General features: G+C 42.7%; 1 protein-coding gene across 1 annotated transcript; it reads left to right on the forward strand.

Moving 5' to 3' along the window:
• The first annotated feature begins 13355 nt into the window (after window positions 1–13355).
• On the forward strand, window positions 13356–47076 carry marco (macrophage receptor with collagenous structure). Its single transcript, XM_067988164.1, has 12 exons — window positions 13356–13512; window positions 15404–15751; window positions 15918–15953; window positions 17229–17318; window positions 24980–25084; window positions 25175–25219; window positions 28076–28165; window positions 28274–28336; window positions 28852–28887; window positions 28997–29068; window positions 43376–43549; window positions 46770–47076. Exons 1-12 carry the CDS (start codon window positions 13356–13358, stop codon window positions 46898–46900), a joined length of 1347 nt encoding a protein of 448 aa, XP_067844265.1. The 3' UTR covers window positions 46901–47076.
• Window positions 47077–72089: the final 25013 nt, after the last annotated feature.

Consider the following 72089-nt stretch of genomic DNA (forward strand, 5'->3'; position numbering starts at 1 on the left):
AAAAAAACTGTATTCTGAGTTTTATAGATTATGAATAAAGAGATTGTTCTAATGATCTGAGAATTTCCATGCATAATTTCTGCTTGAGTAACAAAAATACTGGGGCAGGGCAAATGCAAAGCACACTCGCAGGCTTAGGTTTGAGGTCCAGAGTAATTTATTTCCAGAGCCTCAAATGCATGCCACCATTCAATTGCCGACGCGAAACGGGCAGAAAGCGGCAGCTGGCTGATGGGAGTGGAAGTTCTGGCAGCCAGAGGCCGCCGGCCAGCACCAAAGGAATGCTTGCTAGCAAGCAGGTAAGTTGCGGGGAGGGGATTTCAGCAGGGCTTCAAGAGAGGGAAGGGAGAAGTCGGGGCAGGGGAGGCTACGACTATCCGAGACGATTTTCCCACCCAGGCTCAGGGTAAAATGAAATCGGTTTTCCATTGGCGTCATGGGACTCCCAACGTGCATTAATTCATGAGGCTCCCACCTGACCCCTCATGTTGCCTCATCCACCACCAAACCGATGGCGTTTAAATCTGAAATCGGCTGGAATGTAGTGGGAAATGGAGCCAGTCCATTTTAAAAACCTTTTGTTCCCGCTGAGCGGGATGTTAAAATTCTCTCTCATAACTTACTTTCTGAATGTTCATTTTTTTTCATTAATGTGTTGAGCATTTCACCATATGTTCCACTACTTTTCAATGAGGACAATTCTACGTTGTGGTGTGGGAAAATTGTTTTTATGATTGAAATATACTTGAACCATGGACACAGAAATCTGTTAGGCATTTCAGAACATGTTCTATTTCGCACAATTATAACATGACCACTACCATATTTAGATAGAAATATTTTCACAACATACACGTTTCAAATCTTGCTCTTCCAACAGCCCAACTCACGGTACATTCCCACAAGGGAGAAATATAGGGCAAATAAAGCCAGGGCTCCCTACATGACAAAAGAGATAGAGAGTAAGATGAAGCAGAAAAAGGGGGCATATGACAGATGTCAGGTTGATAATACAAGTGAGAACCAGGCTGAATATAGAAAGTACAGAGGGGAAGTGAAAAAGGAAAGAGGAAGGGCAAAGAGAGTATGAGAATAGATTGGCGGCCAACATAAAAGGAAATCCAAAAGTCTTCTATAAGCATGTAAACGGTAGTAAGAGGAGGGTGGGGCCAATTAGGGACCAAAAAGGAGATCTACTCATAGAGGCAGAGGGCATGGCCAAGGTACTAAATGAATACTTTGCATCTGTCTTTACCAAGGAAGAAGATACCGCCAGAGTCTCAGTAAAGGAAGATGTAGTACTGGATACTGGATGGGTTAAAAATTGATAAGGAGGAGATACTGGAAAGGCTAGCTGTACTTAAAGTAGATAAATCACCCGGTACGGATGGGATGCATCCTAGGTTGCTGAGGGAAGGATGGGTGGAAATTGCGGAGGTACTGGCCATAATCTTCCAAACATCCTTAGATACGGGGATGGTGCCAGAGGACTGGAGAATTGCAAATGTTTCATCCTTGTTCAAAAAAGGGTGTAAGAATAAACCCAGCAACTATAGGCCAGTCAGTTTAACCTCGGTGGTGGGGAAACTTTTAGAAACAGTAATCCAGGACAGAATTAGCAGTCACTTGGACAAGTGTGGATTGATTAGGGAAAGCCAGCACTGATTTGTTAAAGGCAAATCATGTTTAACTAACTTGATAGAGTTTTTTGATGAAGTAACAGAGGGGAGATGAGGCCAATGCAGTTGATGTGGTGTATATGGACTTCCATAACAAGCCCATGGAATAAATAAGCCCCATTTATTCCATGGGCTTGTTATCAAGATTGAAGCCCATGGAATAAATGGGGCTGTAGCAGCATGGATACAAAATTGGCTAAGTAACAGGAAACAAAGAGCAGTGGTGAATGGTTGTTTTTTGGACTGGAAGGAGATGTACAGTGGTGTTCCTCAGGGTTCGGTGCTGGGACCACTGCTTTTCTTGATATATATTAATGACTTGCACTTGGGTGAAAAAATTTCCAAATTTGCAGATGACACAAAACTTGGAAGTGTAGTGAACAGTGAGGAGGATAATGATGGACTTCAAGAGGATATAGACAGGCTGGTGGCATGGGCGGACACGTGGCAGAAATTTAACACAGAAAAATGCAAAGTGATACATTTTAGTAGGAAGAATGAGGAAAGACAATATAAACTAAAGGGCACAATTCTAAAAGGGGTACAAGAACAAGAGATCTGGGAGTATATGTACACAAATCGTTGAAGGTGGCAGGGCAGGTTGAGAAAGCGGTTAAAAAAGCATACAGGGTGCTGGGCTTTATAAATAGAGGCATCGAGTACAAAAGCATGACGAACCTTTATAAAACACTGGTTTGGCCACAACTGGAGTATTGTGTCCAGTTCTGGGCACTGCACTTTAGGAAGGATGTGAGGGCCTTGGAGAGGGTGCAGAAGCGATTTACTAGAATGATTCCAGGGATGAAGGACTTTAGTTACGTGGATAGACTGGAGAAGCTGGGGTTGTTCTCCTTGGAACAGAAAAGGTTGAGGAGATTTGATAGAGGTATTCAAAATCATGAAGGGTCTACATAGCGTTGATAGAGAGAAACTGTTCCCGTTGGCGGAAGGGTCAAAAATCAGAGGACATAGATTCAAGGTGATTGGTTCTTTTGCTAAAGGCGATAGGAGGAAAAACTTTTTTACACAGCGAGTGGTTATGATCTGGAATGCACTGACAGAGGGGATGGTGGAGGCAAATTCAATCTTGGCTTTCAAAAGGGAACTGGATAAGTACTTAAAAGGAAAAAAATTGCAGGGCCTCGGGGATAGGGTTAGGGAGTGGGACTAGCTGGATTGCTCTTGCATAAAGCCGGCACAGACTTGATGGGTTGAATGGCCTCCTTCTGTGCTGTAACCTTTCTATGATTCTAAGATGTAAATGAGTTGCTCACCTCAAAGTCTGAAGGCTAAAGAAAGACTTATTTCATTCAAGTCCTAAACTAAAATAATAAAATATTCCACAGATCCTATTGCTGTATAAAATAATGCAGGTTCACCTGGAAATATTTGCAAATATGCCAGTTTTTATATTTACCTTTTCATGTTATTGTTGCTAAATATCCCATTTCCAAGCACCAAGTTCACCTCTTAAAAACTTTCCTGAATTTCTATAATAAATCTTGAAAGAAGTTCCAAGACAATGCCTAATGTTGGAAGCATTACATGCTGATTTTTCTAAGAGTTCCTTCCTGTACACTAATCCTGCTCCTGCTTATCTCAGATCATTTGCCAACCATATGCAGTTATTTCAAAACCTTAGTCTGCAGCTGGAAAATTAACTATTAAATACAGACACCTCCTTGGGTGACAGTTACTTGCTTTATGCCACTTTCAAATTTCAAGAATAAAAACTGCTTGCAAGAATCAAACAGAAAAATGTTTTTAGCATATAGCCTATCGCAGAATTTAAAATAGTTCTTTTAATATAATTCTGATGTTCTGGAATGTGTTTGTGGACTGGGTTTTGAAAAAGGATGGCAGCAGTAACTTGAACTACAGATCCTTCCTGAAGGTGGCGACAAAATACTGTTGTATTTTCAAATATGTCTGTGGTAAAGGCAAACCGTTTGTACATTTACTCCTGTCATTGTTTATTAGCAACAATTAACGTGAAAAGTATAACAGAGAGGGTAAATAGATTTTTATGAGTTGCTAATTCCATTGCTATAAAATATACTTGTATGTTTAACAATTGCACATTCACCAGAAATGTAGGGCTACAAACTATGGGGTATGGTTATGTTGCTAATAATTGTCTGAGACTAATATCTGTCGAGTGCAATGCTCAGTTGGCAAGCACTACTTTAACTGTTGATTGTGCCTCACACTGAGCTCAATGAAATCCTTAAATGCACGCATGGAGCTCAGCTGCATGAGTGACTAATTTTAATATGAGAGTGTGGGTAGGAGGGGTGCTTTTCTCATAACATTAAAGAGATTAAAAAATAAGATTTAATATATATGCGCAGGCATTTTTAAAAAGCTGTATATGGGGCTGGACCCAAACTGCATCTGATGTGATCTGAACATCTGTAAGTGTGAGGCTACTTACCAGAGGTGGTCTCACATTTCTCTTTTGATAGGTCATTGAGCTCAACACTTCAGTTACACTATTACTTTTGTGTACCCGAAGCCATTTTGCATCAATGTACAACTTCATCCTATTAAATTAAAGTGAGGATAATGCATGAAGGTGCTCTACTGAAGCTCCGCTGATACTAACCATTTGTCCAATTTATTATTGGTTTTAATGTTGTACTCACATGTGCAATTTGAATGAATTATACAAATTAGTGGTATAACAGTATTGACATTTAAACGGTGCCTTATCGTATCAAAACATTTTAAACCACTTCACACACTGAATTATTTTTAGAAATTCAGTGACTATTGTTATGTAGGTAAACATTTTTTCTATATACCAACAGTCCACATCCATATCTACATATATTTATTATATATGGGCAGATCTCATTTAGCATTGCTCATGGTGAGTCAGAGAATACACCTTTTTATAACAATACGGTATTAGATGATGTGATGTGCAATATATTATTAAAGTTACAGATTTACAATGGGTTGGACGTTTTAGAGTTGAGTAGAACTGGGCAATGCGATTTAGCAGCAATGAAGGGAGTCCTAGCATGGAGGCACTAAGACAATGATCCTGGGGGTTAGCAACACTACTGTTGGAGGTATTGAGGGGTAGAAGTACTATGGGGTAATGGAACTTGGTAGCACTAGGTGTGAACCTGGACTTTGACAGCATGAGATAGATTCCTGGAGTCTGGCAATGCTTGGATGAGGCTTGGGATCACTGGAGGGGGAAGTCCTGTATTTGGCAGCACTTCAGAGGGGACCCTGGGGTCTGGGAGAACTGGTTATAATCAACGAGGAACACATCAATTCTTTAATCATGCCCTGTGTGTGTACATTTGAGGCGTAGCCTCTTTCTCTCTCTCTCTCTGTACTCCACTAATAAAACCGTTTAAATTAATTGTGTAGCGCCTTTTAAAACATTTGGAAAAACACAGAAATTGAGAAGCGCTGCTATGCCATTTTGAAAGATGTTTGTATTTAGAAAAATAAATATATTTTCTCCTGTCATTCTTTTTGATTTCTAAATATCTTTGATAAACAATAATTGCATCTGAATTACAATTATAAACAAGTAGGAACATAGGAACATGAGTAGGCCATTTAGCCTCTCGAGCCTGTTCCACCATTCAGTGAGGTCATGGCTGATCTGTGACCTAACTCCATATACCCGCCTTAGCCCTATATCCCTTAATACCTTTGGTTAACAAAATCTATCAATCTCAGATTTAAAATTAACAATTGAGCTAACATCAACTGCTGTTTGCAGAAGAGAGTTCCAAACTTCTACTGCCCTTTACGCGTAGAAGTGTTTCCTAACTTCACTCATGAGTCCTGGCTCTAATTTTTAGGCCATGTCCCCTAGTCCTAGACTCCCCAACCAGCGGAAATAGTTTCCCTCTATCTATCCTATTAGTTTCCCTTAATATCTTGAAAACTTCGATCAAATCACCCCTTAATCTTTTAAATTCCAGGGAATACAACCCTAGTTTGTGTAATCGCTCCTCGTAATTTACCCTTTGGAGTCGAGGTATCATTCTAGTAAATCTACGCTGCACTTCCTCTAAGGCCAATTTTGTCCTTCCTAAGGTGCGGTGCCCAGAACTGAACACAGTACTCCAGGTGTGGTCTAATCAAGGCTTTGTATAGCTGTAGCATAACTTCTATCCCCTTGTATTCTAGTCCTCCAGATATAAAGGCCAGCATTCTATTAGCCTTTTTGGTTATTTTCTGCACCTGTCCATGACATTTTAATGATCTATACGCATGGACCTCTAAGTTATTAGAAAGTACTCTGATCTATCCTTTTTAGGTCCAAAGTGGATGACCTCACACTTGCCTACATTGAAATCCATTTGCCACAGTTTTACCCATTCACTTAATCTATTAATATTTCTCTGTAATTTTATGCTTCCATCTACACTGCTTACAATGCTGCCTATCTTTGTGTCATCGGCAAACTTGGATATTTGGCTCTCTATCCCATCATCTAAATCATTAATAAATACAGTGAGAAGTTGAGGCTCCAACACAGATCCCTGTGGGATACCACTAGCCACATCCTGCCAATTTGAGTACCTGCCCATTTTGCCTACTCTCTGTCTCTTGCTGCTCAGCCAATTTCTTAACCAGGTCAATAATTTGCCCTTAATTCCATGACCTTCAACTTTAGCTAACAGTCTCTTATGCGGGACTTTATCGAATGCCTTCTGGAAGTCTATATAAGCAACATTCATAGACATTCCCAAGTATTGTTAACCAAGCCTGTTTGTCTGTGTGTCCATCTCTGAAACTGTCATTTCCAGAAATAAAATAATACACCGTGTTAGCTTTTATATACAATGCTTACCTGAAATAGCTTTTAACATATCATCTAGCTGTGGTTTTGAACTCATTTGGAAAAACAAATGGATCATCATTGTTACAGACTCAAAGACATGGGGGTCGATGTTAGGATGGCCAAGCGGGTTCGTACGTGGCGGGGGGGGGGCCTCCGAAAATTCGGGATTCCTGGGGCGGGTCCGGAGCCCGGCTCCAACCCTCCCACTTCCGGGTTCCCCAATGACACGCTTAGATGCGCGCACAGCCCCCGCATGCCGGACTCGCACCGCCAATTAAAGCTGGCGGGATCCCACTTAAGGCAATTATTTTAATAATTCAGGTTATTTGCAGACCTGATTGGGAGGATATTTTAGGAGGGGTGGGGTTTTCAGGTCAACTGAGCATGTTTCCCGTACTGAGGGAAACACTCCTAGTTGAAACAGACGTGTTGCAGCCACCAGCCTGCGGGAGCTGCAAAGGTCCATTTGACAGGTGGGGGTGGGGAGACCTACACTCATTGCAAGAGGCCACTCTGTCATTTTGGACAAAGTTTGGCCTGCACCACCCTCCTCCTAACACAAAAATTCACCAACTTGGAACCTCAACCCCAGTGTGCAGACACATTAACCTACCTTGCGGACCACCTGAAATGTACATCTTCCGGATGGGAGCCGCCATAGCTGCAGTCATGACCTCCTCGGAGGACGAACAGCATCACCAGCCTCACCGGCCACGCTGTCCACCTCTGACACGTGGCGCTCCACAACACAGTGCTGTGACACATCCACCTGCACAGCAGGAGGGAGGGCAACCACAGAGAGAGATGCATCGCAGAAGGCACTACGCTTGCCATAGGGTCTACCGACCGAGGCTCAGCTTCCTGGACCTCTCTGAGGAGCAGTGCACATGGAGGCTCAGAGTTGCTCGACATGTAGACGTGGACATCTGCAGCCTCGTTGATGCCGAGCCGCTCCCAGCTGGCCCAAGCACCATCTTCTTACCTGTCGCTGTCAAAGTCACCACTGCCCTCAACAACTTCTCCTCCGGATCCTTCCAGGTTTCCACCGGGGGACATCGCCGGCGTCTCTCAGTCGTCTGCACAAAAGAGCCCTGCAAATACACCTACACCCACTCTGCAGTGACACAATGGGTGGCATCAGGTGTGGGTCTTCATGGTGATCCTCAGGAAAGGGAATTATTGCACAAACCAAACAAGATTTGCAAAAACGTGGCAGTAGTGGTGATAACAAATTTTAATGTGCTTTGCAAAGCAAACAAAACTAAATTTAAAACATGGCATTCTGTCATACACCCTTGTGCATCCCCTTTGTGCTCACAAAATCTTAGCCTTACGTTTACGGGAACCCTACATGGTGCGACCCCTGTGGCTTCAGCAGAGGTAGTGGCAGGTTGCTCTTGTCCATGCCCTCACCAATGAGATGCTTTGCTCGGACGCCCTCTGGGTTTCAGTGCCTGTGAGGGCCCCTCCAAAGACTGCTCCACCTGCACCTGTGCAGGGGCAAACTCGGCCACCTGGAGAGAGGGCAGCATTGCGGGTACTGGTTGAGAGGGGGGCAACGGGTGAGACGTGGAAGCGCTTTGAGTGGCATCCCCACTTCCATGTCCTCTTTCACCATCATCCCTCTCCTGGCCCAGGCCCACATCACTCCTTCCACCCTGCTGGACAACAGTTTGGAGGACTTGTGTGAAGCCTTGGAAGACCAGTTGTAATGTATCTGTCATCCTGTTTAAGGTGGCAGAATGTTGCTCACCCTGAATCCGAACAGCCATTGTCCGGGCCTGAATGGACTCATTGTTGAGCCGTGCTTGAAGCTCAATAGAGGCTAGCCTTTCCTCCATCGCAGACATTCCCTCACCTACCCGCAACACTATCTCAGAGATGCCTTCACATCCCTGTGACAGTATTCCACTCATGCAGGAGTTGGACTCCTCCATTCTCTGCGTGATTGTGGAGAGTGCACGTGGCAACTGTTCCAGTACCTCGGCAATGTGCTGCTGGCCCTCGATGACTCTCCTTTTCATGGCTGGCCCCCAGGGTTCAGCATCTGGGTCCAGCTGAGCAGAGCCTGGAGAAGAGTGCTCCCACCGGCACGGACTCTCCACGGCTGCCCCTGCCACCAGGGTCTGCTCATGCTCACATGTGCGTGGTGACTCACCATGTGCAACCCCAACTAACTGAGGACGGGGACCCACCGAGGTGTGTGTATCCATGCTGGTGGAAGGCTGGCTCAGATGTGACGATGCCCCCTCAGATGCCGGCAGGTCCTCTGAGGAATCGCCCTCCGCAGTCACAGCGTTCGCAGATGGCCCTGCAAGAGAACAGAAAGCAATATTAAGCATGTGAACAGATGTTGAGGTGATGCCGATGCCAAGTGATGCTAAGATCATTCGCTATCATAAGTGCTGAGTGTTAGATTTCTGTCACCAGCCGCTTGTGCGCTCCCAGTCTTGGCGTCCGCCACCAAAAGGCACTCCAGCATCTGGCTTAGTTCCAATGCCTGCTGCACCACGTTCGTTAAGATCACCTGGTATGGCAGGCCCCCTCCGGTCCTTGCCCTCTCCCGGGCATTCTGGCATCTCATCTCCTAACAAGGCAAAACACAGAGAGGCGTGATTGAGTGATGGTTGCATAGTGACCCGCTGCATGCATTGGTGTGGGTGGGGGTGACCGTGAGGGAGATGCATGGGAGGGTGCGTGTGAGACATAGCCATGAGATTGTATGAGGATTGGGTTGCGTGGTAGTGTTCGAATGGGAACTGGGGCGGTGAGTAACTGCAGGCAAGGTGAGGATGATGGTTGAGTGGATGTGAGGAGTGATGCGAGAGCGTTGTGGTGGCAGTGCAGAAGGAGTTGTGTGGTGGTGGAGGTGATGTGGAAGACGGAGTGTGGGAGAATGCGTAAGTATACTCACTTTGGCTGACCTGGTTAGGTCATTAAAGCGCTTCCTGCACTGGATCCAGGTTCGGCACACATTGCTGCTGTTGGTGACCTCCTCTGCCACCTCGAGCCAGGCCTTCTTGGTGGCAGAGGGAGGCCACCTCCTCCCATCAGATAGGAAAAAAAATTCCCTCTTCCTCCTCACCCCATCGAGCAGCACCTGGAGTGAGGAGTCAGAGAACCTTTGAGCAGCGTTGCCTCTGGCCTGCTCCATGCTCCCAAAAAGATTCTTTGCTGCAGGAGGAGCATTGGAGGACTGCCTCTTTAAATAGGGCTCCTCCTGCTGACAGCCTGTGATGCGGGTGCGCAGTGTGCCCGCTGCGCAGGTTTGGAATGGGAAACCCGGAAGCAGGCGTAAGTACATTCAATTAGGCTGTGATCACGTGCGGAGCACCCCGATTTCACTGTGCGCATTACCCACGCCCCAAGTCGACCCCCCACTGCCAACCCGCCTCCCTCCTAATATCGGGCCCATGCTTGCAGTTAAACATTGAGGAATCATTTTAAGGCATGCTGAGATATCTTCTGCATTCCACCATTTCACCCCAATATTTTTTGAACAATAATTTATTTCTTAAAATGTAACATGTCCATTTGAGATATTTGAAATATAGATGAATGTTTCTGTAGTTGTCCACACCTTTCTAAAGCCACTACCCTGTATTTTCATATTGTTATTTATGTTAACTTGTTTTAAATAAGATCAAGGATTAAGTAGCATTGAATATTATGTTGCCCTCCTTGGAGAATTTTAAAGTGCTTTAAAATTTAATATTTTCATAACATCTAAAGTAAATATTTGACAAGTTAGTCAATCCTGAAGCATGGCTCCATTTGCTCTGAAGTCAGGTCAAGCCCTGACTCTTAATTTATATTGCAAGTTTAGTATCAATATGAAACAAAATCACTTTGCACTGACACTAACCTTGCAGTGAAAGTGTACCATTTAATATTTATGGTATAGGGATTGGGGAAGAGAAAATCCTACTCTTTAAATAATATTGAGAGAGATTTCTGTCATTTGTGTATTTAGGCATGCACAGAGGTCTCTCCTAAACAGGACCATTAAAGTTCTAGCCAGATAGGTGCAAAACAGTGTAAACAGTCTTCTGCCTGGCTGGGAACTCAAACTGCAGCTACTGTCTCAGCCATATTTTTGTAGATTTGACACCACACTGGATTTACGCTCCATGCAGAGTCAAATCAATGCAATGTGAGATTACCCCTTCTATAGAGTTTCATTCTGCTTCATTGGGGACTCAAGTTGGACACTGACTCCAGGTTTACACTGCCAGTTTAGTGTTGGTGCAAAGCTGAAAATGCGTCACACCCCATGCTAAACTTGTAGTGTAAATGCACATGGAAAACTAATGTATATGGTGTGGAGCTTGCACATGCTTGCAAAGTACGTCTCAAGCTTCCATGTTTTCTTAAACACTATCTTAATGGCATTTTGAAAGTGTAGTAACAGAATTCAGATTATTTCAAAATTATATTTAATAAAGCCGTGATTTTGTTTCACATCATCTAATCTAAAACGTCACCCATTGGGTTTGGTAACCAATGGATTTTCGCACAGAATTTGCTAGATGGTCCTTTTTTTTGTCTGCACAGCTAGTTTGATGGATTTGTTCCTCTTTTCTAATACTTTCATGTTAAAATGTATGATTCAGCTTATCCTGAACTAAAAATAGAAATCATTAGCTGAGGGACCCTGAATTCACAGCATCAAAAGTTACAAAAGTTCATACTTCCAATCACGTTGGAAATGTTTATTGCAAAGTCTATTTAGACAGAATACAATCGGGCCATTGTTTCAGAGGGAGAAATCTGTATTATTTTGGCATGGAAAATAAAGAAAGAGAGGTCAAGGATGTGATACTAACTCAAGTAAACCCATTGTATGAATCTGACAGGATAGACACCAACAATTTTGACAGGGACAATAAAGGTAACACTTATTAATTCCTTCAATTTTTCAAGATTTTGTGGTGTGTTGAGAAGCTATTAACTACTGTCTGAAAGCAATTGTATATCATTGGGTGTCACAATAAAGTGTTTTAGAACATGTTAAAGCTTAGTGGATTGTCAAAATGATATATAAAACTGATTATTAAACACTAAAGTTTCTCTGTGGAAGAGCCATTAGGTTGGAGCGCTATTCCATTGCCACAGTCCAGTTTGCTGGGTTTCAGTGGAGGTAGCTCAGCTGGATGGGAGAGAGACTGCTCTTTACTGCTAATGTCTATGACATTAATTCAGTATTGAGTTATTGAGTGACAACAGCACTACTGTTAGATATATAATGCATATCATTTGAGGACTATTTGTTGAACCAAATTTTTAAAAATGTAACATTAGTGTGATATTTAAATTTATTCCAAGAATACTATGGATTAAGGAATTCTTTTGGGTGTGTATATTTTCTTAATTTTACTTTATAAGACTAATCTTTAGATATTTGCAGAGAATTAGTTTTAGATGTTGTGAAACAAACTGCATTTTAGTGTTCAAAGAGTTTTAAGTGTCACAAGAGTAACTATGATGAGTTTTCAAAATATGGAAAAAGTGGATTTAATCATCTGAAGATTTAATGAAACTGATGAACCAAGAACGAATGAAATCTTTTATTTTATCAGTTACTCGTGATATGTTGTATATCTTTTAAATTAGCATCAAAGTTAAGCTATGTCTAGTCTTAGGTAATGTGGTATCATTGAGCATTAACATACATCACCAATTTGCCAACAGTGAGATATTGAACATATGGAATTACTTTTCTCTTTTCAGGATAGTCAATTATGTGTGTGAGTGTGCAAATATCTGTACAGAATGTAATGTTTAAATGTATGTAGATGTGTATGTTTACATTATATATGTGTGTGTACAGTGTATAGTCATATAAAATATGTATGTGAAGTGCTTGTTGTATACAGTATATGTGTTTTATATAGACACAAAATACTTTTAGCTTGTTCTCATGTTGGTTTTATCCAACTTTCTAATATTAATTTGCTTTGACAGGCAAAAGGCCTGAAAGGAAATGTCCTGGTTTCTATCAAGTCGGATTCATTATCTATCTCCTTTTGTTAACAGCAGCAGTTGCTTTCTTGGGATACAAAAGTAAGTGATAACTATGATTTGAAATGCTACTTGAGTTTCACATTGCAAAATTGACATAATGTAGTAGCTTTCTTCATTAATAAATAGAAGCAATAGATTTAAACTAAATATTGGCAATAAATTAACTTTCTAATAAATGTTAAGGTTTTTGGATGTGAGGGGTAAAGCAAAGAAAATATATTTATGGACAGTTTGATAAATATATGATTTATAAGTTGGAAATATGGAGCTTATTAAATAGCTAATTTCATAATGGCATCACCATAGTGCACCCTTTTAAAAACATTAACTTAATTGTCCATATCCAGCATTATAATGTGAACAATAATTCAAGAGATGTTTTATTTAATTTAATCAGCATTTTCTCTGTAATTTTAAGCCTGCAAATTGTGAATTAAGCTAATATTTTGATTTGATTTAGGATTGTGTGATAAGAGAAGTGATATCTCCAATTTTCCAATTTATATTTCAGTGATCCAACATGTCATATGTATTTGAGGACTCTGTTCATAAACAAGTTAAGACTAACAATTATATTTTATTTCATAAGGTCTGATTAAGTGTCATAATTAATGCTCATGATTTGAATATTTTTTCTCATTTTTACTAGCACCTTTTTTAGTAAATTAATTCAACTTTTACTTTAAATCAACATTTAGAATTTGATTTAGAACAGGTCTTTGCAGGTCTTTGGTGTTCGGTAAAAATATATTATTATACACTAGAAGTACAAAATTCACTTTGCACATCTGACTACTATTATATTCAAGTGCTGGTAGGCATTTACCAGATACATGCTTGGTGCAAGAATATGGTTTGAAACAAGCATAATCAAGTATACCGACTTGCATAGTGCCAAAAACATTTTAGCAAGAGGGCAAATGTTGAAGGGTGGGGGCATGATTCAGCAACTCTGTGAAAACAAGGTCAGCTTGACAAAGCTAGAATTATGTAGGCATAATAAATCATGAGAAGCCTTTTCCTAGATGGATAGCATTGAAAAGATGTTATGGACGTAGACTTGGTGGAACCATGCAAAGTCGAATATGAGGGGGCAGTACTCAGATAAAAGGTTCCTGCACATTTCTAAGTGGAACAAACAGTTTACACAGCAGAGATAAAGAATGAAGTAATCACGCTATGTGAGTACAGCTCATCCCAAGTTGTTTAACATAGAGTCAGCATGGGAATGAGATGATTTACAATCAGGAGATAAGGACAGAGATGCTTATGTGCGGAACAATGCAGCCAAATAGTATAAAAATAGGACATGCTCCCTCCCAAAAGTTAGAGCTCTCGAGAGGACAGTCCGAAGTCCATTACCCAGGCAACCCACAGAGGTCAGATCTGATCAATCTGAGTCCGCGGGCAAACCAGGTTGTATTAATTGCTTGACATTTAATGTGATCTGATGACAGTTGTATTATAACAATAATACTGTTGTAAGTCAATCTATTAAAGTGTGTTGTTTAAGAACCACTTGGGCCAGAATCAAGCAGGAGTTATTGTTGAAGGATTAACAACCCTTTGTGGCGAGACAGTAACGGAAATATCCGCTATCACTTGGAACTGAAATAGTGAAGAAAGCACTTTTTCTTTACAGGAGCTGATGAAACATTTAGCATCATATAAAAAGCTTTAAATTATACTCTGCAATATTATCATGGAAAAATAGATTTTTATTAACTGTTTTGATGGGTATACTAACTATTTATTTTAAATGGATGAGTTAAAATAACAAAAGATTTTGTTAGCAGGCATAGATGCTGTTCTGGATCACAAGTTAACATTTCTACCAAGGAAAGAAAGAAAGATTTGCATTCATCTAGCGCCTTTCACAACCTTAGGACACCCCAAAGTGCTTTACAGCCAATTAAGTACTTTTGAAGTGTAGCCATTGTTGTAATGTAGAAATCATGATAGCCAAACTGCACACAGCAAGGTCCCACAAACAGCAATGTGATAATGACCACATGATCTGTTTTCAGATGTTGGTTGAGGGATAAATATTAGCCAGGACACCGGTGAGAACTCCCCTGCTCTTCTTTGATATAGTGCCTTGTGATCTTTAATGTCCACCTGAGGGGGCAGACAGGACCTTGTTTTAATATTACATTTGAAAGGCACTTCTGACAGTGCAGCATTCCCCGAGTACTGCACTGGAGTGTCAGCCTAGATTTTGTGCTCAAGTCTCTGGAGTGGGGCTTGAACCCACAACCTTCTGACTCAGAGACAAGAAGGCTACCATTGATCCACAGTTGATGTGTGAAGGAATCAAATGGAAGTTGATTCCAGAGGGATTGATTACCATTTGAATGGGAGCCTACCAACACGGGACCATCTTGAAATTTAGCCTCCACTGTCCAGACCTTTTGTGATCACCTTTGAAGTGGCAGGGTGGCACTTTGATTTTCCAGTGGCCAGTAGAGTGGGAACCCCTGTTGCAAAGCTGCAGGCACAGGTATCCACCTCTATTATTTAATGAACCCATCTCTAGGATTTAGGACAGGGTCACTACCAAGTGAAAGCAGCAAGTAAAAGTTCCACCCCACTACAACTGTGGCAGTGTAATAGTACTGTGGACTTTTTACATTGTTATATTTAATACATCTACACTTCTATTAAATTTCAGTTTCTTGAAATATATAGAGACATAAATAGAATGAGGAAAAAAAATCAAGAGTTTTATCACTCATTGGAATACACAAGAGGTTGTGATTATTTCAGTTGTTTTAATGTATCTTAACACATGTTGATAGAATGTATCACCACTGGGATATTACTTTAGGATAAAATTGTAACCACGCTTTTTACATAGATCTCTAATTTGCTTCTCCTCTAGTTTGCACTCTACAGAAAGACACAGATGAACTTAATGATGTAGAAGAAAGATTTTCTGCACTAAAGTTGTTTCTGGAAAAAACAGAACACCCTACTTTCACGTACTATGAAGATGCAAATACGTCCAGTCAATTAGATGAATTTTCAAATGGGAAACCATCTACCGAAAGCTTAATTTTCATCAAAGGCTTTAAAAATATATGGCAACAGTTAAAGATCATTCATTCATCCATTAAGGATAAAGAAGACTGTGGGAAGAAAATAAATAAAATGGAAGAAGACCTATGGAAAATTAACATGAGTAACAATAAACTGATACTGCAAATACATAATCACTCATTCACAAGAGGTACAGTATTTGAATAGTTTTCATTGAATTGCTATAATCATTGCATTTCCCCATTTTCTATACATTTTAAAAGAAAGACTACATATGTTTTTGTTTTCTGGTTCATGCTTTGATAAACTGATAGTCATTCTGCATTTAATAAAGACTTTTGTATTCCATAATTTAGGCCCACCAGGTCCTAAAGGCAGCAAAGGAGAACTAGGTAGGTAATAGCTGAAAAAAATCTGATATTCTTTTTGTTTGATATTTTAAAATTGTTTTAAAAACAGTCAAAAAATGATTAACTATAACAGATTGAATATACTTACCAGTGCACTTTAAATTAGTGGCTGCCATTTAACAATGCTGGACACTCATTTTACATTGTCCTTTAGAAATAAGGGCAATTCTAACCCTGCCCACCCGTTGGAAACTGGCAGGCAGGCAGTTAAAATTACCCGTGGTATTTACCCGCTGGGATTCTGCTGTTTTATCACAGGTTCCAATTTTAACCAGCTTGTGGGCAGGTGGGAATGTCTGCTGGCAACTGGTGGGGTCCTTCTTCAAATATGCAGATTGGGCTCCATTGACATCACACAATGACGGCCGCCCGAGTTAAAATCAGGATTAATGTCTTGCACAATAGAATGTTGCGAAATGATATGTTTCCAATCAAAATGAATATTTAAAAAAACGTTCCCCTATTTAGGGAGGATGCTTCTGATGCTGCTGGCACCCAGCCCCAGAAACAACACCGTGGCATGAAATGGGTGGCATTCTCTTAGGACAGAAATCCTGCCCATTTACCTCTATCATCCAACTGATTTATGGCCTTACAACAGGCAGCCAGCAGCAGAAAATCTAGGTATCTATGTTCAGACGCACATAAAAAATGGTCACTTAGCTGTCAGCACCCTGAAACTGCACTCAAACAGCAGGCAGTGTTGTAGAAGAAGAAAGAAAGAAAGAACATGCATTTATATTGCGCCTTTCACAACCTCAGGATGTCCCAAAGTGCTTTACAGCCAATTAAGTACTTTTGAAGTGTAGTCACTGTTGTAATGTAGGAAATGCAACAGCTAATTTTGCACACTGCAAGGTCCCTCAAACAACAATATGATACCAGGAGAATACAACTACTCTTCTTCGAAATTGTGCCTTGGGATCTTTTACATCTACCTGAGAGGGAAGACTCTTGGTTTAATGTCTCATTCAAAAGATGGCACCCCCAATCGTACAATGCTCCCTCATTACTGCACTGAAGTGTCAGCCTAGATTTTCTGCTCAAGCCTCTGGAGTAGGATTTGAATCCACAATCTCTGACTCAGAGGCGAGATCGCTATCACTAAGCAACGGCTGACAACAAGGGAAGAAAGAGAGAAAAATATCAGATTTAAAATAAAATAAAGTTTCATAATGTTTCATAGACACCACAATGGAAATTATTAAAGTGATCTGCATCAATTCTACTTATTATTAATATTCAATGTTTATTTAGGAGACCGTGGCAATAATGGATTTCCCGGTTCCAAAGGAGATAGAGGGCTGCAAGGGAATCAAGGAAGGATGGGTGAAAAAGGAGGTCAAGGTAAGTAACAAACATCTGTATTTTTCTTCTTTTCATGCATTCATTCCTTCCTCTCGTTAGGTTGTCGCTTGGTTGTGTATCAGTTATCAACCAAAAATGTGGACAGATGCACTTGAAGTGCTGCAACATACAAGGCTACGAACCAAGAGCTGGAAAGTGGGATTAGGCTGGATAGCTCTTTCTCGGCCTGCACAAACACAATGGACCAAATGGCCTTCTTCCGTGCTGTAAATTTCAATGATTCTATGACCTGACTGCCATTGCCATTCTTAAATTGGCACTGTGAGGTGCATAAGATCAGCTCATGATTTCAATGGTTCTAATTATCCCTCTCTCCTCTGTGAAAACATGTTTTTTTTAATCCGTTCATGGGATGTGGGCGTCACTGGCAAGGCCAGCATTTATTGCACATCCCGAATTGCCCTTAAGAAGGTGGTGGTGAGCTGCCTTCTTGAACTGCTGCAGTCCGTGTGGTGACTGTTCTCCCACAGTGCTGTTAGGTAGGGAGTTCCAGGATTTTGACCCAGCAACGATGAAGGAACGGCAATATATTTCCAAGTTGGGATGGTGTATGACTTGCAGGGGAACGTGTGGGTGGTGTTGTTCACATGTGCCTGCCGACCTTGTCCGTCTAGGTGGTAGAGGTCGCGGGTTTGGGAGGTGCTGTCGAAGAAGCCTTGGCGAGTTGCTGCAGTGCATCCTGTGGATGGTACACACTGCAGCCACAGTGCGCCGGTGGTGAAGGAAGTGAATGTTTCAGGTGGTGGATGGGGTGCCAATCAAGCAGGCAGCTTTGTCCTGGATGGTGTCGAGCTTCTTGAGTGTTGTTGGAGCTGCACTCATCCAGGCAAGTGGAGAGTATTCCATCACACTCCTGACTTGTGCCTTGTAGATGGTGGAAAGGCTTTGGGGAGTCAGGAGGTGAGTCACTCGACACAGAATATGCAGCCTCTGACCTGCTCGTGTCGCCACAGTATTTATGTGGCTGGTCCAGTTAAGTTTCTGGTTAATGGTGACCCCCAGGATGTTGATGGTGTGAGTTTCGGCAATGGTAATGCGGATGAATGTCAAGGGGAGGTGGTTAGACTCTCTCTTGTTGGAGATGGTCATTGTCTGGCACTTGTCTGGCACGAATGTTACTTGCCACTTATGAGCCCATGCCTGGATGTTGTCCAGGTCTTGCTGCATGCGGGCACGGACTGCTTCTTTATCTGAGGGGTTGCGAATGGCACTGAACACTGTGCAATCATCAGCGAACATCCCCATTTCTGACCTTATGATGGAGGGAAGGTCATTGATGAAGCAGCTGAAGATGGTTGGGCCTAGGAAACTGCCTTGAAGAACTCCTGCAGCAATGTCCTGGGGCTGAGATGATTGACCGCCAACAACCACTACCATCTTCCTTTGTGCTAGGTATGACTCCAGCCACTGGAGAGTTTTCCCCCTGATTCCCATTTAGCTTCTGCTAGGCACATCTGCTAACGTAGCCAAAGTTAGAAAGCCAGCAGATAGGTAATTATAAACTTGCCACTTCAAAGTGAACTAAAAACAAATACAAATATCAATCCTTAGAGTGCCAGCGAAGAAGAGACAGATTTCACCAACCAGAGAACTCTTTAAATAGTAGCACTTTCAGTTTACCCCTCGAAACAAAACATCAATAGATGACCTGATCATGCCTATAAAATGATCACATAAATCTTTCAAGTGCTTAACCTTGAAATGCTAAAATTCTAACTTTCAGGGCCCGATATTAGGAGGGAGGCAGCTTGCCACCGGGGTTCGACTGGGCGCGTGGGTAACGCGCCCAGTGCAATCAGTGTACTCCGCATGCGATCGCAGCCTAATTGAAGGTACTTACGCGTGCTTCTGGGTTTCCCGTTGCAGACCTGCGCAGCGGGCGCACTGCGCACCCGCATCATAGACTGTCAGCAGGAGAAGCCCTATTTAAAGGGGCAGTCCTCCAATGCTCCTCCTTCAGCAAAGAACCAAAATTATAGCATGGAGCAGGCCAGAGGCAAGGCTGCTCCAAGGTTTACTGACTCCTCACTCCAGGTGCTGCTCGATGGGGTGAGGAGTAGGAGGGAAACGGTTTTCCCATCAGATGGGAGGAAGTGGCCTGCCTCTGCCACCAAGAAGGCCTGGCTCAAGGTAGCAGAGGAGGTCAGCAGCAGCAATGTCGCCCGAACCTGGGTCCAGTGCAGGAAGCGCTTTAATGACCTAACCAGGTCAGCCAAGGTGAGTATACTTACGCATTCTCCCACACTCTGTCTTCCATATCACCTCCACCACCACACAACTCCTTCTGCACTGCCACCTGTAAGATTCTCAAAATTCACAGATCCCCCAAAACTCGGAGAAAAACCCTAAAAAAACCCTGAGTATGGGAAAACTTTGGCCATTGACTATAAACCTAAAATGGAAGGATAGTTGAGAGGTCACCAGATGAAATCAACAAAACACACACTGTGGAGCTTCAGACATGTCTCTGTTTTAATGCAAAACGGACAGCAGGGGGTCGACAATCACTCCCATTGAAAGAGGTAACTTTTCCAGACATGGTGGGACCATGCTTTTGTTTTAAAGCAAAACCAACAACACCTAGGACGTTGGATACAAAAGGAAGCCTTATGTGACAAGCTCTAAATCAGAATTAAAACAATGACACATTGGGAGAAGCAATTTGCAATATGATTGGGACCATCAAAAGGCCATCAAAGAACTTTGTAAGAACTGTTTTAACAGACCATTGTAAGAGAGACATCGACAAGGCGAAAGCTCTCTCTCTCAGTCTTGCTGGCTGTGGTGGGCTGCTTGTCTTGGATCTGCCTGTGTCTGGAAAGAAGAGCAGTTTCCAGCAGACAACAAGGAAAGCAGTTGGACAGGGAAGGACAGCAGTTCTAGAAGCAGGCCGACACACAAGAAGAAACCAGAGCAACAGTCCCAGTGACCATCAGACACCTCGCGGCAACAAGGGCCTTACGAAACAACCAACCGAATATTACCACCAACCAACCGGGTAATATTGAGCCACCGCGACCAAAGAAAACCAACTCGGGAGAAAACCGAAGATCCGCAAAGTTTCCACTCTACAATCTATTTCTGACTTACCTCTGGGTGAATTACTGTCAAAGATTCGTTTGGTGAGCATTATCTCTGGTCCTTTAGAGTCCAACCTAACTAGTACAATGGGATTGGGAGGGGTGAGGTATCTTTCTACTGTAATTTCCCTCGCGTGTACTGAAGTGTTCCCCATTTTATTAGAGTGTTAAGATTGTTGTGTTGTATTTCCTCTCTTGAATAAAGGTCAAAGTTTCTTACACCAAAATCAGTTGTCTGCTACACTTTGTCACAACCCCCAAATAAGTCCAAGGTCTAGAACCCAGGGAGTGGGAGCGATTCGGACCGCTCAGAAGTCAGAGGTGAAGCTGACACACACCACCTCCCCCTACACACCTCAACGCTCTTGCATCACTCCTCACATCCACTCAACCATCATCCTCACCTTGCCTGCACTTACTGCCCCAGTTCCCATTCGAACACTACCATGCAACCCAATCCTCATACAATCTCATGGCTATGTCTCACACGCACCCTCCCATGCATCTCCCTCACGGTCACCCCCACCCACACCAATGCATGCAGCGGGTGACTATGCAACCATCACTCAATCATGCCTCTCTGTGTTTTGCCTTGATAGGAGAAGAGATGCCAGAATGCCCGGGGGAGGGCAAGGACCGGAGGGGGCCCGCCACACCAGGTGGTCCTAACGGACGCGGAGCAGCAGGCAATAGAAATAAGCCGCACGCTGGAGTGCCTGTCTGTGGCGGACGCCGAGACTGGAAGCACACAAGCGGCTGGTGACAGAAATCTAACTCTCAGCACTCATGATAGCGAATGATCTTAACATCACTTGGCATCTACAGCACTTCAGCATCTGTTCACATGCTTAATATTGATTTCCGTTCACTTGCAGGGCCATCTGCAACTACCGTGACTGCGGAGGGCGATTCCTCAGAGGACCTGCCGGCCTCTGAGGGTCCATCGTCACATCTGAACCAGCCATCCACCAGCAAAGATACAAACACCTCGGTGGGTCCCCGTCCTCTGTTAGTTGGGGTTGCACATGGTGAGTCACCACGCACATGTGAGCACGAGCAGACCCTGGTGGCAGGGGCAGCCGTGGAGAGTCCGCGTCAGTGGGAGCACTCTTCTCCAGGCTCTGCTCAGCTGGACCCACATGCTGAACCCTGGGGGCCAGCCGTGAAAAGGAGAGTCTTCGAGGGCCAGCAGCACATTGCCGAGGTACTGGAATAGTTGCCACGCGCATTCTCCACAATCCCGCAGAGAATGGAGGAGTCCAACTCCTGCATGAGTGGAATACTGTCACAGGGATGTGAAGGCACCTCTGAGATAGTGTCATGGGTAGGTGTGGGAATGTCTGCGATGGAGGAAAGGCTAGCCTCTATTGAGCTTCAAGCACGGCTCAACAATGAGTCCATTCAGGCCCGGACAACGGCCGTTCAGATTCAGGGTGAGCAACATTCTGCCGCCTTAAACAGGCTGACAGATACATTACAACTGGTCTTCCAAGGCTTCACACAAGTCCTCCAAACTGTCGTCCAGCAGGGTGGAAGGATTGATGTGGGCCTGGCCCAGGAGAGGGATGATGGTGAAAGGGGACATGGAAGTGGGGACGCCGCTCAAAGCGCTTCCACGTCTCACCCTTGCCCCCCTCTCAACCAGTACCCGCAATGCTGCCTCCTCTCCAGGTGCTTGAGTCTGCCCCTGCACAGGTGCTGGTGGAGCAGTCTTTGGAGGGGCCCTCACGGCCACCAAAACCCAGAGGGCGTCTGCGCAAAGCATCTCATTGGTCCGGGCATGGACAAGAGCAACCTGCCACTACCTCTGCTGAAGCCATACAGTTAGCACCACGTAGGGGTTCCTGTAAACGTAAGCCTAAGTTTTTGTGAGCACAAAGGAGATGCACAAGGGTGTATGACAGAATGTCATGTTTTTCATTTAGTTTTGTTTGTTTTGCCAACCACATTAAAATTTGTTATCACCACTACTGCCACGTCTTTGCAAATCTTGTCTACTTTGTGCAATAATTCCCTTTCCTGAGGATTACCATGAAGACCCACACCTGATGCCACCCATTGTGTCACTGAGAGTGGGTGTAGGTGTATTTGCAGGGCTCTTTTGTGCAGACGACTGAGAGACGCCGGCGATGTCCCCGGTGGCACCCTGGAAGGATCCGGAGGAGAAGTTGTTGAGGGCAGTGGTGACTTTGACAGCGACAGGTAAGAAAATGGTGCCCGGGCCAGCCAGGAGCAGCTCGGCATCAAGGAGGCTGCAGATGTCCACGACTACATGTCGAGTGACTCTGAGCCTCCGTGTGCACTGCTCCTCAGAGAGGTCCAGGAAGCCGAGCCTCAGTCTGTAGACCCTGTGGCGAGGGTAGTGCCTTCTGCGACGCATCTCTCTCTGCGGTTGCCCTCCCTCCTGCTGTGCAGGTGGATGTGTCGCAGCACTGTGTTGTGGAGCTCCACGTGTCAGAGGTGGACAGCGTGGCTGGCGATGCTGGTGATGCTGTTTGTCCTCCATGAGGTCATGACTGCAGCTATGGCAGCCCCCATCCACAAGATGTATGTTTGAAGGGGTCCGCAAGGTAGGTTAATGTGTCTGTACACCGGAGTTGAGGTTCCAAGTTGGTGAATTTTAGTGTTAGGAGGAGGGTGGTGCAGGCCAAACTTTGTCCAAAGTGACAGAGTGGCCTCCTGCAATGAGTGAGAGTCTCCCCCCGACCTGTCAAATGGACCTTTGCAGCTGCCACAGGCTGGTGGCTGCAACATGTCAGTTTCAACTGGGAGTTTTCCCCCAGTACGCGAAACACGCTCTATTGAGATGAAAATCCCACCCCTTCTAAAATATCCTCCCAATCAGGTCTGCAAACGACCTGAACTGTCTAATTAATTGGTTTAAATGGGATCCCGCCAGCTTTAATTGCTGGTGGGAGTCCCGAATGCTGGGGCTGCGCGCGCATCTAAGCGCGTCATTGGGGAACCCGGAAGTGGGCGTGTTGGAGCCGGGCTCTCGACCCACCCTGGGAATTCCAATTTTAGCAGCCCCCGCCCCGCCACGACCGCACCCACTCGGCCACCCAAAAATCGACCCCTTAAAGTCAGTTTTCAGCCTAACAGAGGAAAATTTCTAATGCCACGGATCCCTACTCTGGAATGGATGGTGGACCCCCAAATGCCCCAAGAAAGCAGTTCAGTGTGGGGACCTCTTTTGCTTTCCATTTATATGGATGATTTGGACATAGGAACAAGAGGATTGATATCAAAGATTGGTGATGATACCAAATTAAGGAGCACGGTAAGAGATTACAGGAGGACATGGATAGGCTAGCAGAGTGGGCAAATAGGCAAATGCATGGGAATTATTAAATAATACATTTTGGGTAAAAGAAGAATGAGAAATATGATTTAAATTCTGAGATTCATAACTAAGTGGATGAACATAGAAATCTAGGAATGCAGATACATCAATTTTTTTATCGTGGAAGAGCTGGTAGATAAGGCATAAAACTTACTTTTAATCAGAATTGCTATGATCGCTGTTACTGATTAGTCCATTGATTCACACATATAGGGGAGGGGGGAATGTCAACTTTGGACTGCCCGTTTTTCACCTGAAAAATGGGAAAGTGGCAGAGGGGAATCGGATGGGTATCTAGTGCACTCATTTGCCCACCTGAATCAATTTTCAGACAGGCCTTTAAACGGGCAACCAGCAATCCCACCCAAAACAGGCAGGAGGCTGTTTTAATATGCAAATCAGGGTCCTGCACCTGTTGGAGGATCCCAATTGCAATTTTGATGGAGAAATAGGCGGAGCATGCATGACGCAAGATAGTCCCACTTTCTCCAGATGTTGAGATGTCTAAAGGAGAATTTGAGAGAAATTGAGAGGCTTAAAGAAATCGCTAGAGGTCTTTTTCAAAAGGTACTTTATTGTTTTTTTTAAAAAACGTTTTGTCGGGCCAGGAGGAACAGGATGCTCCTCCAGACCCCATGAAAGTCTTCCAGCCTGCTGCCAGCCTGTTCTCATCAACCTGGCATCCGTTTCCCACCATCAACCGATCTTCCCTGCCAGCTGGCTGCATACTACAGTCAGCCAATTTCCCTCCACTGCGAGCTGCACTGCATCATTTGGGACCCGCCGCTTGCTGGAATCAATCAGCAGAGATTCAGCTTTACTGGAAAAGTGCACTTGGGGGAATTAGGAAAAAAAAATGTATTCAGCCTGACCTAGCATATTGTAACTATTGAACATTTACTGATCAGAAATAACAAATATTTTTAATAATCTGTATGTTCTTCACAGGAATTTGGCATCGTAAAAATGAATGGAAGAAAGTCTCAATAATGATTTTTAAAAATTCTTCCTAAGCAGAATTTATCTGGATATGCTATTAAGTTGCATCAATTTGTGGTCCATATTTTAGCAATTAGGGGCACAGATTTTTTTCTATGCAGTCGGTGTATTGAAATCGTAAATCCAATATTTATAAGAAAGAATCTTCCCCTTCAATCTTCCCATCACTGTACTGATTCAAATTTTTGGTCTTATTTTGGGTCTACAAACATATGTAGGTATAAATGGATTAAAAGGTGATAAAGGCAGACAAGGAGAAACTGGACCAGCAGGGCCTGTTGGCTTTACAAGCAAGGGCGAGAAGGGTGACCCTGGAAAAGATGGTAAGCTTTGAGCATATGAATAACTTAATTTTATAAATCAGATGTGAATATTTTCTTAAATTAAAATTTTTAATATGTTTAATATTTTAGGATCCATGGGTCCTTCTGGAATGAATGGTCAACATGGAGTAAAGGGTAACGTTATGAAATTAAATTATATTGGTCACTTCTTGTGTGAAGAACATCCTGACCTCAGCCCGAAATGTGCATTTCGCTAGTTTGAACCTTGAACTATTGTCACAGTTGATTTTGAAGTCATTGACATGTGTGAATTAATCTTTTCTTTCATGGAAGACTCATACCTACTGGAATTGGGTGGGGTAATATTCGGTTTCTCAGTCGAACTGGAGTGCTTATCTGCTCATACTGTATTCCAGGAAAAAGTGTTTAGTTATATGGGCTATCGATTATTGTGTACAGAGATACATTCCAGAATGGACAGGTCCTTGAAGAGTGCCAAAAATTTCTTGATGTACAAAAACAAAAATAGATCCTCCCATTCCTTTAAACTATAGTCCAACTTTGGGATTAATTGCTAGGCAATAAAAAGGATAATGCCTAGGTTGGTATATTCAGATATGTGAGACCATCAGCTGCAAAATCATATAACACCTATGTAATCATTCCACTGATGCTGTGTTAGTTTTTCAAATATATATTCCCCCTTTTTCCAATGGTACATCTGCCTCTTATTTTTCAGTTCTGTAGGAGGGTCCACACCCAGAATGTAAACTCACTGCCCTCTCCACAGATGTTAACTGACCTGTGCATTTCCAGCATTTTCTGTTTTTGTTTTAGATTCCCAGCATCTGCAGTATTTTGCTTTTTGACCTATGGCACTTGTTTTGTAATGCAGTTCATACCTGACACTGGGGAACTGCTCATACTTATCATAGAATAAATACTTGAAAAGATAAAGAAACTGGTTCCTACTTTCAGCACTAAAAATATTCTAACTTCAGGATAATTGCAGAAGACCCGCTTACTTTTGATTTGTTTCTAACCTTGACATGCATTAGTGGGAGGAACATCCAAGGGTCTGCCTTACAGAGACAAATTTGACCAGGTTAATCTCTTCTGCCTCTCTTAGTTCTGTTACAAACTGAAATCCTAGCAGAAATCAAACAAAATACATTGGTCATCAATATGGCTAAATTAAAACATCTAGTAGCATTATGCACTGATTTTTTTTTTATTGATTACAAAGCTCAAACAGTAGACTGATCTTTGTTAACAATTGAGAACAGTTTTTGCTGGAGCTAACGTCAAAAAAATCATATTCCTCACCACTAAGACATTTAAGCCTAGAATTAACTGCTGGAGATATTAACAGATTCCCAACATGTTCTCTGTCCACTGTTTTAAGAAAGGCTTCAACTCATTTATTTTAAATGGATTAACAATACAACTAAAAAAGCCAATGGAAGAATGACATGCAAACACATTAAGCATTCATCCACTAATAGTGGAATAGCCCATCAATTTGTCTATTTTAATGGGCCATTCATGACTTAAAGTATCTGTAGTTTAATAGTTCTTTTTTTTTACTGCTATGAAGTAAATTATCCTCAGTTAATTACACAAATTGAGTAGCCTTGAAATACATGTCTCGCCATCTCTTTAACAAGAAAAGGAATTGCATTTGTGTGGCACCTTTCGTGACCTCAGGACATCCCAAAGTGCTTTATAGCCAATGAAGTTTTTTCTTGAAGTGTAGTCACAGTAGCAATTTAGGGAAACAAAGGCCCCGATTTTAACTGACTCCACCTGGTGGAAACCAGGTTGGGGGCGTGGGCTGGCAGTTAAAATAAGGATAGTTAGTTACCCTCTCCGATCCCGCTGCCTTCCCGCCATGTCCCAATCTTAACCTAATCCTTTGAGCAAGCAAGTGGGACACTTTAAATATGGACCTGATCTGCAATTTTAGTTGAAGACCTAAACGGGGGAGTGGTTAACAGCTTCCTCAACAGGCCAATCCTGTCGGAAACCAGATCTTAGGCCAGAAGACTCCCATAAGGTAAAATTTAAAGTTTTATTTTTAGGTTTCCTTTTGGGCCAGGAGGGGCAGAAGTGCTCCTCTGAGCCTCACAAGGAAGCATAGGGTCTCCTTTGTGCCAGGCTACCCCTTCCCGATAACGCCCAGACCCCCTCCCCCACACACTGACTGCCGGGTTTCGACTAAACAGTTATATTCAAATTACCACAGAGGAATATAATATGAATGAATGATAAAGTTGTTTTTTATTTTGTATTTTATTTTTCATCATTCTGTTTGAGAATCATTTGCAGTTGTGCCTTTAGCCTCCCAGGTCCCACTCTCTTCTAGTCCCTCCCAAAACCCCATTGCCTCTCTACTTCCTACCCTCCCCTCTAAGACCCTCCTTATGATTCACCTCTTTGACCAAACTTTTATCCATTTTCATTTGATTATCCTCTGTAAAGCAGCACCACCTCAATTTCAACAGCCATCAAACAGGGGGTCGGTGCTGACCTGCTCCATCACATACCTGTAGACTTTTGCCTGCACCTTGGATTTCTCTGTTTTCCTCTTATTTTTGCCAGTTTCTTCTTAGTACTTCTCCTTGAGCCTTGGAAAACTCTTAATACTTGCAGAAATTTTGTCCCCCTTTTTTTGATACTTCCTTTTAATTATTCCCTTGTCTTTAAATTTTACTTCCATGCAATTCACTTCCCTCGAGTTGTGCTCCTTACACCCATCCTAATCTGCACCTGCTGATGAGCTGATCTCAGAAATTGGGTGCTTCCATTCAGGTCTAATTTACAACCAATAGTGGAAACTCTAGGCTGCTGTTTAGGCGCACAGATGAAGAGTGGCTACTCGGTGAAGTACTGGAGGGCTGCTGATACCCAGGTGACCATGCCCAGCACGTCATCACTTGCATGAAAAGAGGTGCAATTTATTTGGGGGTGGAATTCTCTTTTCATACAATCAAAACAAAATTAAAAGAACATATTTTTCTTATTTTTCAGGTAGTCCAGGAGTAAAAGGGAATGTGGGTCCTCAAGGATTGCATGGTCAGAAAGGGAACGATGGAGACAAAGGGTTGAAAGGAGACTTTGGTAGGCCTGGAATAGCAGGTGAATAGTTAGAAGACAACCATTTAAAATTACCGATTAAAAATAGTAATGCAATTTTCAAAATATACATCTGTATCTGTTTTCTCTAAGGACCACAAGGGATCCCAGGCTTATCAGGTCCAAAAGGAGATAAAGGAGATAAAGGTGATCAAGGTACAGTTCTTGGACATTTCCAAAATATAACTTGCATACATCACTTTAGAATTAATATATGAATAATGTCTTCTCAATTTTGGATTCTTACTTACTGTAACTACATTCATTCTTTATAAATAATGTAATCTTGATTTCTTTGTTTATGTTAAAATGATATTTTTGTTACTAAAAGATAAACTGTCATAAAATAGTCATATGCTGCAGCTAATTCTGATTGGCTGATTGTAACAAACATTCTTAATATTAATAATTATAGCAAAAAACACTTATTTATTAATTTATCATGCAAGTGCAGTGCTTATAGCTTAATTTCTGGCAGATAAATTATTTGTTTTATTGTTATTTTCAGAATGTGATTTTAAAAGCAATTATCATTTGATCCAGCCATTTCCTGTAAAATACCTGACCAATAAAAAACTATTGGCAACACAAATTTTGTCTTTAGAATTGTCTTTGCCTTTTGTAATTAATGTTGTAATGTTTATACAATTGATATTTTTCTTAAAATTTAGGAATACCAGGTTTAAGAGGACTAAAGGGTTTCCCAGGTAACAACTAAAATCTGTTGGTTTGCTGTTTCTAATTGGCTTTAGAGAATATTCATTTTTGTCCGTTTCCTAATAACTTTTCAAGTTAAAATGCAATCTAATTATACAGGACGAAACGGTCAAAAAGGAAGGAAGGGGGAACCAGGTATGCAAGGTCAAAAAGGTGCACCAGCAGAAAAAGGTGAGATTTTTGTTACCATTGTGTAAAATTGCACATTTCAATTGAAAAAGTTTTAGCCCAACTAAAACAACTGAATGTAAGCCTTTAGATTGTATTATGAGTACCTCAGTGTCGTATCTACTTGGTGAATGGCTGAAACTGCCTATTTTATGACATATATACCATCTGTGGCAGATGTGACATCTCCTTGAAAGAGACAACCATCTTATCTGTGCTTACTCCACCTATGGCCCTATTGCTGAGAATTCCCTCAACAAGTCCATTGATCTGTGTGACTGCAAATTTGGGGCAACATTGAGGTCTGTAACGCCTTGGCTCAAGTTTTTCTCAATTTGATCCTCCAGCACATTGAAGCTAGTCAAGAAAGCCAATTGTTGATTGGAGCCCAATGCCTCTTTAGTGACAGCATGAGCAGTCACAAGAGATTCTCTCACTTTACTTAAGACCTGTGATACTAGACGTTCCAATATGGGGAGTTGCCACATGCTTAATGGTAGACTATAGTCCAGAAAGCCTTCCTGTATGTCCAACATATCAAGTCAAAAATAACCTGCTCTCTGGTCACCAATTTGGCTTTAGACCAGATGGGTTAACTTTGGTCCAGAAATGGAATGAACCTCTGAATATTCATCACAAAGTTAGAATGACAGTAGCCTTCAGCATTTCCAGATTCTCTGGTTGGATATGGAATCCAGTCTCTTTAAAGAAAATTGTCCATTTGTGTAATATCTGATAGTCTGCTGAACTACATATGTGACTTACTTAAAGATACTAACACTGGATCATAATAAATGGATGGTTATCTTCCTATTCCAACATCCACATAGATGTCCCTTAGGAAACCTGCTTGGCTCAACACTGCATTATGCCTTGTCAATGACCTGGTCCATGTTGTTAGAAACTATATTGCTGACAACACTGCCCTCTTCAGAGAAGCTAATGTTTCCACTTTAAATACATTGTAGTCAGATATTTGCAGAATTCAAAAGTGTATGGAGCCACAGTAAGGGTGATCCCACGATTTTGGTGCTCCCAGTAGGGAGCAGTGCTCACAAGAAGCACATCTCTGAAAATTACAGGGTGCAGCCCATAACTTTCTGTCTATTAATGAACTAAAATCATGTACTGTGTTCCCACTATTTCCCAAGAATCACATTGTGTCAGCGCCTGTCCCTACTGGGAGTGCAAAATACCCCCACAATGTTTTATGTTAAATGCTGAGAAAGCCAGGTTTACGCTTCTGTCAAGAAATATTAACAGTGATATTGCCCAACTGTTGCTGCTCCATGTGTTTAAAACTCTTTTCAGTTACAACATTCACCTCTTTAGCTTGGTTATTGTTGTGTTCCTCCCTTGGCTAATAGTAATGGAAGGATTTGTAGGCTGATTAACAGTCTGACAGGCTGCAACAAGAACACTTTTTTCATAACCATAACCATCTTTATACCAGCTGCCAGGGTGATTAGTCCCATATAGAGAGAGGTTTATGGGCTCCCACAACTCATACAATAACAGGGGGCCACCTACACCCACCAGTACCCTGTTGGATGTCTCCACTCACCAGGGCTGTCTGAAGCAGGATTATGAGCCCTGCTTCTTCTGACTCAGAAGCAGGAATGCTACCACTAAGCCAAAGGCTCACTCCTTTTAATTTGGTAATATCATCTGATATGTACTGAAGAAAACAACTGGTAAAGATGGCTAGAGCATTTGATAAAATTGGAGAATCCCCAAGAAAGTTCAATTCTACCTGTCACAGCTGCAACTTCAGAATACATCTGCCCATTAATGGAACAATGTAGTCCCATTTGGCAGATCACAGAGAAAACTCATCTGTTGTCCCGAGGATCAGTACAATCTAAAATCGTGGGAGTCATTGGGGTTGATAATAATAGCCTACTCCTTGCCTGTGTCTACCTTCCCCCACAGCAGAGATATGCGGCTGGATCTTTCAAAGGATTACATGTTAAGACTTTAGCATTAGTACAAAAGCTGCTGGAAGTGTACCAGATTTTCATGTTTTTGACAAGACACCAAAAACTGCAGCTACAGCTCAACGTTCTCTATTATAACAGTGATTACACTTCAAAAGTACTTCATTGGCTGTACAGTCTGCCAAATGGGACTACATTGTTCCATTAATGGACAGATAGATTCTGAAGTTGCAGACTGTGACAAGAGTAACTCACCTCCTGACTTCCCAAAGTCTTTCCACCATCTACAAGGCACAAGTCAGGTGTGTGATGGAATACTCTTCACTTGCCTGGATGAGTGCAGCTCCGACAACACACAAGAAGCTCAACACCATCCAGGACAATGCAGCCAGCTTGGTTGGCACCCCATCCACTACCTTAAACATTCACTCTCTCCACCACCAGTGCATGTGGCTGCATTGTGTACCATCTACAAGATGCACTGCAGCAACTCATCCAAGGCTTCTTCGACAGCACCTCCCAAACCCCAGAAGAACAAGGGCAGCAGGTGCTTGGGAATACCACCACCTGCACGTTCCCCTCCAAGTCTCACACCATCCTGACGTGGAAATATATTGCCGTTCCTTCATCGTCGTTGGGTCAAAATCCTGGAACTCCCTACCTAACTGCACTGTGGGAGAACCTTCACCACACAGACTGCAGCAGTTCAAGAAGGCGGCTCACCACCACCTTCTCAAGGGCAATTAGGGATGGACAATAAATGCTGGCCTCGCCAGTGACGCCCACATCCCATGAATTAATATATTTTTTTAAAAACTGCACTTTGGGATGTCCTGATGTCATGAAAGGCACTATATAAATGCAAGTCTTTCTTTATATAAATCCAAGGTATCTGCCCAGAACACCAGTGTCAAATCTTTGTATACATCACTGGTGTCTGGCAAACAGCCACCCAAGTGGGATCATCACCTAACACTCCATTCCTTGTATTCAGAAGTTCAAATGCAGACATTTGCTCATGTAGTCATACTACAGCATGCATTAAGTGGTTGGAAATCTCTGATGACCGTGGGTTCCTTGTACAGTTTTTCTACATTTTTCCATGTTCACAGTTACTGCCAGCGTTAAGGTTGTAAGACATTTGTTCTTCTGACTGTTGTCTCTGGCTAATATCCTTTGTTATACCATTTAAAATACAAACTTATTTAAATAACAAGAGATTTAAATTTTGATATTACAAATCCCAGAAACAGATTTGTTTTTTTAGCCTGAAATCAGCAACCTCCACCATTGACGGGGCATTCTGAGACTGTGTTCGTAATGAATTTTAAGTCAGTTGCTGAGAATTTTAGCAGCAGAAGTACAGATGGTGAGTCACTGGGTGATCCATATAATCGTATAAAGGGCTAGAGTATCAAAAGCAGCAAACACTGTGACATGTAATATTCAGTTCTGTTTTGCCTTAACTCTAGTAAGCTTTAAATGCACAATTTAACAATAATCGTGTGTTACGCAGAGTGCAGATATGTGCCGTTGATGTATAAAAGAGAACTAAGGCTACACTTATACTGCACTACCTCTCTGAGATTGGTAATCCCCATTACAATCTGCTACCAGGACGCATCTCTATGCAAGCATGCTTATGTGGATGTGCAGAACTCTGCTCCAGACTGGTAAATTTTTTAAGTTTGAGAGTGTGGCAGGAACATATGCTTTCTCAAAACACCAAAAATAAATTCTGCTGCAAGTTTATGAAATTCCCAAGAGTTTCAGTGGGCCACCTCAGTACCCTACAAATCTGGCTTAACACTGAAATTATACTTCATCTGGAAGTTCGGTAATTATTTTCAGTTGACCGCTTCCACTTTTGGGGTTACATAGTGTTTGAGTGGATGTATGAGTCTGGAGGGAGGAGGAATCTAAAGCGTATAGTTTGGTGTAATTTTCAGCTAGGTAGGTGTCTCTTGTGTATGATTTCATGAGTAGGCTGACAGGGCAGAGAGGAAATGGAGGAGAGAGGCAAAGAGGAATCGAAACAGAGAAGTGCAAATTCAAGAGGCTAAGGCCTGGATTTTCCTCCTCCTACTGGAATTGAGTCAAAGCAGGACTTCTTCCCTGCAGCCTGACTCCGCCATAACCCCATTCCATTTTCCTGGTTCAGGATCAATTACATGTGCAGGGCGGACTCCAAGCAGTATCTTCGCTCTGCAGAAGGAGCCCATTATTGCAACACCAGAAATGGACTGAGCAATGTTAAAGAGAGCTGGAACCCTCTAATCAGTGATGGCTGAAATTTGGAAAGGCTTTGCTGGAGTTCAGGATCAGTGTTTCAGCAATCTGCACGGTATAGGAGATCGAGAGGTGGGCCTTTCTTACCTGCCAGCCAGTTTTCCAGCCTGTTGCTACCACACTTCCCCTAGCTGCCTCCGTTCTTCTGGGCTTCCTGAACATTGGTGATACAGGGTGGGACGAACGGAAATCCCAAGCCCTCCGTGCACCCCCCCCCCCCCACCGCCCCCCGAAGGGCAATGGACAAATGCATGATATCCATATCAGTGGACAGGGATGGAGTGACAGAAAGGAATGTAGATCAATTTTAGGGGCAAGGATTCTGCAGCAGGCCTCCCTGCCCCAATTTCTTTGGGACAGTAAAACAGTGGATTCCTGGAGGAAAATCTAAGTCTAAGAAACAAAAGCAGAAAGACAGAAAACCACCAAGAAAGAGAAGCAAAGGAAGAAGAGAATAAAAACAAGAAGTGAAAAACATGTTGCGAGTTGTGTATGGACACAAGGAAATATAATGGAAAATCATAGTTAAAAAAGATAGTAATATGAGGAAAAGGCAGAACTTTATCTGGAAACAGTTTTACACTGATAAATGTCTGTGACATATGATATGACAAGCCCATATAATTCTTATATCGTAGTGATATGTTAGTGCTGTGGTATGTCAGAGTAAGTGACATGTCAATATTGTGACATGTTAGAGTCAGGTGTTATGACAGTGACAGATGCTGTGGCATCCTAAAGCAGAGTTATGTCATGTCAGGTAACATTAGTGACAGGTGCTAGATGAACAGATTGTCACAACCCAGTTTGGTTCATTTAGCAGTGTTACTGTCTAGCAGTGACTTTATAACGACTTTTCTCAAGAGTGAAATTAATCTAGTAATGCACTTGTATGGTATGATAATGGCCCAAAATCTGGTCAACGAACGGCGCCCGCTGTTAGTTAGACTTGGTCCTTGCCCATTTAATCTACATGATATTTTGCGCCGCAAATTGCTGGAAGTGCAAGGTGGGACGGGTGCAGCACCCTCTACAGGGCATCTGGGATCTGAGTGAACAGGGCAAGCAATGGTGTACCTCCTTAACCAATCAGATTGAAGGATTGTGAAATTAACAGTGGAAGGACTGAGACAAAAGTGTAAGTTAGAGTGGTGAATTTAATGCCCAATCAGGTACAGAGAGGGAAAGAAAGATTGGATTAAGAGAGAGAGAAAAAAAAAGAAACAGAAAGAAAACATAAAAGAAAATTTTAAATTTAAAAAAAATCTCCAATGACAATAAAAACCTGAAGGAATGAGACTCTTGTAATAGTTAATTTTTAATGCCAGAGAGGTTGACTGACAGTAATTAACACTTATCACGTCATTAAAAGTGTACTTAGACTTGAAATGACTTGACTTAACTTTCTATGGTGAGTTTAGTTCATATCTACCTTGCAAATACAGCAACTTCACGCTGTTCAATGTATTTCATTAGTGAGGCAGACGGTCAGATGCTGTTTTTGCAAAGCTAATGGCAGAGCAGCGCATCTCGGACAGAAACTTTTGGATTTTCGCATTTAACTGCGGATCTGTCCTTCGCCTGAAGTTGCTGTACGATTTGCTCATAAATAACAGTGAACGCCATTAGCCTCACCGTTATTTTGACAGCAAATTCTGGGCCATTATATTTAGTCCCTGGGCTTGAATGTTGAAAACGCGAAGAAGAGAACAAAAACAAAATCAACAAAGTTATGTTTTGTATCTAGGACACATCTGTAGCATCATACCTATAAGTCTGGCCTCCGAGATGTCACACTTCCAAAGCATCACACATTCATAGGGCAGAAAATCATGATTGGCTTAAATAACAATTTACCTGTTAAGTTACTGATCAAATATTTAAGTAAATGTGAACAAATTAAAAGGAGGAAAAATATTAATGAGGAATAACCAGCACAAAACTGAGCAACCAAATTCCTCATTTTTTCAAAGCCACCATTCATGAAACAGCAAGTACCACAAAACTGAACAATCAAATCAGTCAAATGATCTCTTCACGCTATTTTCAGCTGCCATTTTTCTTTCAGATCAATGTATGCAGCTAAAAATCCCATTGGCTGAAAATTCATGGCCCTTCCTGTTATAATCTGGCAGAAGTGCAGTGGAAGGGCTGTGAATCAAGCTTTTTGTAAGGGGGTTGATGGGGACCTCAGCATTCCCAGACTATCATAGGGATCCTCAGCCTCTTGGGCACCCAAGATACACCCCAGGTGAAAAGAGCACCTACTAAGGCCCCTGAAATTGGTCATTCAATGTTGAAAATCCTGCCAGAAGTTTTCTCCACATACATCTGACCTTCTTACTGCGATTTCTGGTGGGTGTAGGCAGATTCTGTGTGTATGGGAGTGTCACATTATGGGAATTGTTTTCCACCCTGCTTCAGTGGAACTAAAATATCCAGCAATTATTTTTTATTCTTTCACGGGATGTGGGCATCGCTGGCAAGGCCAGCATTTATTGCCCATCCCTAATTGCCCTTGAGAAGGTGGTGGTGAGCCACCTTCTTGAACCGCTGCAGTCTGTGTGGTGAAGGTTCTCCCACAGTGCTGTTATAAGGAATCTTACAACACCAGGTAATAGTCCAACAGTTTTATTTGAAAATCGCAAGCTTTCGGAGGCTTTCTCCTTCGTCAGGTGACGAAGGAGAAAGCCTGACTCACCTGACGAAGGAGAAAGCCTCCGAAAGCTTGTGATTTTCAAATAAAACTGTTGGACTATAACCTGGTGTTGTAATATTCCTTACATTTGTCCACCCCAGTCCATCACCGGCATCTCCACAACAGTATGGAGTTCCAGGATTTTGACCCAGTGATGATATTATGATAACCAAGCAGAAACATTTACAAATAGAAACTGTGACACATGAATGGCAAAAAAACAATGAAAATAAACAAATTTAATTTTACCAGCACTTTAAGACGTAAAATAAAATTTCTGAACGAATGGCATTGGTTGGAATGAGGTTTTTTCCAATTTGTGTCACCTGAGGGAAAGTGATTTGTGGAATAAAAGAAAGAACGAAAGAACGTCCAGTTATATATTACCTTTCATGGCCTTAGGATGTCTCAAAGCGCTTCACAGCCAATAAAGTGCTTTTGAATTGTAGTCACTGTTGAAATGTAGGGAAACACATCGGACAATTTGTGCAGAGAACAATGTTTATAAGACTTTTTGGTGCTGACATTGGACTTTGCAGCCACAGTCACTCAGACAGTCAGGCCTGGACTATGATGAATGACCATGGACAGTGGAAAAAAAATTCTTAAGCAGTGATAGACAAACGACAGCTTCAGCAAGAACTACAAATCCGCCATGAATAGTAAGCAGCAAGAAACATCTTGTAATCATGCAAATAAAGTGGCTGACAACCACTGACAAAATGATGGTCAAGGAAACAGATTAGAACCATTCTTGGTAGATATGAGGGGAAATTTATCTGCTGCTATGATCATTCCCGCTGGTGCAATTTGGGTGCAGAGGTACTGGGAAATCTGGTGGCATGTGACTGGGTGGGGAACTTGCAGGTGATGATGCTCCAATAAAGGTTTTGCTTTTGTCCTTCTCAGTGGTAGAGGTTGTAGGGCTGGCAGGTACTATAGAATGGTTACAGCACAGGAGGCCATTCAGCTCATCGAGCCCATGCCGGCTCTTCACAAGAGCAATCCAGTTAGTCCCGTTCCCTTGCTCTTTCCCCGTAGCCCTGCAAATTTTTTCCCTTCAAGTATTTATCCAATTCCTTTTGAAAGCCATGATTAAATCTACTTCCACCACCCTTTAAGGCAGCGCTTTCCAGATCATAACTACTCACTGTGTAAAAAAGTTTTTCCTCATGTCGCCTTTGGTTTTTTTGCCAATCACCTTAAATCTGCGTCCTCTGGTTCTTGACCCTTCTGCCAATGGGAACAGTTTCTCTTTATTTACTTTTTCTAAACCCTTCATGATTTTGAACACTTCTATCAAATCTCCTCTTAACCTTCTTTGATCTAAGGAGAACAACCCCAGCTTCTCCAGTCTATCCACGTAACTTTTTTTATTCATTCATGGGATGTGGGCATTGCTGGCAATGCCAGCATTTATTGCCCATCCCTAATTGCCCTTGAGAAGGTATTGGTGATCTGCCTTCTTGAACTACTGCAGTCCATCTGGTGAAGGTTCTCCCACAGTGCTGTTAGGTAGAGAGTTCCAGGATTTTGACCCAGCGACGATGAAGGAACGGCAATATATTTCCAAGTCAGGATGGTGTGTGACTTGGAGGGGAACGTGCAGATGGTAGTGTTCCCATGCGCCTGCTGAAGTCCCTCATCCCTGGGACCATTCCAGTAAGTCTTTTCTGCACCCTGTCTAAGGCCTTCACATCCTTCCTAAAGTTCCAGAATTGGGCACAATACTCCAGCTGTGGCCGAACCAGTGTTTTATAAAGGTTCAACATAACTTGCTTGCTTTTGTACTCTATGCCTCTATTTATAAAGTCCAAGATCCCGTATGATTTTTAAACCGCTTTCTCAACCTGTCCTGCCACCTTCAAAGATTTGTGCACATATACCCCTAGGTCTCTCTGTTCCTGCACCCCCTTTAGTATTGTACCATTTAGTTTATATTGCCTTTCCTCGTTCTTCCTTCCAAAATGTATCACCTTGCACTTCTCTGAATTAATTTTCATCTGCCATGTGTCTGCTAATTGCATCAGCCTGTCTGTGTCCTCTTGAAGTTTATTACTATCCTCCTCACTGTTCACTACACTTCCAAGTTTTGCGTCATCTGCAAATTTTGAAATTGTGCCCGATACACCCAAGTCCAAGTCATTAGTATATATCAAAAAAAGCAGTGGTCCGAGTACTGACCCCTGGGGAACACCACTGTATACCTTCCTCCAGTCCGAAAAACAACCGTTTACCACTACTCTCTGTTTCCTGTCACTTAGCCGCTTTTGTATCCATGCTGCCACTGACACTGGTAGTAATCTTGGTGTGTTGCTGTAATGCATCCTGTAAGTAGTGCATACTGCAGCAAAAGTGCATTAGTGGTAGTGAGGGTTGATATTCAGTACATGGCAGGGCTCCAATCAGGTTGACTGCTCTGTCCTAGATGGTGTTGAGCTTCTTGAGTGTTGTATCAGTTGCACCCATCCAGGTGAGTGGTGAGTATTTCATTACACTCCTGATTTTAGCCTAGTAAATGGTGAAGAGGCTTTAAGGGGTTAGGAGGTGAGCAACTTGTCGGAGAGTACCCAGCATCTGCCCTGCAATTTTTAGCTATAGTGCAGTTAAGCTTCTGGTCAGAGTTGACTCTTAAGATGTTGATGATGTACTTAGGCATTTTTCCACATTGTCAGGTAGATGGATGTGTTGTAGTTGCACGGGAGCAGGTTTGTCAGGGGGATTAGATCTGGTCTTTAGCACGACAGGCAGGATGCTGTCAGGGACCATAGCCTTGCAATGCACTTGATTGCTTTGTAACGTGATGCAGAATGAACTGGACACTGGTTTCTATTATGATGGGGACCTCGGGAGCAGAGTGAGTAGGATAATCCACTCAACATTTTGGCTGAAGATGATAGCAAACACTTCAATCTTGTCTCTCGCACTTACAAACTGGACTCCATTATGGCTAAGGATCAGCATGTTCATGGGGCCTCCTCTTCCAGTTAGTTGCTTAACTGTCCAATACCATTCTTGACTGGATGTTGTAGGACTAGAGAGCTTTGCTCTGATATGTTGGTTATGGGGCCACTTAACTCACTCTACACCCGATTGCTTTTAGTGATTAGCATGCAGATAGCCCTGTGTTGTAGCTTCAGGAGGTATGCCTGGTCATAGAGTCATAGAGTCATAGAGTTATACAGCACGGATAGAGGCCCTTCAGCCCATCGTGTCCGTGCCGGCCATCAAGCCCTGTCTAATCTAATCCCATATTCCAGCATTTGGTCCGTAGCCTTGTATGCTATGGCATTTCAAGTGCTCATCCAAATGCTTCTTGAATGTTGTGAGGGTTCCTGCCTCCACAACCCTTTCAGGCAGTGAGTTCCAGACTCCAACCACCCTCTGGGTGAAAAAGTTCTTTCTCAAATCCCCTCTAAACCTCCCGCCTTTTACCTTGAATCTATGCCTCCTTGTTATAGAACCCTCAACGAAGGGAAAAAGCTCCTTAGTATCCATCCTATCTGTGCCCCTCATAATTTTGTACACCTCAATCATGTCCCCCCTCAGCCTCCTCTGCTCCAAGGAAAACAAACCCAATCTTCCCAGTCTCTCTTCATAGCTGAAGCGCTCCAGCCCTGGTAACATCCTGGTGAATCTCCTCTGCACCCTCTCCAAAGCGATCACATCCTTCCTGTAGTGTGGCGACCAGAACTGCACACAGTACTCCAGCTGTGCCCTAACCAGTGTTTTATACAGCTCCATCATAACCTCCTTGCTCTTATATTCTATGCCTCGGCTAATAAAGGCAAGTATCCCATATGCCTTCTTTACCACCTTATCGACCTGTTCCGCCGCCTTCAGGGATCTGTGAACTTGCACACCAAGATCCCTCTGACCCTCTGTCTTGCCTAGGGTCCTCCCATTCATTGTGTATTCCCTTGCCTTGTTAGTCCCTCCAAAGTGCATCACCTCGCACTTTTCCGGGTTAAATTCCATTTGCCACTGTTCCGCCCATCTGACCAACCCATCTATATCGTCCTGCAGACTGAGGCTATCCTCCTCGCTATTTACCACCCTACCAATTTTTGTATCATCAGCGAACTTACTGATCATACCTTTTACATTCATATCCAAGTCGTTAATGTAGACCACAAACAACAAGGGACCCAGCACGGATCCCTGTGGTACCCCACTGGCCACAGGCTTCCAGTCACAAAAACAACCTTCGACCATCACCCTCTGCCTTCTGCCACTAAGCCAGTTTTGTATCCAAAGTGCCAAGGCACCCTGGATTCCATGGGCTCGTATCTTCTTGACCAGTCTCCTGTGCGGGACTTTATCGAAGACCTTACTGAAATCCATGTATACCACATCCACTGCGTTACCCTCATCCACACGCCTAGTCACCCCCTCAAAAAATTCAATCAAATTAGTCAGACATGATCTTCCCTTGACAAAGCCATGTTGACTATCCCTGATTAATCCTTGCTTCTCCAAGTGGAGACTAATTTTGTCCTTCAGAATTTTTTCCAATAATTTTCCTACCACTGATGTTAGGCTCACTGGCCTGTAGTTCCCCGGTTTTTCCCTACTCCCCTTCTTGAATAATGGTACTACATTAGCGGTTCTCCAGTCCTCTGGCACATCCCCTGTGGCCAGAGAGGTTCTGAATATATGTGTTAGAGCCCCCGCAATCTCCTCCTTTGCCTCACACAGTAGCCTGGGATACATTTCGTCCGAGCCTGGGGATTTATCCATTTTTAGGCCTGCTAAAACCGCCAATACCTCCTCCCGTTCGACGTTAATATGTTCGAGTATATCACAGTCCCCCTGCCGTATTTCTATGTCTACATCGTCCTTCTCCATAGTGAAAACAGATGCAAAAAATTCATTTAGAACCCCTCCTACATCTGCCGGCTCCACACACAGATTGCCATTTTTGTCCCTAATGGGCCCTATTTTTTCCCTAGTCATCCTCTTACCCTTAATATACTTATAAAACATCTTAGGATTTTCCTTTATTTTGCTCGCCAGTGTTATTTCATGGCCCCTCCTTGATCTCCTAATTTCTTTTTTAATTATCCCCCTGCACTTTTTGTACTCCTCTCGGGCTTCCTCCGTCTTTAGCCTTTTGTATCTGCCAAAAGCCCTCCTTTTTTTCCTAATCCATTCTCGTATATCCCCTGACATCCAAGGTTCCCTGGAGTTCTTGGAACCACCCTTGACCTTTACGGGAACATGTTGCCATTGTATGGTTTCAATCTCCCTTCTGAAAGACTCTCATTGCTCCGATGCGGATTTTCCTACAAGCAGCTGATCCCAGTCCATTTTGGCCAGATCCTGCCTTATCCTATTAAAATCGGCCTTCCCCCAATTTAGAACCTTTATTTCCGGCCCCTCCTTGTCCTTTTCCATGACCACCTTAAATCTCACCGAATTATGGTCACTGTCACCAAAGTGCTCACCTACTAGCACTTCTTCCACTTGGCCGGCCACATTCCCTAGAATTAGGTCCAGTACCGCCCCCTCTCCTGTAGGACTTTCTACATGCTGGCTCAAAAAGCTCTCCTGGATGCACATTAAGAATTTTGTACCCTCTAAGCCTTTTACACTCTGAGTATCCCAGTTAATATTGGGGAAGTTGAAATCCCCCACTATTATTACCCTATTATTTGCACAATTTTCTGAGATTTGCCTACATATCTGTTCCTCTATCTCCCCCTGACTGTTTGGGGGCCTATAGTACACTCCCATCAAAGTGCTTGCCCCCTTTTTGTTTTTAAGCTCCACCCATATGGCCTCATTAGAGGAACCTGCTAATATATCATCCCTCCTTATGGCAGTAATTGATTCTTTAATTAATATTGCGACCCCCCCTCCTCTTATACCTCCCCCTCTGTCTCGCCTGAAGATTCTGTACCCCGGAATATTGAGCTGCCAGTCTTGCCCCTCCCTCAACCATGTCTCTGTGACAGCAACAATATCATACTCCCATGTGTTTATCAACACCTTCAGTTCGTCCACCTTATTCGCAAGACTCCTTGCATTAAAATAGATGCCATCCAGCCTTGCCCTTACATATTTGCCCTGTCTTCCAAGCTGACTTGTTTTTTTCTCTATATTTGGCTGCACATCACCCCCTATTGTAGCTCCACTCTGTATCCCATCCCCCTGCCAAGTTAGTTTAAACCCCCCCCAACAGTGCTAGCAAACCTCCCCGCAAGGATATTTGTCCCGCTCTGGTTCAGGTGCAACCCGTCCGACTTGTACAAGTCCCACCTTCCCCAGAAGCAGGCCCAGTGATCCAGGAAACTGAAACCATCCCTCCTGCACCAACTCTTTAGCCACGCATTCATCTGTTCTATCCTCCTATTTCTATACTCACTAGCCCGTGGCACTGGGAGTAATCCAGAGATTACAACCTTTGAGGTCCTGCTCTTTAATCTGCTACCTAGCTCCCTAAATTCTTGATGCAGGACCTCATCTCCCTTCCTACCTATGTCGTTGGTCCCAATGTGGACCACGACCTCTGCCTGCTCACCCTCCCCCTTGAGAATGCCCTGTAGCCGCTCAGTGGGTTCTGTTCCTGGCATGTCTTTCTACACTCCCAATTGAACCATCGTTCACCTCCTGGCTTAATGGTAATTGAAGAGTGAGAGATATACTGAGCCATGGGGTTACAGATCATCATGGTATACAATTCTGCTACTTCTGATAGCCCACAGTGTCTTTTGGATGCTATATCTGCCCCTTGTCTGTCCCACTTAGGATAATTGTTATGCCGCGCTACATGATGGAGGGTGTCCTCACCGTGGAGATGAGACTTTTCGTCTTCACAAGGACTGTGCAAATACTATGGTGGACAAATGTGTCAGTGAGAGGTAATGGGGTGAGGACATGATCAGGTAGATTACTTCTTTGTTTTGGTTCTCTTACCACTTGGCATAAGCCCAGCCTGACAGCTATGAGTTTCAGGACTTGGCCAGCTCAATCAGTGGTGGTACTACTGAGCCACTCTTGGTGGTGGACTTTGAAATGCACATTCTGCACCTTTGCTTTCTTCAATGCTTTCTCCGTTGAGTCTTTAACATGGAACAGCACTGATTCATCAGTTGTAGGGGGTGGAGTGGGGTGGTGGGTGGTTATAGGTGATAATCAGCAGAAAATTTCCATTCCCTTGTTTCACCTGAAGCCATGAGACTTCATGGGGTTCAAAGTCAGTGCTGAGGACATTTTAGGGGAGGGATTAACCCATTTAACATAAACGGGTTGCATCTGTGTTAAAATAGTGGACTATCATACAAATACATTAAGTGTTCATCCATTTTTATCACCAACAGTAATTTCTGGAATCATTTTTTTTTAACAATGACATATCCACATGTGAGTTGTATTTTGTGGCAGGTAATGATTTATTCGTTAGAATAGCTGGTGGTGGCAAGCGAGGCCGAGTGGAAATTTTCCATAAAGGAGAATGGGGGACATTATGCAGCGAAGGATGGGACCTGAATGATGCACATGTAATCTGCCGCATGATGAATTTTCAAAGGGCGTCTCAAAGTTTTACTTTTGGAGGAGGTAAGAACAACATTTTATTCTTGGAACAATTATTATTAAGAGTTACATAGATTGAATAAGACTTTTAGCCACATTTGTTCTAAGTTCAGAAACAAAATGCCAGGAAAGCAAACTCATTTTACACATGTTTATTGTGCATCCCAGTTATAGCTGACACTAAATCTTGTGGCTGCGGTAATTTGTTAGCAGAGAAAAATCTGAAGTTTTAGCCTTTTTGCTATTTGTAATTCTGCCTCTTGGCTAATTACAGTGTGATTTGGTCTGAAAAGTCCTGTAATGCCTACAGATCAACGGTCACTGTACATCAAAGTAATTTATTCTACGTGAGATGCCTTTGAGATACGGTAAAGCAATACACAAATGCAAGTCTCTTTTTTTTTAATCCCTTCACCTCCTCTTGAAGCCAAAGGTGGATTCATGAAGGTGACAGACTATAAAGATAAGGGCAAGATGAAGGACAAGCTGGGTTAATATCAGGAAAAGGAGGAACATAAGATAGAACAAAAACAAATCTTTAAGAGGGATAAGGGGCATTTACTCTATTTTTATTGGATAGCTTCCCCCTTATACAGTACTTCTTAATACCTGAAATTTGTGTAATTTGCTTCTGTTTGCTCAAGTGCCCAAAGACATAAACATGGTCAGGCGGTAAGACTTGGAATTTGCTGGGTATTTGCACCCAGATACACGTGCAATTGGACAGCTATTCAAATACCCAGCCTAAAATATTGCAGAATTTTGGGCTTAAGCGAGTTACGTGACTAAGTACACTACACCTCAATCTCCTCGATCTTTTACGATCGTTTATCTATCCCTCCACCCGAACGTATCTACACTTATAATAATGGCACCATCCCCAAGTTACAGAACCTTATGTGTGGGTTTCCTGCAGTTGCGTTTGCTCAAAGGTTCTCTTCAAATTATGACCAGATTTTCAGGCACAATAGGAAACCGTCATTTTTCTGTTCTATTACAACTTTTTAAGCATTTAAAAAAAATTATCATCACTGAGACCTGCACTGTATTACCTGTTTCTTTAAATATGTTTTTATGGCATCAGTATAAATCACGTTAAAAATTGGAAAGCTTCCCCGATTCCAGGTTCTTAAACATGCTGAGCATAATGTGCATGAATGATGGTTAAATGAGTTAAAACTTTACTTTTCATACTTAAAGAAAAACTGTATGATGTGAGTTTGGCGCTTTCCTCGGGTCTCGATTGTTTCCACTGATTTACGCCCATTTTACATTCGGACACACTCTGATGAAAAGGGCAATGGCAGCATGGATACGAAACTGGCTAAGTGTCAGGAAACAGAGAGTAGTGGTGAATGGTTGTTTTTTCGGATTGCAGGACGGTATACAGTGGTGTTCCCCAGGGGTCGGTTCTCGGACCACTGCGATTTTATATATATATATTAAATGACTTGGACTTGGGTGTACGGGGCACAATTTTAAAATTTGCAGATGACACAAAACTTGGAAGTGTAGTAAACAGTGAGGAGGATAGTAATAGTCCTCAAGAAGACATAGACAGGCTGGTGGAATGGGCGGACACAGGGCAGATGAAATTTAAGGCAGAGATGTGCGAAGTGATACATTTTGGTAAGAAGAATGAGGAGAGGCAATATAAGCTAAATGGTACAATTCTAAAGGGGTGCAGAAACAGAGAGACCGGGGTGGAATATGTGCACAAATCTTTGAAGATGGCAGGACAGGTTGAGAAAGCGGTTTATAAAGCATATGGGATTCTGAGCTTTATAAATAGAGGCATAGAGTACAAAAGCAAACAAATTATGTTGAACCGTTATAAAACACTGGTTCGGCCACAATTGGAGTATTATGCCGAATCCTGGGCACCGCATTTTAGGAAGGATGTGAAGGCCTTAAACAAGGTACAGAAAAGATTTACTAGAATGGTTCCAGGGATCAGGGACTTCAGTTACATGGATAGACTGGAGAAGCTGGGGTTGTTCCCCTTAGAGCAGAGAAGGTTGAGAGGAGATTTGATAGAAGTGTTTAAAATCATGACGGGTTTAGATCAAGTAAATAAAGAGAAACTGTTCCAATTGTCGGAAGGATCGAGAACCAGTCGACACAGATTTAAGGTGACTGGCAAAAGAACCAAAGGTAACATGAGGAAAAACTTTTTCACGCAACGATGCCTGAAAGGGTGGTCATGATGTGGAGATGCCGGTGATGGACTGGGGTTGACAATTGTAAACAATTTTACAACACCAAGTTATAGTCCAGCAATTTTATTTTAAATTCACAAGCTTTCGGAGGCTACCTCCTTCCTCAGGTGAACGACGTGGAAATGAAATCCTCGAAATGAAATCGCATTTATAATTCACAGAACAATGCTTGGTGATTACAGACAGTTTTTTCAACTGCCCATTGCCAAGGCAATCAGAGTGCAGACAGACAGGTGTTACCTGCAAGGTCTCAGAATATACAAATCACCAAAAAAAACAACAAACAAAAAAAAAACAGAGATAGAGATGTAGAAACATAGAAAAGACAGCAACTGACCCGTTATATTAAAAACAGATAACATTTGTTCGCTGGTGGGGTAACGTGTAGCGTGACATGAACCCAAGATCCCGGTTGAGGCCGTCCTCATGGGTGCGGAACTTGGCTATCAATTTCTGCTCGACGATTTTGCGTTGTCGTGGTGGAAGCAGATTCATTCGTGGCTTTTTAAAAGGAATTGGATAAATGCTTGAAGGGAAAACAATTGCAGGGCTACAGGGAAAGAGCAAGGGAATGGGACTAACTGGAATGCTCTTATAAAGAGCCGGCACGGGCTCGATAGGCCAAATAGCCTCCTTCCGTGCTGTATCCATTCTATGATCCTATGAAATTCACAGGAGTGCTCCTTTCGGTTCCTCATTAAAACCATGGGCCGTTGTCAGCCATCACTTGCCCCCTTTCCGGTTGCCTCCTTCCTCCGAATTTACATTAGGACCACAGCCGGCTGGGATGTCGTCAGATCCTCCCCTGTGACCGGCCTCTGGGGCCATAACGGGCGCTCACAGCTTGCTGGTAATAAATAATGAGGTTGGCGGGCCAATTTGCCGTGGTACTGCCATAGGCCTCATTAGGCGCATGCAGTATGCGCTACACCCGCATCACATGCAGTTCTAAGGTGCCTCTTTAATTCTTTTTTAGATTTTGGTGCATTTCATTTTGTCTGACTTTGCTTTGTGTTTACTAACAGGAAGGGGAAAAATTTGGTTGAAAAGTTTGGCATGCACTGGACACGAGAAAACGATTGCTGAATGTAAATCACTGAAATGGGAGCCCATTGACTGTTCACATGTTGAAGATGCTGGGATTTCTTGCATTTAGGTTTTGAGCTTTTTTTACTTTTGTTGAAAGATTTCTCACATCTTTAAAAGCTCAGCACTAAGCTGAATATTGCTCTATTACTGATTTATGAATTCATTATTGTCAAAAGTTACTGTTCTTTGATCCAGATTGTACTGCATAATAAAACTTACACATCTCCTAGTTTAAAATTAATAATTAACTCTAATTTTACACATTTATAAGTTGTAATAAATTCTTCTTTCAAAAAGTTTTTAAAAATCTCCATTTGGTTTTGCTTTTGATAAGAGCTGATTCCCTGATTGGGAGGAAAACCCAGTCCCGATCGCTGTGCTCCAGTGCAAGTAGATTGACTTCTCAACCCTGCCAGATTCAGTGGGATCACTTCATTTACATAATTTAAATGCGATCAGTGCATGTTTACCTAATGTGCACAGAGCATTCTTGCAGCTGGTGGGCAGGTAATGAGGAGTGCAGCAGCTCTTGCAGATTTGCTGCTCTTAAAAGACTGTTGACTCTTTTTGGCTGGAGACTGATTGCTGTGCTTGAGAGGATGTCAGCAGGAACTGTCAGAATTACCCCAACCACAGAAGAAATCACAAAGAAGGTTCTGCTGAAGGAAGTGCAGGAGAGGAAAGTCACCATTTTTCGTGTCCATTGTCTAGCAGGCATGGTTGGAGGTGACTAACAAAGTCAATGCAATCCCCCATGTCCATAGGTCATAGGCACAAATGGGGTTTTGAGGACTAAGGAAGTGTGCCAAGGTTTGATTGAGTAAAGGACGTCCACTCAAAAGAAAAAATGTCTATATTAAGCATAAACTAAGCACTCAGTCCACAGTATGGTGCCAGATCAGCAGTACAGCTTGGAAGCACCGGTCCCACCTTTCACATCTGATACCTCCTAACTAGCATGGTTGTGAAAGTTTAGGGAGAGAGGTGGGTAATTTCACAATGGAATGTCCACTCGGGAACCAGTATTTGGGGTGGAACCCAGATCATTCTTTTTTTACTGTTTTCCTCAAGGTTCATGAGTGCCTTGGCCTGCTGACTCTAGTCTACATGCTCCCTCTCCCTCAGCAGCCTGAACACAGGATTTACAACAGGGTCAGGGATCTCCACCGTAGTCAGGTAGAAGTTCCACTCTGCCCCCATCTGCCTCACCCCTAATGCTTCCCCGTGTATTACAAGGCCCGTGTCTTTAAAGCTGTAGCAGCAAGTTGATGCCTGCCAAAGGAAAAGGCTTCCTTTGCAAAATATAACTTGAATATATCATATTAGGTACAGCACAGGAGGAGGCCACTCCATGCCTGTGCCGGTTCTTTGAAAGAGCTATCCAATTAGTTTTATTCCCCTGCTCTTTGCCCGTAGCCCTGTAATTTTTTCCCTTCAAGTATTTATCCAATTCCCTTTTGAAAGTTACTGTTGAATCTGCTTCCACCACCCTTTCAGGCAGTGCATTCCAGATCATAACAACTCATTGCATTAAAAAAATGTTTCCTCATGTCGCCTCTGGCTCTTTTGCCAATCACATTAAATCTGTGTCCTCTGGTTACCGACTGTTCTGCCACTGGAAACAGTTTCCCCTTATTTATTTTGTCAAAACTATTCATGATTTTGAATACCTCAATTAAATCTCCCCTTAACCTTTTCTGTTCTAAGGCGAACAACCCCAGCTTCTCCAGTCTCTCCACATAACTGAAGTCCTTCAACCCTGGTACCATTCTAGTAAACTCCTCTGCACCCTCCCTAGGCCTTGACATCCTTCCTAAAGTGGATTACCCAGAATTGAACACAATATTCCGGCTGAGGCCTAACCAGTGTTTTATAAAGGTTTAGCATAACTTCCTTGCTTTTGTACTCTATTAATAAAGCCCAGGATCCCATATGATTTTTTAACAGTCTTCTCAACTTGTCCTGTCACCTTCAAAGATTTGTGTATGTGCACCCCCAGGTCTCTCCATTCCTGCACTCCCTTTAAAATTGTACCATTTAGTTTATATTGCCTCTCCTCATTCTTCTGACCAAAATGTATCACTTCACACTTCTCTGCATTAAATTTCATCTGCCATGTGTCTGCCCATTTCACCAGTATGTCTATGTCCTCCTGAAATAAAAATAGAAAATGCTGGAAATATTCAGCAAGTCAGGCAACAAGTCAGTCATTCTGATGAAAGATCTTTGACCTGAAACCTTAATACTGTTTCTTTCTCCACAGATGTTGCCTGATTTGCTGAGTATTTCCAGCATTTTTTGTTTTTATTTCAGATTTCCAGCATCTGCAGTATTTTGCTTTTGATTTTATGTCCTCCTGAAGTCTGTTACTATCCTCCACATTGTTTACTACATTCCTGAGTTTTGTGACATCTACAAACTTTGAAATTATACCCTCTATACTCAAGTCTAGTTCAATAATATATATCTAAAAGAGCAGTGGTCCTAATACTGACCCCTGGGGAACACAACAGTATACTTCCCTCCAGTCTGAAAAACAACCATTCACCACCACTCTCTGCTTTCTGTCCCTTAACCAATTTTCTAACCATGCTGCCACTGTCCCTTTAATCCCATGGCTTCAATTTTGCTAACAAGTCTATTATGTGGTACTTTGAAAATCCATACACACAACAACCGCACTACCCTTATCAACCCTCTCTGTGAATTCATCAAAGCACTCAATCAAGTTAATCAAACATGATTTTCTCTTTAACAAATCCATGTTGACTTTCATTTATTAGCCCATACTTTTCCAAGTGCCAATTAATTTTGCCCCAGATTATTGCCTCTGAAAGTTTTCCCACCACCGACATTAGGCTGTCTGGCCTATTATTGCCAGTTTATCACTCTCTCCTTTTTTGAACAGGGGTGTAACACTTGCAATCCTAGAGTCCTCTGGTACCGTCCCCATATCTAAGGAGGATTTGTTACCAAATCACTAAGGCCCTTAAATCTGCTTTCATGCTGTGTATTTTCATACCAGGTAGAACGCAGGTTGCTAATTGGGGCTACATGCAAAAGCCGAAAACATCTGGTTTTAAAGAAGACTGTTTACAATCATTGAGACAGAACCCACACTAATGATAGGACAGCCAATATCCTCCACGTTACTCACCATGAGACATTAACCCTCCAACTTATTGGGGTAAGGACCATAGAAGATATGGGTGAGGGAGAACTTGGTGGCTTTGTGGCAGCCCAAAGAGGTAAGTGTTTACCTCAACTACTTCTTGCTAGCATTTCAAACTCTCTCGGTGAATCACATACAGGTCTATCTGCCAATCTTTCTCTTTGACAGTCATTTTAATAACGGGCCCAACTAAGGGCCACATGGGCTCAAGCCCGCCAGTGTAAGCTGGCAGCAGCATAGATCCTGACTGCAGGAGGCCCAGGTAAGCTTAACTTTTTTTTTATTTTTAAAGGTTCCCTGTGGGCTAGGAGGAACAGGAGTGCTCTTCCTGGCACCACAAGGATCCCTTGGGCCTCCCCTGCCCTGAGCTTCCCCCCCCCCCCACCTCAATCACTGACTTTCCTGATCTACTCCCATTCCTTACTTACTTTGCCAGGGACCGTTTTTATGGGTCCCTGGTGGAATCCTGATCCCCTCACCAATTATGACTCCTACCTGTTGGCGGTGACATAAATATAAATCCTACCGGCTTCAGGCGGGAGTCAGTGTCAGGATATGCTAATGAGGCCTGGGAATTAAAACCTGTCAATACTCATGTTCTGGGGGCCAGACAGTTCACTGCCCACTTAGAATCCCGCATCCCCAATTCCCACTCTGAGTTAAAATTGGAGCTAAAAATTCTGGACTAGATATTATCGTGGACTCCAACCATCCATTTAATCTTGTCCGCAGACCATAACAGGAGGGAGAAATGGCAGCTTCCTATGAAGGGATTTGTTGGATAGTCCAAATGGCCTTCCATATTTGTACTTGCATTATGATCTGTGTGATCTATTTGATGCTCATACCCCAGCAGGCACACATTCCAGCTACAGTTTTCAAGTGACACTCAAAGAATTATAATATTTAACATTCATATTTTCAAAGGATTCACACATAAAATTATTGTAACACAATCTACCAGCATGATGCACAGTCACTTACTGTCCCACAGGATGGATTGCAGCATGTTCACATAGCTGTCATCAGCTACCAATCTAATTTGGGAAATACAGCAGTCCTGTAACTTTGGGCAGCTTTGTCATTTTTCTGTTGTGGGAAAGAGTTGTTGAAAATAGTGGCTATGCTGACCTGTCCAAGTGCGGGCAACACATTGACCAATATTACAGGTGAACCCTACTGTCAGCATTAAATTCAGAAAATCGAGACTACTATTTAAATGAAGCCATGGCTCCTTTTTGACAAGACCACTTTAGGTCTGTCCAACAGGCCTCCTGAAAAGTTGCACTTGGTTCTAAAGTAACACACACCCAGCCATAAGGATCTGAGCCAGATTTTCCAGATCCCCAGCATCTGTTATGCACCTGTACTACTGGCCTTATTGACTGGAAAATATACCCTTGATAGTCTATAATTTATGACTTCTGTCCTTTCCCATTTTAGATCTTTATTTCCTATTCCCATGGTTCTAACTTTCTCCATTTTACAGCTTTAATCTCATAGGGGCTGAATTTCCTCTTCAGTTACACTGGTAAACTGTGAAATGTGGCAGAGGAAAATCCACGCATAATCTCTAAATTCTACCCTCGGTCTTCCAGTTTTACAGGCCTAGATTTTCCAATTGGTGTTATTTTAACACAAGCAGTGACCCTTTTATTTAAAAAATAACACTGATAGGAAAATTTAGCTTCCTATTTAACCAATTTTGAAAGCTAATTTACTTGCCTTGCCCTTCCCCATTGTCCTGCTATATACTGACAATCTCTTGGTTCTCTTTTCCATTTTTTTAACCTCCACACCCATGATCTACAGACCTTACATCAGCAAACATGTGCACATTGTTCCTGCTGATTCTGCAAATACAGTATAAGGTGACATCAGTTAATTAATCTTCTTGTCTGAAGTAACTGTAAACTACCAAAATTAATACCAACATTTTATTCTGTGTAACCTATATACTAAGGTAGTTTTTTAATTTGCTTTTAAAAACCCAGTGATACACGAAAAAGATAATAGTCCCATATTGAATAAAATGGCAATGTACATAAATTAATTGTTGTGCAAGGAATGTTTAAGTTTACTAAATAAATTAGGAAAGTTCTGTTCTTTCATTACTTTGCTCTTTGTTACACAGCTTCACTTAATCTGAGTCATTGTCTGGGTGTGATGCTACTGACATTGTAAAACACTGAAACTCATAATTTTGCTTTATTTAGGGCATGGAACGTGATCAGTACCTTCCTTAAGGAAGTTCATGCAATGTACTAAAAAGTCATTTTGAAATCCTGTTCCAGAATGGGTACAATATAAAATGAAACTCCTTTGTCATAATGGAAAGTAAAAAGCTTGAATCAAAAAATTCCTTAATAAAAAGTAGCTTTTGCTTTGATATTGTTAGGTTTTTTAACTTTAGAAACAGGTGATTTATTCCTTCCCAAATGAATTTAGTACTGATCCATGTACTCAGCTGTAAAAAAGGGTAATTTTTTAGGGGTATTTTAACTTCTGGGCGGCCAGCCCATGGAATGCAAGCTGCAACTCCCGAGCTGGTGTCCTGCTGCAGCTCACCAGCTCCAGACTTGCACAATATGGGGAGACCCAGAGATTGACCTGGCCAGCAGAAAGGTGAGCCTTGGGGAGGGTGGGGGGTGGAGAGCCCGGGTCAAAGGAACCCACATTATTCTTGTGGAGCTCTGAGGAGCACTCTTGCCCCATCTGGCCCCACACAAATAATTTTAACACTTACCTTTTTGGCCCTCTTCCTTTTGCCCACCAGGTTTTACTGAGCATATTTCACCCAGTAGGCTGTAAAAATTGCGTTGGGGTCCTATGTTCATCATAAGACCATGATTTGCATAAACTAATGAGGCTCCTGCATGATTCAGGCTAGCGCTCGGGCTACTCAGTGGAAGGCCCTGGGAAATATGGCGGCGGGGCGAGAACAGGGCAGTAAGTGAACTGCTTCGATTTTAATTCGATTACCTTCCTGATTCCGCTGGGCAGAGGGAATTAAATCCCCCCCTTTTGTATTTAGTGTTGCTGCCACAGAGCCCTGCACCAGAAGCACGAAAGACAAGAATCTAGCCCTCAGTTTATTAGCACAGTTGGCTGTGCTCTTTAAAATATTACAAAACACTTATTTTTCACTACACCTTATACTGTCAACTTTGGTGATGACCTGAATTACACCTTTAATTTAGGTTTCTTAATTTCAAAAAATAAGCCTATAAACTCCATTCCCAAGGTGTGGGGAGGAATTCTGGAAGAGGTGTGGCAGAAAACCCCAAATTTATGGTGGAACCACATTTTTCAGATTTCTCCCCCATTTACTAAGAGGAAGGAAATTGTATACCACGGGGAGGGGGCAGGGTTTGGGGGGAAATCATATGCCTTGGTGACAATTTGGGGGAATGTCCGTGGGTGTTCCTGGGCTACCCCAGAAATCCTGCTAGATGTGACCCTGATAGAGCTATTGAAGCCTATGTCTATTGATTCACATTACGAGCCTCTCTTTTGCATGGAAGTGTTGGTACCCATACTACATCTAGTTAGCCCACCAACCCAAATATGCAGAAAGTCTGAGATAACTTGATGGTTCTGGCGGGAGGGGATGTGCCAGGTTACTCCCCCCTGGAGAAAGTTTAAATGTGCTCCCAGCGGCTCCCTTTGCTTTACACAGAATTACATAGAATGTACAGCACAGAAACAGGCCATTCATCCCAACAGATACAAGCTGGTGTTTATGCTCCACACAAGCCTCCTCTCTTTCGAACTCATCTAACCCTATCAGCATAGCCTTCTATTCCTTTCTCCCTCATGTGTTTATCTAGCTTCTCCTTAAATGCATCTATGCTTGTCACCTCAACTACTCCTTGTAGCAAGTTTCACATTCTAACAACACTTCCTGTTGGAGCAGACATGTTTCAGTCAGCAGCCAGTGGGAGATGCAAAGGATTTTTTGACAGTTGGGGGGAATACCTCATTTATTGCAGCAGGGCACTCTGTCACTTCAGACAAAGTTTGGGCTGCAACACTTTTGTCTTTCCACTCAAAATTATTAAACTCACACTGTCAGGATGGGGGTGGGGGGTGGGCGCCATGGCTGCATTCATCACTTGATCCGAGGACGAGCAACATCACCAGCCTCTCCAGGCATGCCATCCACCTCCCCCACGTGGAGCTCCACAACACAGTGCTGCGCCACAGGCACCTGCACAAAATAGTTGTGCAACTACACATAAACCCCTGTAGGTGACCCAATGGGTGGCATCAAGTGTGCGCATTCATGGAGAACCTCATGAAAGGGACTTATTGCACAAGCCAGTCAAGAATGGCCAAGACGTGGCTGTAGTGGTGACAATAAAAAATTTAATGTGAGTTGAACCAAAATCAAATAAAAATAAAAAACATGACAAACCGTCAAACACCCTTGTGCATCCCCTTTGTACTGAAGAAACCTTTGCCTTACGCTGCCTACTACTCATAGGTGATGCATTCCCTGTGGCTGCAGCAGAGATGGTGGCAGGTTGGATGAAGGTGACCGTGAAAGAGATGCATCAGAGGATGAGTATGAGATAGAGCCATGAGATTATATGAGGATTGGGTTGAGTGGTAGTGGTGGGATGAGTACTGGGGAGGTGAGTAAGTACAGGTAAGTTGAGGATGAGGTTTGAGTGGGGGTGAGGAGTGATGTGATAGAGTAGTGTTGGCAGTGCAGAAGGAATTGTGGGGTGGGGGCAGTGATGAGGAAGGCAGAGTGTAGGAGAATGAGTAAGTGTGCTCACTTTGGCTGACCTAGTTAGGTCATTGAAGCGCTTCCTGCACTGGATCCAGGTGCGGGATATGTTGCTATTGCTGCTGACCTCCTCTGCCACCTTGAGCCAGGCCTTCTTGGTGGCAGAGGCAGGCCACTTCCTCCCGTCCACCAGGTAGAAGATCTTTCTCCTCCTCCTCACCCCATCCACTAAGACCTGGAGTGAGGCATCATTAAACCTGGGAGCAGCCTTTCCCCTGGGCTGCTCCATGCTGTAATTTTGGCTATATGCTGCAGGAGCAGCATTGGAGGACTGCCCCTTTAAATAGGTCTCCTCCAGCTGAGAGCCTGTGATGCGGGTGCACAGTCCGCCCACTGCACAGGTTTCCCGGAAGCCAAAGTAAGTGGCTTCAATTTACTCGCGATCACGTGGGGAACGCATCGATTTTACTGGGCGGGTTGCCCACGCTCCCAGTCGACCCCCCACTGCCAACCCGCCTCCCTGGTAATATCAGAGACAACCTCTCAGTTCTGGTATCATCCTAGTAAATCTTTTTTGCACCTTCTCCAGTGCCTCTATATCCTTTTTATAATATGGAAACCAGAATTGTTCACAGTATTCCAAGTGTCTTCTATACAAGCTTAACATAACTTCTCTGCTTTTCAATTTTATCCCTCTAGAAATGAACCTGAGTGCTTTGTTTGCTTTTTTCTGGCCTTGTTGACCTGCGTCGCTACTTTTAGTGATCTGTGTATCTGTAACCCCAGATCCCTCTGCTCCTTTACCCCATTTAGACTCATACTTTCCAAGGAGTATGTGGCCTCCTTATTCTTCTTACCTCACACTTATCTATATTGAAATCCATTTGCCAATTACACACCCATTCTGCAATTTATAAATGTCTTTCTGTATTTTGTCGCGGTCCTCCTCAGTATTAACTATAACCCCAATTTGGTGTCGACAGAAATTTTGAAATTGTACTTCTGATTCGCAAGTCCAAATCGTTTACGTAATTGGTAAAAAATGGTGGTCCCAGCACCAAACTTTGTGAAACACTACTTCCCACTTTTTGCCAGTCTAAGTAACTACCTTGAACCCCTACTCTCTGTTTTACATTTTGTAGTCAGCTTGCTATCCATTCTGCTACTTGTCCCCTGACTCCTCATGCTCTGACCGTAATCATGAGTCTAATATGTGATACCTTAGGGAAGGCCTTTTGAAAATCCAAATATATTACATCTATTACATTACCCTTGTCTACCATTTCTGTTACTTCTTCAAAGTATTCAATAAGATTGGTCAAGCATGACCTTCCCTTTTGAAATCCATGCTGACTATTCTTTATTATATTTTCGGTTTCCAGATGTTTTTCTATTACATCTTTGAGTAAGGATTCCATTATCTTTCCTATCACTGACATTATGCTAACTGGTCTATAGTTCCCTGGACTTGTTCTATCTCCCTTTTTAAATATAGGAATCACATTAGCTGTCCACTGCTCCTCTGGCACTATTCCCTTTTCTAATGAATTTTTATATATATGTAATAGTGCCTCTGTATCGCTTTCCTAACTTCTTTTAATGTGCGCGGATGCAATCCAACCAGACCAGGGATTTTATCCTCTCTAAATTTGATTAATTTATCAATTATGTAATTGGTGAACAACAGTGGTCCCAGCTCTAATGTGGAAAAATGTGAAGTTATCTGCTTTGGTAGGAAAAACAGAAATGCAGAATATTTTTTAAATGGTGAGAGATTGGGAAGTGTTGATGTTCAAAGAGACCTGGGTGTCCTTGTACATGAGTCACTGAAAGCTACCATGCAGGTGCAGCAAGCAATTAGTAAGGTAAATGGTATGTTGGCCTTTATTACAAGAGGATTTGAGTACAGGAGTAAAGATGTCTTACTGCAATTATATAGGGCCTTAGTGAGACCACACCTGGGTACAATTTTGGTCATTTTACCTAAGAAAGGATATACTTGACGTAGAAGGAGTGCAACAAAGATTCACCAGACTGATTCCTGGGATGGCGGGATTGTCGTATGAGGAGAGATTGAGTAGACCAGGCCTGTATTCTCTAGAATTTAGAAGAATGAGAGGTGATCTCATTGAAACATACAAAATTCTTACAGGGCTCAACAAGGTAGATGCAGGGAGGATGTTTCCCCTGGCTGGGGAGTCTAGAACCAGGGGTCACAGTCTCATAATAAGGGGTAAGCCAATTAGGACTGAGATGAGGAGAAAATTCTTCACTCAGAGGGTGGTGAATCTTTGGAATTCTCTACCCCAGAGGGCTGTGGAGGCTCAGTCATTGAGTACATTCAAAACAAAGATTGATAGATTTCTAGATATTAAAGGCATCAAGGGATAGGGGGATAGTGCAGGATAATGGCGTTGAGGTAGAAGATCAGCCATGATCTTGTAAAATGGTTGAGCAGGCTCGAGGGGCCGGATGGCCTACTCCTGCTCCTATTTCTTATGTTCTTATGTTCTTATTATCTCCCTCCTTTCTATCTTAAATGTCTTTATATCTTTTTTGCTCTCTTCTTCTAATGTTATGCCCAACATGTTAGTCTCCCTGGTAAATATTGAGGCAAAGTAATTATTTCATATTTCTGCCATTTCGCTGTCATTACTTGTGAGTTTATTATGTGTATCCCTAACCTGATTTTTCTTTTGTTATTTATGTGTCTGTAGAATCCTTTACTACATCTTTTTATATTCCTTGCTAATTCAATTTTGTAGGTCCTCTTTGCCTTCCTAATTGTTTTTTTCACTTCTTTCCTAACATTTTCATATCCCCTTTTGTCATCCTCTCCTTTGTTGTTTATATACGTAGTGTATGCCTTTTTCTTTAATTTCAATTTAGCCCTTATTTCTCTATTCATCCATGGTGTGTCGTTATAGGCCAGTTTGTTCTTTCTTTTTAGTGGGATATATTTCTCCTGGACTCTATTGATCACCATTTTAAATGTTTCCCACTGCTGTTCTATTTCATTGTTTGTCAGTAAATTTTTCCAGTTTATTTTTCCTAGTTCCATTCTCATCTCCTTAAAATCAGCTTTTTTCCAATTTATTGCTTTGGTCTTTGCCTTACTTATGTTAAACCTTATTATGTTGTGATCGTTATTGCCTAGATGTTCCCCTACGCTTACTTCTTTTATCTGTTCTGGTACATTTCCCATTACTAGATCCAGCAGGTGCTTCCTCTCTTGGGCTTTTTACATACTGGGTAAGAAAGGAGTCCTGCACACATTGTAAAAACACTTTCCTCTGTACCCCTTTACCTACATCTTTTTGTCAGTTTCTTTAGGGTAGTTAGAATAATAATGATGGGAGATTTTATGTCCTTTACTCATTTCACATATTTGCTTACATATTTCTTCCTCCACCTGAGGGATATCACTCCATCAGTGCACAGCTGGTGTGCGACCACCATCTCTGCAGGTATGCAACAGATTCCCTGGCAGCTGTCATGATTTTTTCATTTTGTACCAGCCCAACATCCCAGATCTTGTCAAGACAGGAGGCAAACTTAAGAGCTGGCTCATTGGAGACAAGGAATACCCTCTGCAAACGTGGCTTATGGCATCCATGAGAAACCCCACTGCCAAGGCACAGCAGTGGTACAACCAGAGCCATGTGACCACCAGCTGTGTCATTGAGCAAGCCATAGGCATGTTGAAGATGCACTTCAGGTGCTTGGATAGATCTGGGGAGCCAATCAGTACTTGCCAGCGAGGGTATCCTGAATAATCATCATGTACTGTGTCCTGCACAACTTAGCGCAGTGGAGACGGTTACAGGTGGAGGAGGTCGAATGTGCTCTTCCAGCATCTTCTGCTGGCAGCAACATTGAAAAAGAGGTAGAGGATGAGGAGGACGAGGAGGAAGAAAATGAAAATAGGGAACCCATCGCCAGAGCAGCCATGCACATAGCTGCCTGTGATGCCAGGGATTCCCTCATCTCTAACAGGTTCTCATATTGAGATGTGCAAATTGAAGAATTCAAGATACTCAGGCCACTTGGAACAACCACTAACTCACCCCCCACCCCCAACACCACCACCATCCCCTCCCTTTGCACAGAACAATCCTTCAACCACACATACACCCATTGCACACACGCCCAATGGGTGTCATCATGTCTTGGCATTCATGATGAAGCAAATGAAAGGACAACTTCCCACTTGGGACGCAATGATGGCCAAGACGTGGAAGTGGTGATAATGAATCAATTTAATGTGCCAATACAAAAAAATATATAAATGAACAACATGACATTTCGTCATACACCCTTGTGCATACCTTTGGTGAACCACAATTGCTTAACCTTATGTTTTCTCCACTTCTACGTGGTGGATCCCCTGTGGCTGCAGCAAAGGTATTGGCAGGTTGCTCAGATCCCTGCCCTTACTGCTGAGATGCTCTTGGCTTATGACCTCTGGGGTTTGGAGCCCTTGAGGGCCCTGCCAAAGACTGCTCCACCTGCACCTATGCAGGGGCAGACTCAACCATCGGGAGAGGAGGCCGCATTTTGGGTACTGGTTGAGGGGGTGGGGCATCGGGTGAGATATGGGAGTGCTTTGAGTGGAGCCCCCACTTCTATGTCCCCTTTCGCCATGATCCCTCTCCCGGGCCAGCGCCACATCACTTGTCATGGCCTGCATAGACTCATTTGAGAGCTGTTCTTGAAGCTCAATGGAGGCTACGATTCTCTCCATCGCAGACATTCTCACACTTACCTGCAACAACAATTCACTAGCAATGGAGTTGGACTCCTTCATTCGCTCCGCTATTGCGAAGAGTGAGCATGGCACTTTTTCCAGTACCTCACAAAGCTGAATTTGTACCTCAATCATTCTCCTTCTCAATGATGACTCCCGGGGTTCAGCATTCATGACCAACTGAGCAGAGCTTGGAAAGGAGTGCACCACCTGACACGGACTCGCCACAGCTGCCCCTGCCACCAGTGTCTGCTCATACTCACTTGGTGAATCATCAGGTGACAATCCAACTATCTGTCTAACAGGACCACCAAAGTGCCAGTATCTGTGCTGTATGTCCTGTGACGGTACACCCTCAGAAGGAATGCAGTCCTCTGAGGAATCAATGTCTTCCTTCTCACCTAATTCTTCTTAAACTCGTGAAGACAACAGAAAGTGATATTAATTATTCATCGGAAAAGTGACAATCTTTCCAATGACCATACTGAGGTCTGTCACAGTTCACACATTGATGAAATAAATTCATCATGTATGTGAAAGATGTTAAAGTTCTGTCAACAGCCATCTGCAGTTTCCCAGTCTCTCCAGCTCCATCTTTCGATGGCCTCCTCCTCTGCATCTGTTAGCTGCATTATCTCTGGTGGACCACCTCCAGTTCTTGTCCTCTCCCTTGTGTTTTGCGCTCCCTTCTCCAACAAGGGGAGAAACAACAGACCTGAAGCTGTCGTACTCACCTGATGAATGATGGCTTTGGGTGAGGTTGACTATGAAACAGATTCATCAGAGGGTGACTATCAGACAGATGCATCACATTGCATCAGGATTGGGGTGAGTGGCAGTGCTAGGTGCATAAATGGGGAGGTGAGGAAGTACATAGGAAGTGAAGGATGGTTGATGCTGAAACTTAACTACGTGTGAAGAGTGATGTGAAGGGGTAGGCGAGCCAACTTAGAGTGAGGGGGCGGGGGAGGGGCGCAGTGGTGTTGCACAACACATGATGTGGGTGAAACATTGAATGTACTCACTTTTCCAGACCTGGTCAGGTCATCAAATGCTTCCTGCACTGCAGCTGAGACCTGGGCACCATGCTACTGCTGCTGACTCATCTGCCACCTCCAACCACACCTTCTTGGTGGCAGAAGCGGGGTTCTTCCTCTTATCACTTGGGCATAACACCTCCCTCCTGTTTCTCACAGCAGCCAGTAGTATCTCAAGGGCTGCATCCAAGAACCAGGGTGCTGCCTTTCCTCTATGTCCTTCCACTTCTGTTTTTCCTCCTTTCTCCTTCAAAATCAATTTTTGCATTGGCCCTTTAAATAGTGGACTTTAAATCACGACATGCGGGTGCGCAGTACACCCACTGCGCAGCTTGGAGATGCGAAACTCCATCTGGAAATTATAGGCCAGTTAGCTTAACATCTGTGGTGGGTAAAATTTTGGAGTCTATTATTAAGGAGACAGTAACGGAACATTTAGATAAGCATAATTTAATAGGACAAAGTCAGCATGGCTTTATGAAGGGGAAGTCATGTCTGACAAATTTGCTTGAGTTCTTCGAGGATATAACGTATAGGGTGGATAAAGGGGAACCAGTGGACATAGTGTATTTAGACTTCCAGAAGGCATTCGACAAGGTGCCACATAAAAGATTATTACTTAAGATAAAAAATCACGGGATTGGGGGTAATATTCTGGCATGGGTGGAGGATTGGTTATCGAACAGGAAGCAGAGAGTTGGGATAAATGGTTCATTTTCGGACTGGCAACCAGTAACCAGTGGTGTTCCACAGGGGTCGGTGCTGGGTCCCCAACTCTTTACAATCTATATTAACGATTTGGAGGAGGGGACCGAGTGCAACATATCAAAATTTGCAGATGATACAAAGATGGGAGGGAAAGTAGAGAGTGAGGAGGACATAAAAAACCTGCAAGGGGATATAGACAGGCTGGGTGAGTGGGCGGAGATTTGGCAGATGCAATATAATATTGGAAAATGTGAGGTTATGCACTTTGGCAGGAAAAATCAGAGAGCAAGTTATTTTCTTAATGGCGAGAGACTGGAAAGTACTGCAGTACAAAGGGATCTGGGGGTCCTAGTGCAAGAAAATCAAAAAGTTGGTATGCAGGTGCAGCAGGTGATCAAGAAAGCCAACGGAATGTTGGCTTTTATTGCTAGGGGGATAGAATATAAAAACAAGGAGGTATTGCTGCAGTTATATAAGGTATTGGTGAGACCGCACCTGGAATACTGCATACAGTTTTGGTCTCCATACTTAAGAAAAGACATACTTGCTCTCGAGGCAGTACAAAGAAGGTTCACTCGGTTAATCCCGGGGATGAGGGGGCGGACATATGAGGAGAGGTTGAGTAGATTGGGACTCTACTCATTGGAGTTCAGAAGAATGAGAGGCGATCTTATTGAAACATATAAGATTGTGAAGGGTCTTGATCGGGTGGATGCAGTAAGGATGTTCCCAAAGATGGGTGAAACTAGAACTAGGGGGCATAATCTTAGAATAAGGGGCTGCTCTTTCAAAACTGAGATGAGGAGAAACTTCTTCACTCAGAGGGTGGTAGGTCTGTGGAATTTGCTGCCCCAGGAAGCTGTGGAAGCTACATCATTAGATAAATTTAAAACAGAAATAGACAGTTTCCTAGAAGTAAAGGGAATTAGGGGTTATGGGGAGCGGGCAGGAAATTGGACATGAAGCTGAGTTCGGATCGGTCAATGCCCTGTGGGTGGCGGAGAGGGCCCAGGGGCTATGTGGCCGGGTCCTGCTCCGACTTCTTGTGTTCTTTAGATTTGTGGTTGGGATCAGATCAGCCATGATCTTATTGAATGGCGGAGCAGGCTCGAGGGGCCGATTGGCCTACTCCTGCTCCAATTTCTTATGTTCTTATGTTCTTATGAAACCCGGAAGTAACATTAAGTGCCTTCAATTGAATTGCGATCAGACAATCTGATGTGCTCAAATTACTTCCGGGTTTCCCACGTGATTATTTACTCACCTCCATGCTAAAATCACGCCTCAACATTCCATTAGGCTTTTAAATTATTTTTTGTACCTGTTCACTAGTTTTAAGTGATTTCTGTACATGGACCCCTAAATCTTCCTGGTCCTCCACAATTCCTAGCTTCTCACCATTTAGAAAATAATCTGATCCACCTTTCTTAGGTCCAAAGTGGATGACCTCGCACTTCCCCACTTTGAATCATTATGTGCTTACTGCAATAATAGGTCAAGTTATAATTTTAGCTAACATTTGGAGTGCTTTCTCATTTATTTGACATTATTAGAATTTTCAAAAACGTTAACTACATTCTCAAGTGCTATTGCAGTACCAGCATATTACATTTTAAAGGATAATTCATAATCCTTGATGAAAAATAAATAATTTTAACCTGGTCTGTATATTAAGCATAGCAGTGAATGGTGGGTAATTTTATGAGTACATGTTGGTGGTAGAGAGCCTTGCACACTAGCAGTGTGCACTCAGAAAATGACTCCCTTATGACTGAAGCCTCAGCTTCTGCCTTCTGATATGTGATGAGTTTTATCAGTTCTCAGCCAGGCTACTAGATGGAGCCATAATAAGAGGAATCAAAATCAGCCCTATAATGTTCACTATAATGCAATTATCTATGTAATTGGAAACAATTCTTAGCTGCCTCAGAAACACAAATTTATACATTTAAAAACGAATAAAAAAAACAAATATTTTGTGATAGGAATAGTTTAATAATTTCTGTCAGTGTTACAGTATCTGTGCTTGGAACCACTATATCTATTAATCTATATCTTTTTTTGGAATAGAATGCTTTCTGCTTCCCATATTGTTTTTTCTTTTCTTATTATTTTGTTGTTTAATAGTTTTGCATTTATGACTTTTCTGTCTTTTATGTTTATTTTGCATGAATTACAGAATGTCAATGTTGGAGTTGGCTACTTGAAAGGTTGTGTTTGGAGGACATTTTTCACTGCCTTACGCAAAGTGCACTCACTTACATAGTGAATATCATTTATTGATATGATCATTCGGTCTGTTAAGCATATAACAATAAGTGTAATTTTGAAATCCATGTATAATTTGTTGTCCAAATCACAATTTTCAATATTATAAATTATGGAATCTCTTAATTATTTGCCTATCTACTAGGATCTACCATACTTAAACATCTCGCCCAAGTTCTTTAAAAAGTTGCAAACTCTGTTGTAATCGTAAGCAAATAACAGTGTGCTTCTAAGTAACTAAATATTTATATTATAGTGAACATTATAGGGCTGATTTTATGAGGCCCCACTGGGAGCAGTGAGAGTTGAAAGATTGAGTGGCTGATTCATATTCAATTTTTATTACACTATGGAGTGAATATTTATGATTTAACACTCCCAGCGCAGAGCTTCATAGGACAGGAGCACATAGCATGAATTAGGGTGTGAGGTCAGCATGCCCAAATCATGGCCCAAATATGATTTCCACCCATTAAAATGAAAAATAGTATTTGATCAGGTGGATTACAACACCACATGGTTATGTACTTCAATGTTCTAAGCTTTCTTTTTGAAGTAGTTTACCATTTTCTTTACTGGTACAATCTTTGAGTAAATGTGTAATTGATTTTCCACAATCTGTTCTATGATTTGCAGTCTGCAGACTATTCATTCATTAACTTCCCTTTTCTGATTTTAGGATTTGTTGTTTGCTTGTGTTTCTTTTTTCTCCCTTCCCCCTCCCTTTCTAATTCTATTAAAATACTTGTTAACATAAGAACATAAGAAATAGGAGCAGGAGTAGGCCAATCGGCCCCTCGAGCCTGCTCCGCCATTCAATAAGATCATGGCTGATCTGATCCTAACCTCAAATCTAAATTCATGTCCAATTTCCTGCCCGCTCCCCATAACCCCTAATTCCCTTTACTTCTAGTTCATCTTTCATTTTTCAGTTCAGAAGAAGGACACTGCCCTCAACTTAAACCTGTCTTTCTCTATCCACTGACTGTGCTGCAGAATGTTTCCACCATTTTTTGCTCTTGTTTCAGATTTCCAGCATCTGCTATTTTTGTTTATTTTTATTTTTAGAGCATACAATACGTAGCTAATTGCTGCATACTTCTTGGGGAAAAAAATAAATAACTTGCTCTTATATGGCAAATTCACAAGAAGGATCAATTTATAGACTTGAGGGTTTTTAAAAATTCATTTTCAGGATTTGGGCATCGGTGCCAAGGCCAGCACTTATTGCCCATCCCTAAAGACATTAAAAGTGCTGGTAAATATCTGTATTAGAAACATTGAGGCTGAAAATCAACTAAGATCGCACTCGTTGCTCTCCAGCACTGACCCCGCCAGAATTTGCAGGGTCGGTGGGAGGTCACCTCATTAGCATGGGCAAGTGCTATTTCAGGTTCATCCCCAGTGCTCGCCCATCCTTGGTGGGGTTGTCCAGGCCTTCCAATGAACCCATGGGTGATGCAGTACCTGCAGGGTCTGAAACAGAGAAGTCTAGCTGAACGCCTTCCTCGTCCTCTGTTGTTGTCATCTTGAGGAGAAGAGGAAGAGATTAGAATTAGAGGTGGATGAACTGAGTTCTCTATGCAGTTTCAGAAGAACCAGCAAAAAGGCTTGGTGTGCTCCTGCAGGAAGAACAGCAGACTATCATAATAAACCTGCAGCTGACAACTGCTCTCCCACTTCTCCATCTTGATTTCCTTGGCATCAGTCCTCCATACCTTTTGGAGTGCTTCCTCCTCATTGGGGGCCAGAAGCCTGATGTTGCGTGACCAATTCCTTGTGAACTGTTTCTCCCTCACATTACGGGCAGTCTTCTCCTGAAATAAAAATACAGACAGTATAAAAGGCTTATTTTTGTTTGGTTATGCATTGCAATTCAGGTGTCAGTAAGCAGTGCATTCAAAGATGCTAACAGATGTTGGTGCCAAAATAGGAAGTCCAAGATGTGCTTTTCAAGGGTAAGCAGGCAGGCAAGGTTATGAGAAAAGGTCCATTTGTAGGTGTAGGAATGTAAAGGTGGCCATGGACAGGAGCGAATACTAAAGCCTCTGTGGATCACCTAGAACACAGTGATGGTAAGTGGTGAGGGAATATCAGATATGGTAGTAGAGTGCATTCTTTGAAGCTGCAATTATCTTGCCTTGCCCAGCCTCTTTAAGCTTTTCACTACATTGAACAGCTGTATGGGGTGCAGGGTGGGGGCAGGGTGATGGTGAAAGTGACCAATAGACCTCCCTCCACTGGGCTACAAATACTTGATCATAGAATCATAGAAATTCGTCCCATCGTGTCTGTGCCGGCCTTCTGCTCTGTACCTCAAATAAGTCATTGCTCTTCACCCTAGGGATGATTTTACCCCTCCCCCAAGCAGGAATGGTGCAGGCAGGGGGTCATGGTGGCAGCATTCCCGACAGATTCCCGCACCCACCATTTTTATTTGCATGAATTTAGGCACGGGAAGGCCGCATATCCCAAAGGATTGGAGGCCCAACTTAAATGGCAGTGTCACTCCCGGTGACGTCATGGGGACGGGCACAGCATTTTAACTGCGAGCCCGACTGTGTCCGCACAGTCTTGGACTCACCAGTAAAAGCTGGTGGCAGCAAGAATCCTGCCCACAGGAGGCCCAGGTAAGTTTTAAAAAATTTTTAAAGGTTCCTTGCAGACCAGGAGGCACCTCTCCAGATTCCCCCCTCCTTCGGTCGTGGACTTGCTGACACCCCAAATCCTTATTTACCTTGCCGGGGATAGTTTCTGGGGGTTCCCGGAGGCGGCCTGATCCCCCACCAATTTTTACTCCCACCCACCGGTGGTGACATCTTTCCCTCAAAATGGAATCTTTGTAGCATACCATTATCGACGTTAACGAGGCGGTAACAGTCTCAAAATGGGGTCGGTAGCCTTATCACGCCATTAACACCGGTGATGCAGTTGGCTCCATTTTTTAAAAGGGTGCCCAAAGAGCCCGCCTGATCCTTTTAATATGGAAATCGGAGTCCTACGATGTAAGTAGGACCCTGATTGTCTTTTTAGGTAGGAACTGGTTGGAGCCTGCCCAAATGTCAAAATCTACCCCATTGTTACGTAACATGTTGTGGGGATGTTTAATTTGAAAGCAACAAAAAAGATTTTAAAAAAACAAAAAAACTGCAAGTGCTGAAATAAAACCAGAAAATGTTGAAAATAAATAGCAGATCTATCAACATCCGTAAAGAGAAAAGATGAGCCAAAATTTTGGGGCCAGACCTTTTATCAGAATTGAGTCAACCTGATGAAGATGTTACAACAGAAATATTAAGCCTTTTTTCTCTCTAGAAAATACTGATCGACCTGCTGTGCATTTCCAGCATTTTATATTTCTCAACTATCACTTCATATGGTTTAACAGTGTGAGGCAATAAGAGCTCATAAGAAGCATATCCATATTTTATTATCACTGAAATGTCAAGAAATTATACTTTTCACTTAAATGACACGTTTCCTCATTTTTTCTTAAGTGTAATTGGAGCAGCATGCAAATGTTTAGAGATGCATGGATAATAATGGGTCGGATTTTGCTGTAAAAATAATGGTAAATTATTTATGTGCAAATCGAACAGTAACTTCCGGCAACCACACATGCGCAGTTAAACGCAGAAATCCGCAAGTTGCTGTTCGATATGTGATGCTCCTCCAAAACCTGCGTGAAAAAAGCATCTCGCCATCTGACTCACCATTCAAATGTATTGAACGGCGTGAAGTTCCTGTTCTTACCTCATCAACACAGACTAAACTCTCCAAATAAAGTTGGGGCTTGTCCATTCCAGTGTAAGTAGCATTTTAACAGTGAGGTAAGTCTTAATTACTGCCAAACAACCTCTCTGGCACTGAAAATTCACTTTTGCAAGTGTGGAAACTTATTCCTTCAGATTTTAATTATTGTTGGACATTTTAAAAAATGTTAAATACATTTTTTTTGGATTTTCTTTCTGTCTATTTTATCTCTGTCTCTTAATCCAATCTTTCTTTCCCTCTCTTTATTTCACTTTCTGTATCTGATTTGACATTAAATTCACTATTCGAACTTATACTTCCTGGTTCAGACTCTGCACTGTTAATAACGATTCTTCGATCTGATTGGTTAAGGAGGTACACAGTTGCTTGCCCTGTTCACACAGGTCCCAGATGCCCTGTAGAGGGCGCCGCATCATTTGTTTGTTCCGTTGACAGCAACTTGTCATGCAAAAGCTCATAGAAAGTCTCAGGGCAGGTAAAAGTCTAACCAACGGCTGGAGCAGTTCATTTGCCACTCACAGCAAAATCTATCCCATTATCATGTTGGCTCTAATGCAATATGACACCTCAACAATGAATGTAAGAAACCAGTGTATGAAAAAAGTTGCAAGCATGCTGCGTCCAGTTGGCTCTGCAAGTTGTATTAATGTATTATGACACTAAAAGCAGTTTGTTTTTAACTTACACAATGGATTGTTCCTGTGATATACTTTTGAACATTTTTTATGCAGCTTTGCCATTTCAATTAGACCCCCACTCTCGTGGGCGGGCGGCTTTCCCGTGCCTGAATTCAGGCAAGTAAAAATGGTGGGGGCACGAACTATCCATGCTAACACCATTCCCACTATGTGGGGGCGAGGTTAAAATCGGTCCTCAATATATCAAAACAAGGCATCCTTGGTAATACAACGGTGAACTCTAACTGGCTGATTCTTACTATTGCCATTGCAGGAAGGACCTTGGGGGTAATTTTAACCTAATGCACCCTGCGGGAGACTGACAAGATTAGATCAGGCAGAGCATAAAACGAGTGCTCAATCTGACCCTGTCAGCTCCCCACTGGGCGGGTTAGCTTAAAATTACCCTCCTTGTGCCATTGTCACTTTTACCAAAGCTTATACAATATTGCTGATGTTGCTCCTTGGCTGCAGATCATGATCTAGGAGATTGCATCATTCAGCTATGGCTTCCTTGATGTGGTGCAACCTTCTCATCCAGTACTCTTCAAAAAGGTAAAGCTCTATTTCCTGTGGTAGACATACTGCTTGGAGTACTGCATGTCCTGGTGGTTCCCCTCCATGGTGTCTGACGCATCTGACTCTGCTCTGCTGTTCTTCCTCCACCAAAATGACCAGCAAAGTGAGACTTGCTGATGCTCCTATGCCATTGTGTAAACTGAAGCAGTTGAGTGCTCCTCTTGATCTCTCCAACTCTGCTCCAAGTTTGTCAGCTCTCCCTACTCTCTAGTATCACCTTTTATATGAGTGACGTGTTTAAAGGCAAGCATGAGTAAACTTGCACATTTCCTGTTAACTATTGTTTGATAGGCATAAAAAACTGCTACCACGAGGTCTGTGAATGAACACTATTTACCCACAGGTGCAATTTTAGGAGCATGGGCAAAAATTTGAGAGTATTCCATTAATGCTAACACACAAAATTACTACACAATGACACTCTTCAAGGTACGGAGGAATTTCATTCCTAAGAATTTTTTGCACAGCTTGATAATAGTAGCTAGCTGAGTCTAGAATATATGGTCTGTAGCCTACAGTCTGCAGTTTAAGAATGCCTTGTTATATCATAATGGATGAAATTTATCAAAAGATTGCCACCTGCATATCTTCTGAACAGACCTCCCCAGGAGGCTGTCAAACCCTCTTCTGGTTTTGTGGAGATTTTGCAAACAGTTACTTAAGTGCTGATGGCACGTCTCGTGGTAGAGTTCTTTGGCCTTGTAAGCTGTGCTGCGTATCTTCTTGATGTATCCCAAAAGAATAGGACTTGTCACTTAATATATAGATTGACCTATTCTGCTAGATTGTGAGTCTTTGGAGGAGGAAAGTCAATTTTGATTGATATAGCAAACAAGACAATTTTTATAAAATCAAACGTCAAAAAGACAGGTGGGAAAAAGTACAATCAATTTTTTTGTACACTTAGTCACTGTCCCCAGTCATCATTTTTAAAATATCTGTATGACTCCATTTAACAGCCCAGAATTTTCTGGAAAAATAATGGCGAGTATAACACACATGCCATTATTAGCGTGTAAATCGTCCAGCAGTTTGTGGTGAGAAAGAGATAAGCCGTGAGTTGCAAATTGCCACAAATTGCTGGATGATTTGTGCTGCTCTGCAGTTAGCATAAAAAAAATGGCAAATTGCCGACAACCTCCCCGTGAGTTTCAAGAGATTGCTACATTTGCACGGTAAATACGAATTAAACTCACCTCAGAAAGTTAGGGCTGGTACTTAACAGCGTAAGGACCCTTTTAATGACTACATTTATGTTCTTGCAATGCCATTCAACTGCTAGGTTTTTGGCCACTAATAGGCTTAATATATGTATATTTGGTTTTTATAGGATAATCTGTATTCAGGCCCCTTTAAACAAGCTTGAAAGCTAGGAAACAATGAGACCTTGGATAAATGCGTTTTAATCATATTTCGCAACCCACTACATACAGTGACCATGAGATTATTGGTACAGACAGATGCTCACAGGAGGACTCATCAGGAAAAATTGTAAATGCGTAGTTCTAATCTACTTATGCTGATCGAAGCTAAAAGTTTAAGTCCCCCTGAGCTTTTGTGTGTTGTACCATTTATAGTGTTAGTAACATCTTACTAACGTGAGGATAACATGTCAACACATTCTGGTGATTTTTAATTAATACGTAACACGTTAACCCATTAAGCCATCTTGTAAATTATGTAATCCTCTTTAGTGTGTCTGCTCGACACTATCATTGCTTTTCTCACGGTTTGTACCTTACTATCTCATCTTTTTCGCATAGTCTTAATAACGTTCTTTGTATTAAATTCATCTCCTGACTGTGTGGCTCGGTGCCTAGAACACACCATACCTGTCCTAGCAGGTTATTAGTCCATTAATGCTTGATCACGGGTTCTAATTTTGTCCTGAATATGACCTCTTAGAACCTGCTTATATTGCAGATTCTTTAATATGTGTAAGTGTCTTTAATATTGAGAAATGTTTAATAAAATAATTAGAATTATTGGGGTCTTCCCCAACTGGCCTACCCCATCTACATTTCCCCACCTCAAGGCTCAAAAAGATTCTTCCTTTTGTAGCCTCGAAGCTTATCTTTTGGTCAGTGCAAACATTTTCATTATATTCTTTCTCCTCTTAACTTGTCTTAGAGTTCTCTTAATCAAACAGACTATCACCATAAGGGCAATTAGCATAATCACCTGCAATGCCAACAGGAAAACAGAGACTGTTCTTATCCAGGGATGTTGTCCTGTGTTGTACACTATCTCCCACCAGGGGTAATCACCCAAGGTGGCAATAGACCACTCAGTGTTATCGTTTTGTTGTTGCATATGTACCAAATGTTTATGCGAGGTACTAGAGCGATGTAATATAGATTTAAGGCTCAAGGAAAGGGGTGGAATTGGATAGTCAAAACTTAGAACTGCTCGCAGTGCTTCTGCCTGGATGGTAATGTTTACTTGAATGTCTGTAAAATTGTGGGTCCTTACAGACACCAATACTTTATCCCCAATTTTAGTCATATTGGTTGGTGTAAGGCAAAATGTTGACTGCCCAATCGGGCATGAAGTATCCCCATGTGTGTAGTGCTTCTCATTAGTTGTAACACAACACCTTCCTCTCTCCGAGTAAGCGAAGTTGGTCCTTTTTGAATTCCATCGAGCGATTTGAATAGTACAATTAGGACATTCTTCATCCAGGGAGAAACTAAAACCTGCAGTGCACTTTGCAAAACATCACATCTGCACAACCAGGCCCCACTCCTTCTGGAACAACATGAAAAGGTAAATTTTAACTTCGAGCCGGGAAGGGAGCAGGGGGGAGAATTTTCAGGTGCAAAACCCAGAAGGTATGTGGGCGGGTCGCGATCTGGGTCATGACCTTAATGAGGCCAATCAATTGCACTTCCGGGATTCGCACCCGACAGCCAGCCTGATTGACAGGGTGGCTCGCTGTTGGGCAGGAAGGCCTGCTGCAGCTGCAGAGTGGAAGAATGAGAATGGCCCGGGGAGAAGATTGGGGGGCTGGGAAGAAGATCAGAGATCGCTGGAGGTCTGGTGAAGAGTCGAAAGTGGGTGGGGGTCCACCAACGGTGGGGGCGGGGGGGTGCGACTGATCGCAGGGTTCCTGTTGCCCAGGTGAGCTTGTTGGGCCTGGATGAAGCACTCGTTCTCCTCCGGGCCCACAAGCAGCAATAAAGGCACTAACCTCATGGATCTGGCCCTTCCTGTCTGCTTTCACTTGACGTGATTCGGAAGCGATGGGAAAACTGAACAGGCCCGCCAGCTTTAAGTGGGGGCGGGACTTCTTGGTGTCTGCTGTCCACACGCATGCAAACAAGCCTGGGTTAAACCCAGAAGTGGGTGAGTTGGAGCCAGGATGCGGCCCCGCTCTAAAATGCTGTTATCTTAACCTCCCACCCGCCCCCAACCCACATGTTCCTGGGGATTAAAATTTACCCCAAAGTGTCCGGTGCTAACCAGATCCCTCCCATCAGATCAGCCATGATCTTATTGAATGGCGGAGTAGGCTTGAGGGGCCGATTGGCCTACTCCTGCTCCTATTTCTTATGTTCTT

Source organism: Heptranchias perlo, chromosome 7, assembly GCF_035084215.1.
Source record: "Heptranchias perlo isolate sHepPer1 chromosome 7, sHepPer1.hap1, whole genome shotgun sequence".
Classification (NCBI taxonomy): Eukaryota; Metazoa; Chordata; class Chondrichthyes; order Hexanchiformes; family Hexanchidae; genus Heptranchias; species Heptranchias perlo.

Bases quoted from the DNA above. Each gene is read 5' to 3' on its own strand.
- marco (XM_067988164.1), top strand. From the start codon at position 13,356: ATGCTTGGTGCAAGAATATGGTTTGAAACAAGCATAATCAAGTATACC. The intron at 13,513-15,403 runs GTAGGCATAATA...CTTCTCCTCTAG, and splicing joins CTTGACAAAGCTAGAATTAT to TTTGCACTCTACAGAAAGAC. The intron at 29,069-43,375 runs GTGAGATTTTTG...ATTTTGTGGCAG, and splicing joins AGGTGCACCAGCAGAAAAAG to GTAATGATTTATTCGTTAGA.